This window comes from Athene noctua, chromosome 3, assembly GCF_965140245.1.
Source record: "Athene noctua chromosome 3, bAthNoc1.hap1.1, whole genome shotgun sequence".
Taxonomy (NCBI): Eukaryota; Metazoa; Chordata; class Aves; order Strigiformes; family Strigidae; genus Athene; species Athene noctua.
The window spans coordinates 48,252,262-48,313,209 of NC_134039.1; the positions used below are offsets into that span (position 1 = coordinate 48,252,262).

Sequence of the window (60,948 nt, forward strand, 5' to 3'; positions counted from 1 at the left end):
TTAGAGGTCCAGTCTCATGAAATGTGAATCTAAGGGAACCAAGACAAGGAAAAAAATCTGAGTTTACATTAATATAGCCTACATCATAGGATCGGGAGAAGATGCAAGTTCTGCCAACTCAGGTTCTGCTTTAAGTTTAGTCCATTATTTAAAACGATTATAGGTAAAATAAAAACAACAACTTTCTTCACATAAGAACAGGCTAACTTTCCAGTCCTGTAAAACATCTATCTGCCACCATGAAGCTAAGATCTGTACCATGAGTCGGTAGGCCAGCAATCACATTAGGGTTATATTGTAATATATTTATAATTGTGATAGCCACTTTGAAATAATACCAAATGATGGAGCACAATAGATCTATATATATTAAGACAAGATTAAATAGTTTATGATCAGAGAAGACAGATATGAGATGTGGAAATTTTTGAATGATCAGATATCTATATCCATGATGATCTATGGCAATTTTTGTAATATATAGTGCAATATGAAGTATTAGCCTACAGCAAGATAATTTTAAGGGCCAAATAATTCTCTGAACAGTTCAATCTTTGATCAAAGACAGAATCCTTCATGTAGCTAGGCTTGCACAAGAGCAGTCACGGTAAACAAAAGGCTCAAAAGAGTTACTCAGTGCATAATGAAAAGGACAGATTGAGGCTCCATAACCATCCACTAAAAATCCTGTAGGATAAATAATAATTAAAACTACATGAAAAACAATTGACTACAGAAAAGCTTTTGATGTGCAGTATAGCATACAAGTACAGCCTTGCTATCTGTTATGGAGGTTTGAATAGATGTCTTGAAATGAGGGCATCCTTCAAGTTATCTTAGTTTAATGATCTCCTTACCACAGGTTCTCTGGGGAATTCATGTTTTTCTTCTGGTGTATCTTCAGGCTTCTGTGTGAGAGACTGACAAGAAGGATTACTAATGCAAACGAGATGAGGCTACTCTTTCTTAAACACTTGAAATCCTCATTGCCAATGGAGAATTGTATATTATATTTAATGAGGCATACGTTAACAAAATGAAAATAGCATTTGACCCTCAAAATTTGTCTCCTTCTGAAGCTGGTACAGGATATTGTTCCAATCTGGGGCTTGCTCAGATGTCAGATTGGTGCCTGATGACCGTACTTAAGGCTGCTCTAAAGTATGCTGTTTTGAAACATCCATTCGAAAGATGTGCCAAGAACAAAAAGCATCACATCTTCTCTAAGCATGGATTTGATAGGAAAAATTGCTGAGTGGTTACTCTTAGGGAAGCATTGTGGTAACAAAATTATTCTTCTTACATGATTTAGTTTAAGAACAAAGCATTCTAAAGCAAGAAATCACTTAAAAGTCTTTGTAAATAAGTAACAGTAGAAGATGCTTAATCTTATAAAAATTCAATGAGCAAGACAAAATTAAAGCTTACTTGGTCTTGCTCCATTTCAAAGCTTGACTGCTTTTATAGTTTTCTAATCATTCTGCAAAACATGAACTTGGGGGGGGGGGGGGGGGAGCTCTCTGGTGTCAGCAGCAACTTTTTAAATCCTGATTTTTGATTTTCTCATGAGGTTATGCATGACCTCCAATAACATACCTTCAGAGCCTCAGGACTGAAATATTCTTTCCAGGATGTGTCTTGTTAAGGGCTGCTCTTTAGCCAGACTCCGTATCCACCAAAGGAGCAGCCTTTGTCCATGGACTTACAAACATTTGTGAATAAAAGCTATTATTTCCAGTGCCCCTTTGTGCAGGTTATTGTGTTTGTAAATACTGATTGTATCAAGATAACCTTAATAAGCTTTCTGTCATGACAGGTTGCCTTGGAAGGTTCATTTGGCTGGAGGAACTATCCGTATATTATCCCTTTCTATACAGAACAAGCAATGGTGTCAGATTAGGCCTAACAGAGGTTTTCATATATGAAAGAACATTCTCTTTCTCTAATTTTTATTTAATTGGCATTAAAAAACTGCTTGATGAGCACTAATCAATCTATAGTTAAATTCAGCATTACTATTCCCATATCATTAGTGAGCTAGGAAAGTAAGAGGATTTCATGTCCAGCCTATCTCTAATAAAAAAGCTATTGCCAGAACCGAGGCACAGCACAAGTCTCTCTCTTCTGAGCACAGCTCATTCTTCTGAAGAAACTCTCTTTTGACCCGTGGTATCACATACCTACCTCCCTCTAGCCAGTAGTTCACTCTCAGTTCATTCTCCCTGTCCATGGGCCATCTAGCCATTCTGCTCCCTCAGCTAAGGCCAGTGCTTGTATGGGCTGGATCAGGGAGCTGAGCAGGTGAAAATGAAGAGATTTTTTGGATTTTGTGTGTGTGTGTTTGGGTTAACTTCCAGATGCACCAGTTTCCCAATCCGACTGACCACATGGCTGCTTGAGTGCTCACACTGGCAAAAGGGAGACAGCAGAGTTGGGTGCAGGGATGCCTCTCTCAGGCACAGCTCAATTTTAGGTTCGTTTAAGCTGATCACAAAACTGTGTCCATATCTTTGGAGAAATGGAGCCTTCAGAGAGCCATATGGTTTAATAAATGAAGTATAACCAGTAAACAGCCAGAATGGATTAATACCAGTCAAGACTTGCCAGCTGCTTTCAGTGAGGTCAAGAAAGTGGCATATTTATTTATTGCACCACTAAACATTAATTTTTAAACTGCTGATCAGCAAATTCATAGATATTGTATATCTAGAAAGCTCCTTTTTCTTTTCTCTCCCAGAAGAAAAATGTTAGTTGAAAACATCACAATGTGTAGTTTTCACTGATAGGAGATCTCAGCTCATACTGTTTACTTGGTTGTCTGTGTAGAGGCCCATTATGCATAAATCAGTAAAGAGAAATAGAGGATTTATTACACAATTAAGTTTTCCAAAAATGCCTTAATTTCTTGTTCAGGAAATGGCACCATTGTTTACTTGAAACAGATATGTTAAGTGGCCTGGAGGAATTTTGTTTAAGGAGACAGATTAGCCATCATTGTGAGTAAGAGTGTTTCATTGTTCTTGACAATGGCAAATAGGAAGATATTTTGATCTGAAGGTAACTAGCAAAAATGACAAAATGATTCCAAAGCTTGATGAATTTTCCAACTGTAAAGCTGAAATGAGTCCAGTTCTTGGGACAAATTTCAGATTACTCAGAAGTATTGCTTCATATCAACAAGAAATCAGCATGAAGAATATCTGTAATTTCCATGATATTAACTGCAATGCATTTCATATACAGATTAGTAGACCTGACAAGACGCTATGTCAACATTTTAAATCCCTCAAATGTTGTTATCCTGGGGTCAGATTAACAAGATGTTAGTGAGCAGAAAGATTACTCTCAGTCCTTTTCCACATGAAACACCCCCCCCCCCCCCCCGAATCCTCTCAACCTTTTTTTCCCACCAACAGTATCTATAAGCCTTTCACCTTCCATCCCCTTCTCCCAAACTCCAGTCCTCCCACTTCCTCAAGACCTCTATGGACATTCCTCACCTTCCTTCTTCCCACTTTCCCTGAAATCCATTGGTGCCCAGTCCACTGAACTTCCCATGAAACCTCCCTGGCTTTCCCCGTTCACTGTGCTCTTACCTACCCAGGGACCCATTATGCCACAGGTACAAAATTAAGTTCTGCCTTTCCAGAGATAACTTATTTTCAAATTACATCCAATTCTGGTGAACTACTGAAAAGGCAAGTATAAGCCAATTTAAAAGGAGAAATATAAAACTGAAACATTTTACATATTACAATACCCAACACATAACACTCAAGACATTTGTCTCGAATGAGATCATGTTCCCATGCTTCAACCCCCTGTGGAGCAGAACTGACCTGTTCCACCATAACACATGACAATGTGTTGTCATACGGTAGCTTAAAATCTCTGCTGTATGCAGATTTTGCTGTTTGCAAGATGGGATGAGCGAGAAGCTTGTCAGGCAGCTAGCTGTGGTTCCAGATTCTTCAGCTAATTCAGTGCTTGTCTGGACAGCTCTAAACAATACCAGCTGCTAATAGACCCCCTTGGGATCATTTTCTAATTGCAGATTACCAGACACAGCTGGGCGTCCTTTCTTCTCCAGGGGTGATCCTTGTGCTGGGATGGAGGAGAGGAGATTTATGAACCAAGTATGTAAGCCTCAGCTAAGAACTGCCTGCGCGAGACAATAATAAATTGGTGAACACTTGATTAATTTCTGGTGCTTTGTGCTGTTTCATGCAGGAAATCTATCTTTCCATACTAATATCAGCCTGTTGATTCATCAGTGTGGGTATTATACACCACAATGGTTGCACTGCAGTTCATTCCAGTGACTGGTATCTGGGTTTATGCTAATCCAGGACTGTGCTGCCCTAACAGATTTGTGTATCTGTCTCATCACTTGTACTGAACTCACTTGTCTGGTGCATCTGACTTGAGAAAGCCTTTATCTCGTGCTTTTCCCACACTAGAAATCTGACTGTCAGGTCCTTAGTGTTACATCCATTGATGCAAAGAACATAAAGTCTGTATGCTTAGGACATGTTTTCAACTGAGGAAGCTTTAATAGCAGTGGTGATCCTTAAAAATTTCATCCTTGTTAGTGACCTCTTTGTATTTATTGCCAAAAATACTTTGAAGTTTCAGGTATAACGTGGGGCACTCGTTTTTCTTACTAATCTTTGGAAAGTGCAGATGTCCTGCATGAAAAATGACAAAACACTAAAACTCCCAAGATTGCGTCTGTGAATGGCTCTCCAAAATCACAGAATCTTCCAGAAGAAATTTTTACTGCTGATACCTATCTTAACGTTGTGTCTGCGAACTGTCAGTCTTACGGTGCTACCCAACTATTACGTGAAGAATAATTTTTCGCACCTGTTGCTTGCGATAGTTTTTTCTTCACCTGTCGCTAGAGGGCAACACAGCTACTCATATCATTACTCCACTCCCGATATACTCCCAAGCAACTCTGCTGAGATACACGGGTGCGAATTACATGTCAAAATTTGCGGATTTTTTTTTTCCCTACAGAACCCGTGCTCAGGTGCTAGCTTTAATAGTTACTTGTTAAATACTTTTGAATGGACAATCTGGAATGACATTGAGAAGAGACCAATTAATGCTCTTTACAGCAATAGGACTTCCCTGTTTACCTCACTTCCTCAAGGGGTCATTGTCCACTGCAGTGCTGAGAACAATAACTGCAATCAGGTTCAGACATGTATTCCCTGATTTTCAACTACCGATGCCAATGCAGGATTTATCGCTGACTTAATTTCATACAGGATTTAGTCTTTGGTACTGACTTTTACCTATAACTTGCGTATACCAGAATATTATTTGCCCAGGTTGGATTAAACTGACCTTCTAAAAAGGGATTCAAGAGCAACAGGTACCTTTGAATTTTTTGCAGGTTGGGGGAGGGAAGTTTGATTCTGTCTCATGTAATTCAAATATTGCCAAACAGGCTGACTTGTCTTAACTCGCAAGCACCGAAACAATCTATCATTTTGAACATTCCTAAATACAGTAATGCTCTCATTTAACCATGACTATGTTGGCTACATTAAAGGGTGGTGTAATTTCCAAAGGAGATAACGCTGTGTGATTACCTAGTATCAAAGGTGATTTTAGTTGTTTCACTGAGATTAAATTTTTACAGCCCCCTGTGATGTTTACCATGTTGCCAACACCCTACTTTGTCTTGGGAGTCAGAGCTCTCTGATTTCATGTGATGATCTTGGGACAGTTTCCAAGTATGTATATGTTGGATTACCACATAAGTATATTTTCTTCCCTGCTTACTCAAGTAGTGTCTCATCTTCCATGGAGCCTATAAATATATATAGATATATAGATTCAAGCCTCACTAATTCAAATGCGAAGCTCACATACTTGACTCCTTCTTGCTTCTCTGCAGACACATCTGCAGTGTAACCCCACAGTTTCTCTCCCATTCCATGTAGCAAATGCACATAACTCTAAGCAACTATCAGCTTTTTTTGGTGGGTTTTTTTTTTGTTTGTTTGTTTTTTGTTTTTTGTTTTTTTTTTTAAAGAAGATAGAAGACATCCATATTTAGGTCTTGTCAAGTTATAAGAGTTAAAATATGGTGGAGTCAGAGCATGGGAGAAAGGCTCTGGGGCTGTCCTCTCCCCCAAAGTGCCATGCTTGAAGGAACACTATTCAACAGAAGCCTAATATATCTCTTTTAACCAAGTAGCCTTGTACATTGCATACCTCCTTTGTCATATCTGAAATAGAAGTCCCTCCCATGAACTGAGAATACTTAAGGGGTCTGAAGGTAGGTATCTTATTGGTTTTAGATGTATATGCTTCTGGGACATTGGAATATGGCAGATACTTGTGTTAAAGTACAGTTTGGGTTTTTTTCTTAAAGCTTTGGGGTAAAAAAAAAAAAAAAAGTACCTTTTAATTTAATGGCAACTTTATTTAACAAGAACTTGTAATTAAATACATCATCTTTTATTCAGAATGCAGGACTTGTTATTTGGGATTGGCTCATATGTTCATCTCCTTCAATATCCTTTTTCTGTCATTGTCCAGCATAGCAAACTTCAGAAGGCAGCAGATGAAATCCTGCTGCTGGTTATAATGAAAACTGCCATTTTCTTTCTCAGAAAAAATATGCAGAATTCACAAATAGTTGTATTCTAACACCCTGCTATATCAACATATTTTAAAAGAAATTTAGATGCTATCCTAAATTTTGTTGCTGGAGGCAAGCTTCACTTTTGTCTCTTAGTCCTTTTCAATCTTAAAGACAATAAAAGGTGATGAAAAGGTCTTTGTGGTGAATCCCGAGACTAGGATATCCCCAAGGCAATGTGGTTAGTGCAAAACCAAGAAAAACATTTAATTCCGTAGACGGAATCCAGTTCTTTCAGTGAGTGAATACAAGTCTATTAAAAACTCGTCTTAAAAAAACGCTAGGCAGAGATTTTGTTAGGTCTGGGCAGATAAATTGTCTCAAGAGTGCAGCAGGTTTTGCCTCTGGGCCTCAGGTGCTGACACCCAGATGACACCCCAGGACCACGCAGGCTCTGAGGAAGAGCGGTGGTGTGACAGTACGTGTCAGCCGGAGCCGGGCAGCTGTCACACCTCCCATTAAAAAAAAAAAATTAAAAAATTTAAAAAAAACAAACCCACACAACAACCAAACAAGAAGAACAGCTGTTTTTTTAAAAACAACGCTTCTTACGAACAATCACCACAAGTCAAAATGTGAACTTTTGCGCCCCCTCATTTTTTTTTCCCTCTCCAGAACACCACTCACCCCCTCCGGGAAGAAAACTGAGGTAAAATCAGCAGAGTCTGGCCAAAACGCCACCACGCCGCAGCCAGCGGGTCGGCGACTACACGGAGCCAGCCGCCAGACGTACGGTCGGGCCCTTTCCCTCCCTTCAGCCGCCAAGGCGGGACAGGATGAGGAGGAGGAGGGTTGGCTTCAGCCCGAGGGGCTGCCGAAGACCGCGGGGAAGGCTCTGCGCTGACAGGAGCCGCGCCCCGCACAGGTGAGAGCCGTGGGCGAGGCGGGAAGGAGGGAGGGGAGAAGGGCCCCCCCCTGCCCCTTGGGCGGGCCCGGGGGACCTGAGTGGATGAAGCCCGCGTCAGTCAGGGGCAGGGCGAGACCGGCGCCGGGGGATGGCGGCCCCGACCCGGCCTTGGGGCTGCAGTTGTGGAGGAGCGGTGGCACCATGCGGGCGGCCTCCGGGGTAAGGGCGGCGGTTGTGGGTGTCAGGGGAAAGGCACCTGCTCCCTGTGAGGGGAGACGCGGGAAGGCTTCCTCGGCGGGCTGGTCGGTGTCAGCGGCAAGCCCGCCGCTCCCCTGGGCTGTTCTTTTCATCTGTTGGGTTTTTTTCTAGGACGTGGTGGGCATCCTCTGCCTGCTTTCTGTGGCGGCCGCGCTGGATTTCAAGTACCACCACACCGAGGAGCTGGAGGCGTACCTGAAGGGCGTTCATGCCGCCTACCCCTCCCTCACTCACTTGCACAGCATCGGGCGCTCGGTGGAAGGTAGGCGGTAAGGGCGGGGAGGGGTGGGGGTAGGCGAAGGCTCTCTGTTTTGTTTAAATCGGGGTAAATGTTGGTGGAGGTGGCTGCGATGGCGTTTCCTGCGCGCTTGCTGCCGGCGGGCTGTTCTAAACGCAAGTGCAGGGTGCCTCTGCTTAAATCTCTGGGAAGTTTCCTCTTTCGCTCGCTTAAGCGTGAATAACAAGCTCTGATGACACGTACGACGCTTCAGCTAGGGTAAAAGTTTTCTCGACACTTTTTTTTTTTTTTTTGAGAAGTGGCAACCTCCTGAGTGGCGATTTCAGGAACAGGGCTTTTAAGACCTTGAAATGTGGTGGTACCCCGTTTACTAAGTGCCCGTTCAGGGTGGGGCTGTAATAAATGTGTTTTCTAACGTGTGGGTATGTTAAAAATGTCTTCGCTTTTGGCTTTACCAATTATTCCAGTAAATCTGGACTGACTAGAAAAGGGATTTCAAATTCCATACTGACGCAAGGTCTTGTGTCTCAAATGAAGAATGGGATTTCAGTCTTGAAAATATACTCAAATCAATAATCAGCTTTCTGGCCTTATATAGATACTCTAATTGATCTCGAAATGATTGGTACTTTCTTACAATAAATTTATAGAAAAAACCGGAAGTTTTAAATTTGTTTAAAGGGATTAGAAAGTTTAGTGTTTATTAGTGTATAAATACTTTAATGCAGATCTGTCTAGTTTTAAGCAAAAAAAGCAGATTTCAGTTCAGAAAATTAAATGTCTTTAAGAGGTATAGAACTAGACGGAGAAGTTTGTTCTTTAGAAATATCATCTGTTCCTCTAATTCCATTTTGTACCACTGGAAGGAGACAGTTGTAGCATCTATTATCAAAGCTATACTTGTGTTTGAAAAAAACCCAAACCTACAATCTTCTGGGTAGATAATCATGAAGAAGACTAGTAGTTTATTTTCATACCTCCTTCCTTTTGTTACCATATGTGTCTTCAAATTTTTAAAATTGTATTTCTCTGGCACACAATTTTTAGTTGAAACGAGGACTCTGTTTCAGTTTGGTATCAAACAGCTGTCATGTTGCTGTGGATATGTGATCTTGTCTCTGTGCATGTCTGCACTTATTTTTTAGAAAGTCTCATGGGAAGGCTCAAACTCAGCAAGGAATCTTAAAGTTATTTAAGTTGTGTTCTTGATTTCATCGAAGGCAGAATCATATTGGATTTTGTTATTCATCCACACGAGAAAAAGCTAGTCCCTTTAAGTACAGTTCCTTCCAGTACAAACTACCTATTATCCACATCTTCATTTTCCTACCTTGGGGGGACTTAGCTAACATTTTAATGATAGGATTAGATTCTGACTTCTCTGGCATGAACTCTGCTGGCTTATCTTTGTGCAGGTAGGACAAAACCTTTTATCCAGCCTGAGAGACTGAAAATTTGGCTTTTGCATATCTAGACATCTGAAAGTTGGTAACACGAAGTGTTCGACTTGTCTGAGTTCCATCATCCTGAAAACTGGAAATGCATCATCTCTTGATTGTGATTGAGCAATGCACTGAAACTTTATTCAGATTTTGGTATATTGCCTTCTGTTTGCCAAACTGTGTGAGGAAAAAGAATTACATGGGCTCTCCCTTGTTCTGCCAGCTACATGTCACGATTCACAGATTCACAAAAAGTTGATCAGTTATGCTTTTTGCATGCCCTGTGTGCCTGCAGTATTCCTCTGAATGGAACAGGCCATCAGTGGGAACTTTCTCAATGCCGTATAAAGCAAGATGGCGGTGAAGAATGGTCAGTGCTTCTGTGGGGTTTTTTCTTTTTTTTTATATGTTAAGAGATTTCCACCTCCGTTAAGAAACGTGCCTTTAGAGTCCCTAGGAATATGATAGAGGATGGAACTGAATTGGGTTCTTTTCTTTTTTCCTCATACTGAAAGAAAGTTCTGTGGCAACAGTGGTTATATAATTTTTGTGAAAATGCAATTTCAATTTTAGTCAGTGGGCTAAAGTTCTATTCTTCTTTTCTTAGATAAACTAACAGAAACAAGTGTGTGCCTACTTGTACAGGTTTACTACTGTTGTTCCACTAACAATTAGCTAAACTGTGATAACAAAATGTATTTATTGATAGTGAGAAACAAATTAATTTAAATACTATAAAATTGAGATCAGTGTGATGTAGTAACTTTTCTACTAAGCTGTTGACATTCCTGATACAGAATCTGTCGATAATGAATACAAATCCTGTGAATGAGTGTGGTGGCTATCAAGCCACCAGACATAATTTATTGTTACCATGAATAGCTATTGTTCCCATGTTATTCTTAAATCTAATCTAGGTTTTCCTGTAATTTTGTCTAATAATCTGGTACTATATACTGCTATCTAGTCTTGAATTATTAAGAATGTTAAGTGAAAATTTGACTTTTAGTTGGCATATGTAGAGCCTGTGATGTACAGAATCTATTGTGAGTAGTACAGAATCTACTCTTAGATGCTCAAATATGGAGGGTGATAGGGACTTCTGTATTACCACTTTAGAAAGTGATTGCATGTAGTTCTTCAACAGAAATATCTGAATGCTCTTCATGTCAGAAGATCCAGGCAGCTCATAAAGTAATTTAGGTCTGGAGGTCATGTAGTCTGAGCTCCTGTTCAAAGCAGGGTTAGTTTGAATGTTAGGTTATGATGCTCAGGGCCCTCTCCATGCAAGTTTTGAATATTTGCAAGAGTAGAGATTCTACAGTGTCTCTGGGTGCCTGATCCAGTGCTCAGTGACCTTTGTTGAGGAAATGTGTTTTCCTGCATCTGATCAGACCTTCCCTTACTGTGAGTTGTTACCTGCTCTTTTGCTGTGCACCTCTGAGAAGGGCCTGGCTTTGTCTTCCCTATAATGTCCCTTTAGGTAGTGGAAGGTTGTAGCTGTATCATCCTGTAGGTTAAACAAACCGACCTCCCCCAGTCTCTCCTCAGATGTAGTGTGATCATCTCAGTTGGCCCTGTGCTGGAATTCCTCCAGCACTGGTGGTGCCTGTCTTGCACTAGGGAACCCATAGCTGGACACAGTACTCCAGATGGAACTTTATTAATGCTGAGTGGAGAGGAATAGTAATTTCCCTCAAGCTGCTGGTTTGTGTTCTTGCTAATGCAGCCCAGCATACAGGTTGCCTTTTCTGCTGCGAGAGCACACTACTGACTCACATTTATCTTGTCCACCTGGATGTTCCTCCCACACTCTGCAGCCCCTAAATAGCAGAGCCACAACCTGTACAAGCATGTGGTTATCTTCTTGTGTTGATAATCCCAATATGGGGTTCTTCCATTCCAGATGCAAGACTTTGCATTTGCCTTTGCAAACTTCATGAGTTTTCTGTTGAGAAGTTCCTTCAGCTTGTCAAGGCCCCTCTGAATGGCAGCCCTGGCCCTGAAGAAGATGTTTAACAGTATTGGCCAAAGTATTGACCCTTGAGGAATGCTGCTAATAATATGCTGTCACTTGAACCACCGATTCCTCAGTCCAGCCAGCTTCTGACCTTACTGTGGTCTACTTCTCTAATCTGTATGCTCCCAGCTTGTTTACAAAGATACTGTGAGGCTGGCAGCACTGGAACAGCCTGCTCAGGGAGGTTGTGAAGTCTCTATTCTTGGAGATATTCAAAAGCCATCTGGACACAAGGCTGTGCAACTGGCTGTAGGTGGCCCTGCTTGAGCTGGGGGTGGGGTGGGGTGGGGGTTGGACCACATGACCTCCAGAGGACCCTTCCACCACCTTCTGTGATTCTGTTGAAAGTCTTGCTGAGGTCAAGGCTAAAGAAATGAGTGCTTTCCTTTCTTCTGCGAAGACACTCATTTCCGCATAAAAGGTAAGCGATCAGTTATGATTTGTTGTGGATAAATCTGAAGTGAGACTTCCAAAAGTGTGTTTATTTGATGTATGTAGACATAACAGCAATGTACACAACAGAACCAGTATCAAGAGCCTCACTGAAAAAGATGCCTGATCTGCTTTGTAGTGGTTTACATCACCATATGGAAATTCACTGCCCCTCTGTCTGATTGCTGGGAACACCTTTACTAGATTACTGGGAAGAATGTTTTCTAGACTGGCAATGGCCTGTTCAGTCTCCAGGTCTGTACATTTGGAAGTTATGATATAAAATGCATATCATCTGCTAAACTGTTATCCTTAAGTGAGGGGATAAGGGAGTTTAAAAAGATGTAGCCCACTGGCTGATAAAACTGAGTGTTACCTGTTTGGCCTAATTTAGTAGGTAACCTCAAATCCCTCAAGATTTGTAGGTGATTTGTATGTTTATAAGAGATCTGATACAGTCTTACAAGCAGGTAGGCAGGGATGTGGGATGGCCCAGAAAATACCTTGGTTATATTATTTCAGGTGTGTTGTTGAATAAGCTCATAAAAGATCTTTGGCAGGGACTCTTGTTTTCTAATACACACAGTAACCAACCTCAGTAGAGTATGTGCACTCTATAATAATAGAGGAGGCTGCAGAGCTGCCTCAGGCTGGAGAATGGGGACTGGTGTAAGTGTATTAACCTGTCCTGCCTAATGCCACCTGTGAAAAACAGACTGACTCTTCACTAAGCAGATCTTACAGTGTACATTATCAAAAAGAAAATATTTGATGTATGTGTATGTTCTGTGGCTTTTCATTGTTCAAGTTACTGTGCTATTCTTATTTGATGAGAAAATGAGAGTGGTGGGAAGCAGAATTGAGGATTCCCCAATGACCTTATTAGGAGAACAAAAACAAGCAAGGTTGAAAGAGCTGAGTGACTTTTGTAGTCGATCCACACTCTTTAAAACTCTTTTCAGATAAAGTGATTGCATGCCAATTACATCTTGGTTTAGATCTAGTTTTTCAGGAGCCCAGTCTGCATTTTTAGAATTCCAATCAAATTGGAAGGGTTGTAAACATCATCCTTAAGCCAGATCCTGCTCACTGAGCAGAAAGTTGTGTATGGTTAAAGTACCTCTGTATTTACCTAGTGAAGAGCTTCAAAGCTGACTTAATAGATTAACATCTCCTTGGCAGATTCTGTCATTGGACAGACAAAAAGCAAAACAAAAGAAACTGACCAGATTTTATTGTGATTTCATTAGAAATTTTCAGAAATAGCTCCTGCAAAGTAGCTGTTCTGAAAGCATTTTTAGGTGAGAACTATGTGGTTTAATCATTCTATTCCACTGCTTACGATTCAGTTGTTCTCTGTTGCCTTTGAACTGGCACATTCAATCCATTAATCTTAAGCACTTTGCTAGTTTTCACCAGTCTACCAAAAATCTCACTTACTAGCATTCTGCTATTTCTGCTCTATAAACAGCGAGGCTGAAGTGTGCAAGGGTGTGTGTTGGTTTGGTTTTTGGAGTTCATGCAGGATTTCCACATAGCTGTGTGCATAGAGGATACTCTGTGCTACAGGGAGGTGTACTCAGCAGGGCTCCCAGCAGGCCAGGTTTCTCGGTGGCTCAGACAAGGTGCCTCTTGGAGCAAATCATGTCTCCTTCCTGCCTGCATTCATGGGTTTCCCTCCTTGGGAAAGAGAAGGAAATGGCTCATGCCGGGGTTTCCATCTGATAAGCAGCTGTGACTTCAGCAAAAGGGTTCATAAGCTATTAGGATTCAGGAGTACAGTGGGAAGTGTGTGCTTGCCTGATATAGGGTTAACGGAGAACCTAGGCAACTAACCCGTCCCTGCCGTCATTCAGCAGAACGTGTGCCCAAGATGTGCCAGGGGTCAGTTTAAATCTCCTGACTGTTCTGATACAGTGTGATTGGTACTTTTAGGTGTTTACGGGAGGCTATTGAACAGGGGAGTGTAATTTCAGGTTCATCGCACTCCAGTGAAAATATTTAATAATAAAAGAGGATGTATTGTACATATCTATATATTGATAGTCTGTGTATGTAACTGAAAAATTATGTCTACCTGGGGAAAAATAGGAACTTATTTTCAGACACTTCTTGTGATACAGTATGGAAGGAGCCTGAGTTACTCCCATCAACAGTAAAATGCACTGAAAATTTTATTGAGTTGACATTAGAAACACTTATTCTGGATGTTTTTACTTTGTTTAAAGTACTAGAAAACAAGTTTTACTAGTGGAGAAGAAACGGAAATGTATCCAGAAAATGTTCATACTCTACTGGAATTGTTCTTACCAAGTTAGTTTCAGGGGTCCTGGCACTGTAGAAAAATAGAATGAGAAGGCTGTACATAGCCCTGTGTACTTTGATGTGAGCTTTTCAGTGTTAACCATTATTAAATGTTTGTATAAACTAAATGCGAGTACCAGTGTATTTAAAAAGGAGGAAGAAAAAAAGTGATGACTCTTTGTATTGAAAGTAAGCCAATTGTCTAGAGGAAAATCCGCAAAGAATATGATGTCTTCAAAAAGAATATTGCAATTTTTTTCCTGTGGTTACATGATGAGGTGTGCTTGTGTAGAAGGGTATTGGCTTCTGTTCGTTCCTTTCGAATAACTGCTGCAGATGGCTTTCTTTCCTGTCTCCAGTCCTTGATAATGTCTCCCCTTCCCCCCTCCTCATCTCCCACCCCACAAATTTCCTTAGTACTATGAATTACAGGCTCATCATGCAAGCATGGCATGTGTAGATAATATAAGCATTGAGATTTTCAGTGTTCAATTTTAGAAACAAGAATGAACGAGACATTTTCCACTCGGAAGACCTCATGTAAAGCACACTAAAGTCACTTGGCTCAAGTCCAGAGTTTCATTTAAAAATGGGTATGATAGTTAAACTTTTACCCATTCTTGCCTGCTTCTCCTCTGAATTTTTTTTTTCCCCTTTATGTGCCACTTCCTCTTTTTTGTCTCTTCATAACCATCATTGTTCTAGTCTTTGTCAATTCTTGTGGCATATAAATGTATATTAACAAGATTCTAGGTAGCCTTATATGTTCATTTTATTTTTGAAAGGGTGTTTGGGTTCATGGATGGGCTTAATTTTAACAGCCTTGTAAACTATTTGCAGTATATTATGTGAGTCACTGTGATGGGAAGGGAAAAATAACAATGGAGGAGGAGGAGGACTGGCTTCTTCAGGGTTGATGTAGTCAGGGCTAAACATGGAGGAAAAAAAAAAAAAAACACCAAGCCATAAAACCAAGAAGTATTAGACTGTATTTTTTTTAAATCTTCAGCTTCCAACTGAGCTTTGCTCTAAACCACGTGCTTAAGTAGAACTCAGTGTTACTGCATTAGCTTTAACTTCTAAGTCCATTTGTCCTAACTGAAGCTAAAAATTCTTTAAATGTTGAAACACAGTTTCATATTTCATCTGACTGCATCCTCTAGTTACCTTAATTATTTAAATGTGAATACTGTGTATGTCTACTTTATAGGAGAAAAGCCATAGCACTTCTACCTTCTGCAATAATAGTGCAACCACTGTAATGTGACACAGGTAGTTTGTGTGCAGTCAGTCTTCTGACAGCCAAGTACTAAGATTTTGCCTGATAACATGACTTAACATTGCTTTCCTGTCACTATAGCTATGCTTTTTACACAAATAATTTATAAAAAGTACATAGCTTGGTCAGTGTCAGATGTTTAAAAGATTAAGATGTCACTCTTAGAGATGCAGTCACTGACTTTGAGCATGTTCCTGTTCTCCTGCAGGGAAAGTAAAATAATTTTCTTAAATCTCTTCTCTACACTTGCTGTGAATTGGTCAATCATCTTTGTCTTGCCTTCTATGCTATATCCTACACGTAGCAATAATAATGAAAGTGTGAGTATATATTTTCAGTTTTCTTTTGCATATATGTACAAATGAAACTCAAATACAGTTCTTGCAGAAAATCTTGTGGAAAGGTTTTTTTCTGTGAAACACGCCATATCAGAGATTTCTGTTCCAGCCTAAAAAAATAAAATCAGACAACTGTTTGAAGGGAACCTATCCTACCAACATAGTTCAAACACTTCTTGTATAAAAACCGTTATCTAGTACTGGAATCTTTGTTGTAACTTTGGAATGGGAAGATCTGATCTGTTTGGAAATAGTCCTCTGTTCCTGTGAGCAGTATTTATTTAAGACCAGTGTCATGGGAAGGATCTCTGCTCTCCTGCCTCCTTTGTAATTGTCTAGTTGCAGCAATATTTTCAAACTTTCCTTCAGAGCAGTAAAGGTCTTAAGCCTGCAGCCATCCTGTTTTCCCTCATCAAGGCTTTGCAGCTTTCCATATTTGTTTAGAAGTAGACAGAATTGACAACTGTTGTTTACAGGATGTGCACAGCAAGTCTCTTGATGAGGCACTTCAGTGCACTGAAACCCTCAAAGTGCACCAGTAACTTCTCAGCCATGTAGGAGCAACAACCTGTAGTATCCTCCTGGTTTTCCACTCCCTCTCTTGCCTTTGAGTGGCAGGAATGGTTTTGGCCTCCTCTGCCTCTGGTGGCAAAAGGGTAGGCCAAATAAGACTCTTGAATCTGGATAAATTGCACTTAAGGAAGGGAATGGTTTGTTTTTATGTCTGTCTTGTTATAAGCAATCACTCTGCTCATGATGATCCAATGGTACTACTGTCAATAGGTAATGTTACTTTCTTTTATGTATACAGTAGCTTTTCTGAAAATTACTAGATGCAGTTTCACGCCTTTCTCAGAAAGTAGTGAAGCTATTTCCTGGTGAAAAGGAAAAATAGTCTGGTTTCTGGGAATGAATATGAAACCAGTTAGTGTAAATAGTGGGAAAAGCCTCTTTAGGCTAATTCTGTGTGTGTGGTGCTCTCCTCTGGGAGCAATACTGAATAAGGTTAGTGTATATTAATCTTAAAACGGTATTCCCTTCTCGGTTGTTTTTGTTAGGATTTTAAAAAATGATGTGTATTTCTTGATTTGTGTTTAAATGTATATAAGGTGCTATTGTAGTGAATGTGCTCTGGATTGGCAATTTGTCTTGTTTTTGTGTATAAAGAGTGGTTGGTTATGAGAACTGGAAATGGTACAGTGTGATGAGTCACATATATGTAGGAAAGAAAGAGTTGTCATTCTCATAAGATAGAAGTCCTGTGAAAGTGCCTAAAGCAGCTATGGATGTCGCAATCGTCCAAAGATTTGTAAACCTTTAAGAAGATAAGCATGTACATCAACTACGAACTGTTTTGACTCCCTTCCCTTCTCAAATGCTTTGGTTATGAATAAACAGTATCTAGGGGTTTTTTTAAGAGTCATTGGTCATTTCTATAGTTTTGCCTATAAGGTGGTGATTCTAAATTGGATTGACTGGTATAATCTCCAGAAGTAGATAGGTGCTTATTAAATAGTGGGAAACTGTTACTTCTATTTACTTTTTCTCTTCAGAGAGAGAGGTAGCTTTATGCCTGTAAGAAGGGATACATGGGAAGAGACCAGAAGTCATAAGCTAAGCAGTGGCCTCAGCGTAGTAACTCTGGCACTGGTAGTGCATCTGTTGCTGAAACATTCTGGTCCTTTGTATCTCAAGAAGTACCACAAACAGGCTGAGATGGAACTGTCTGTATTAGCACTCAAAGTTGACAAGTGGAAATACAGAGCATGGGATACTCCTAACACTTTGAAATAAAATTTAAAAACGCTGCACAGGTACTGTACCAATTGGTCTCTCTTGCTGTTATCCTCAAACAACCATTTGTTTTCTTGTCAATGATTTTAACTCCTTCCAATAGCTTCTTAAGGACAGTGTGGTTAGAGTAGTTCTTGCTAAGTATGAACTCTTCTACAGTCTCTCCATCAGGCAGGATACTTGGGGAAACAAAACAAGTACCAAAACCTTTTCACCCCTCCCCACACAAGAAGTGGTATCAGTTTGGGGCAGGGCAGGGTGGGGAGGTGGCCACGATAGACCTGCGGTCTGATGTTACCCTGGGCTCTTTTCGGGTTTGTTCTGCTTACTTGTGCACCATACTGAACATTGCCAGGTATGCCTGTTTTACATATATGATTGATCTGCGTATTTTTAATCCTTCAAAATACCTTGAAGACTGTATTTAAAGTGTCCTAGCTCTTCCTGAGAGACCAACTTTGTTCATTACTAATGCAATCTGGGTCAAGGCTTTAGATAATCCTTTCTGTCTCAGTGGACCATGAGAACGTGGTATACTGAAAGTGAGGATGAACTCTCACAAAAGAATCTGATGTACTACAGCTGTTCATACAGATGTCTATCTGATCCTAGCTTCAGGTATGTAGGTTATTCTGAGTATAAATTAGACATTTAGAGTGTCTGTGTTGTGAACAGACAGCTGCCTTTTTTGGCCGATAACTTACAAAATTCCCAAAGGCTACGCTTATATTAGTTACCATAATCTGGAGGGTGCTTTATTCAACAGTCTGGCTAGATTAAACTCACATATTCATTCATGTTTGTAAGGCTACTTCTGCAGTGCTACTACCTCAGTCATTCTGATTAAACATTTCTGGTTGTATAAATGTGTTGGTTAATCAAATTCTGTTAGAATCTGAGTCAAGCCGTGTGTGCTGTTGGACAGTCCCCTCGCAGAAGACAAGTTCCAAAATAGCTTTAGATTTTCCATCTTGAATTGGTGATGGCAAATCAGAGTACCAGAGGGCAAGGATGCTGCTGGTGCTCGCTTAGCAAAAGGAAATTGCCTATGAAGTCCTTCATTAGCTGTGGTTGTATTTTGCCAGAAGATAGTGTTGCTCCACTGTTACAGAGAAACTAACACTTTGCTTGTTGAAGCTTGGAAGTATAATACTAAGTTACATAAGCATTTAATGTCTTTGTATTTCCATCTTCTTGTCTATGTGTGTGCACACAGGTGACAGTTGTACTCCTGTACACTGACAGAACTGAGCATTGCAAGGAATACAAGTACACATCAGAAAACTTAAAAGCCAAAAAATGGTTTATGTTAGTATGCAAACAGATTTACTGTGAATGTGATTTAAAAGTTAGAATTGATAAAGCCAGGGTTGATTTCTTCATCTCTCTCTTCCTGCAAGACAAGGAACTTTATATAGTAATATGCATAGTTTGACTTAATCTTAGAAAATAGGTGTCAAATGCAGCTGGGAAGATACCTTGACACAGTTCTGCGATGAAAAGAAAACTGTAAAGATGCCCTAGTATCTTGTATGGTAACAATTAACCTAGATTTACACTACTATTAGAGGTAGCCAGTAAGGATGGAGTATCCCAAAGACATTGCAAAATATGTTGCCAAATGCAGTTAGGGAAATGTTTTGAATATTAGTATGCATAGTTAAAGTGGATTAAAGAGCATGTGAGAGATTATGTGGGAATAGTGGTCTATCTACAGAAGAATGTATCAAGGAGTGACTCTCATGCCATCCCATGTCCCCACAATATTTTGTATAAGTAATGCAGATGCTAGTTATTTGCATCGTTTCTCTTCCTTCTGTCAAACCATAATTCTGTAATGGTTGCTCTTGCAGTGGAAGCTGTTATAAAAATCAGCTGTATGTTTATTTCACTACTGTTCCTTGGTGTTCTCATCATAGAATCTAGGCTGAAGCTCTTCTGCTTATGCTGGAATTGAGCAGGATTGACACAAGCTATGCCTAAGGCATAGCCACTACTCTCTTACCTTATAATTGAATAAAACCTTGTCTGTCTGGTTCCGCATCTTATTTTGCACTGCTTTGGTTGTATGCTTTGAGGGTCAGAAACATATTTTAAAAGTCTGTGTGGAGCACAATAGAATGAAGCCCTGATAGGGAGAGTTTTCAGGATTGCTGAAATAACAGTAGTCAATAACGAACTGAATAATGGTAAAGCTTTTAAGTTTTTTGCGCTTTCATTTAACTTCTCTGTCTTCCTTTTCTTACTATTAGTGTGGCCTTACCTACAGCTTAGGGCCGCATCTTTCTGGGTAATATGCAAACCACCCTGATAATATGCTACTTGGCCTGTAGAGTTTGTTGCCAAACATGGAATAAGTAAGAGTAAAAAGTTTTTTAAGGAAGAGGATATAAAATACAAAGAAGTAAATTGTGGCTAGTATCAAATCTTGAGAGTATATATTATGAGGTCGTTACTTTTTGATTTGGTATAATCTTTATTTATAACCTAGCTTTATGCATTTTATAGGTAACATAGATGGTTCCAAGCAGATTCGTATCTGAGTCTTGGATTTAGACATCTAAAAGCTTCATTTTCTAGCCAGTGTCAGAGCAAGTTTTGTATGAGCTATGTTCAGTGCTGTACTATTCAAATGGATATTCAGTCAGATGTGGAGCCAGAGTAAACTGATTTTGACAGTGTTTCCTACAGCCTTTTCCTGGACAAAATGGTAAGATGCAGACTGGATAGGTGGCCTGTGAGATGAGTAGGAAACTGGCTAACAGGCTGTGTTCAGAGGGTGGTCATCAATGTTTTTTACTCAGGCTGGCAGCCTGTCACAAGCAGGATCCCCCAGGGATTGATACTGGACTCTACACTGTTCAACATCTTCACAAATGATCTGGACAGTGGGGTTGAACACACTGTCACCATGTTTGCTGATGATACCAAACTGGGTGGTGAGGTGGACAAGTCAGAAGGGTGAGCTGTCTTAGAGAGATCTGGATAGGCTGGAAGAGTGAGCTAGCAAGAACAGTGTGAGGTTTAACAAAGACAAATGCAGAGTCCTGCACCTGGGATGGAATAACTGAACAGCCCAGCACAGGCTAGGATCTGTGTAGCTGGGGAGCAGCCTTGCGGAAAGCGAGCTGGGGGTCCTGGTGGAAACAGAGTTGAACTTGAGTCATCAGTGTGATGCTGCAGCAGTGAAGGCAAATTGGATCCTGGGCTGCATCTACAGGGGCATTACTAGCTGAGATAAAGGTGATCATTCCATGCAGTGCACTCAGGCTTCATCTGGAGTACTGTGTCTGGTTCTGGTACCCATAGTTCAAGAAAGATGTGGACAGAGTGGAGAGAGTCCAAAAGTGTGGGGGGTAGGGTGGGGCATAAAGATGGTTGAAGGGCTAGAGAACCTGCCCTGTGAGAAATGACTGAATGAGTTCAGGCTCTTCTCCCTGGAGAAGAGAATACTCAGGATGGAACCTCATCGTGGGATTCCAATACTTAAAGGGTGGCTACAAAGAGGATGGAGGTTCTCTCTTCACAAGGAGCAGTGTGGAAAAAAGACAAGGGGCAATGGATACAAGTTGCACCAGGAGAGGTTTCATCTCAATATAAGAAACAAACTCTTTATAGTGAGAACAATCATTCACTGGAACAAGATCTCCAGGGATGTGGTAGAGTCCCTATCACTGGAGGTTTTCAAGATACAATTGTAGAGGGTGCTTGGTAATCTCACCTAGGCTTGCTTTCCCATGAAAGGTTGGACCAGATGATCTTTTGAGGTCCCTTCCAACCTGGGCTGTTCTATGATTCTGTGATTGTTTCTATAATTAAATTGTTTATAGACCTTGCATTCTAATGATAGTTGATCTTCCTCTTATCTCTGTCCTTTGCCTTTCTAGGTAGGGACTGCCTCAGTATGGATCAGTGTTATTGGAGTTCCTACCCATGGAGTCAGTGTGCAACACATGGCCAGTCCAGGACGACTGTAGTCAGACTATTGCTTGTTCTGGGTCAAAGTGGACCTCCATGCAAACTTTGGAATCAGTAGTCTAGCTTGAGTGGTACTGATAGTTGGTCTGGTGTGTTGCCCAGTCATTTCACTTCATTTCCTAGCCATAACTTCCTTTGAAGTGGCAATAGTTCTTTTCTAGAAATGAAGCTGTAAAGTGAAGAAAAGTAGGAATATGTTTCAGAACAAAACAAACCAGGGAGTGCAATCCAGATGGCAACATCTACAAATGGTTTGGTTTCTTTCCCACTAGATCTGGAGATCAAATTCAATTCTCCATCTTAATTCCCTGTTTTCAGGGATCTGTTTTGAATACTGATACTGTGCCATGAAATGTAGCAATGCTAGAAAATTTTTAAAAAGACTGTTCATTCTGTTAGAAGCTATGTGGCCTGGCTCTGTTCCAGTACAAGTCTTGTTACTTGTCCTGAGACACACAGTTGGAAACACCCAGTTGTCCCGATTACTTGAAATATAGTTCACTATTTAGTTGAAGTCAGTTCTGGTTTGGCAGTGAGAAATGGCTTTTTGATGTACATTCAGTTGATTCAAAGCATAAGAGGTAGCTTAGCTGTTCACTTCAGGTACAAAACCAGAGTTATCAAGGCTTTACTGATTAAAGGAAACTTATCTGTATGCTGAATCTTTTTATATGCAGTAAATTACTGCTGTATGGAAAGAAATCTTACCTCATCCCTTGTAGGTACACTATCCAGTACTGCAGGCTGAGCAGACCCAGGAATTTATTTTAATTGTTAATGGTAGGTTTAATACTTCTCACAAGCTGGAAATGCCAGGAAATAATTGGTGTCTCAGTTCATGGGAGTGTTTATCATTTAGATGGCCCTCACACAAACTATAAACAGTCTAAATACTAATGCTGGAAAGGCCAATTTAAATTGCTACTTAATGCTAGTCTATACTTAGCTCTTCCTTGTGTTTCCCATGAGTGCAATATCACAGTGATAGCAGCAGGAATGAGCACTGCTGATAGCAAGGCACTGGAAATCTCGTTTTTCTTAATTTGAAATCAGAATACAGTATTATTTGTAGAAAGTCTTAAATTAATGGAATAACTATAGTGTTTTAGCTGTATTCAGATTCTTGGTGCTTTAGTACATATAGCACTGCATTGGTGCTAGTGCTGCTATGGAGAAGTGGCTAAAGAGTATGGCGCTACATTGGCTCACAAGATGCTCCAAAAAGTCTGTGTGCAATGGATGTGGATGTCATTATTGCTGGTAGTTGGCCTTGAAATAGCCCTTGTGATCTGCTTCCTTTCAAAGAACCAGGGTCTAATCTTAATGTATGGTTACCAATGAGATAAGATGCTTCTTGTTCTGGGGACTACAGTATTGTTTGGTTCTTGTGATTGGTTAGTTCTTTTATATATTAGATAATAATTATGTACAGAAAGGTGATATAAATGTAGTAAATATATTGGCTAGTTTATTGTAGGATCAGGACATTAAACCATCTTGCCTTTTAGGTCACTGCTTTGTGCTTGTGTAGGAAATCATCAAGGATTTGAGGAAGCTGATGCTTTTAATTGGCCCTTAATTCACTTGCTCTGAAAGGATGTTTTACATGTAATTCACTGAACCTGTTGGCTCTGAGATATTTTGAAGACCTGTCTGTGTGCTTGATACTCATGGTGATAATGAGCAGTCCTAGGGCTGAATGAATTTAATTAAAAAAAAAAAAAGTTTTTTTATAAAAATATGCCTTTACAGAAGGCTTATGTCTCCTCTGTAGAGGAGCGTGTCTTACAATTTAGCTGTATCCACCTTCATCCAGAAGGGAGCTGGGACACCATCAGATTTCCAATATAGGTCCTTTGCTACCTTAATCTTTTAATTCCACCACTGTCTTTTAGATGTGGGATGTGCTTTTTTGGCACTGCAGCTTGGTCTGATGAATCCCTAGCTAAGGAAGCCGCATGTTGTGAGTTTGCAGTAGTCATCTTAAATCTGGACTGTGGCAGAAAGGCTAGAATCACAATTGTAAGCAGGTACATTCCTCTTGGTGCAGCAGTCCATATTGGCAACGGACAAGTTGGGAACCAAGGAGGGATTGTCTGAAACCTCTTTCCAGTAGAGAGGAGAGCTGGACAGAATGGCTTAGAGGGTATGGGAGCACTTTGGAAAGACTTCCTTCATACTCTGTTGCAGGTTGCCCCTGGGTACAACCATGGAGAAGATGACACATTGCAGAGGTGGAAATTGAGATGGTTGTCCACACTTGACTATGAATAAAAGTAGCATGATTTTTTATGACTCGTATTTTTTTAAGTTCCAAACATATACTACTGCAGCAAGACTTGTCATCTATTTTCACAGAATTTCAGGCAGGTTGAGATTGGAAAGGACCTCTGAAGGTTATGTAAGAGAGAAGGGATAGGGTGGTGGGGAGAGGTGATTCTCTTTCTTTCCGTTTTGAAGAAGGATGTGGTTAAAAGCTAGTATCTCTAGTTTCTCTACTCTGTAGCTTACCTAGACTTATAGAAATTAAAAAAAATATATTTTTTTTTAATGAAACAGTGGCTCTGCATACAACAAAGCTAAATAACTACCTTCCTCACCAAAGCACTTACAGTGAACTTTTTAACAGTATTGATTGCTTGCTCACGTTGCCCTTTAATGCAGGAGTCAGTAGCAGCATCTCACAGCTTTGTGCATAGCATATGGATAGAACAGTTGAACACCAATGTCTTCTAGAGAGACTGTGTAAAACTAGGGGATCTTGAGACCACTCCTTGTTGAATCTGTCTCCTCTCAGTGCTGTTTTGTTCCTTCTTGATTCCAAACCTGAGACTCTCTCTTCAGTTTTACCTTCTTGCAGTGTTTTCCTTTCTAGCTGTGTGACTGGCTCACTGCAGCAATACCATGAGGGTCATGGCTTCCAACTCTGGGAAACTGTTATGCTCCAGAGGTTGTTTACTACAGATTTGATGATCCACAAAGATTTAGGAAATAATGCTTTTTATAGTACTGCATATAGCAGCACCTACATTCTTCTTTCTTGTAAGTAATAATGACGGCTGGACTCCTGAAACAGCTCATGAGTCCCAGGAAAGCCCTTTTGTGAGAGCTGGGGTCAGGTAGCCTGCATGCAAGGGTCCGGGCTTTAGCAATCTATAGGCTCTGACTGCTGTTATCAAGGAACTGGTCGAGTTTCATTGCTGCCATCTACTGAAACTAAAGCTTTCCACATCATTGAGCAGCTAGTGGGAAGCACAGTTTTGCAGATGAGATATGAAATGCCACAATATCACTAAAAATAATAATAAAAATATCCCTCTTAAATGAGAACTTCCAAAGTGTATGCATATTTATTTGGTTTTGTTACTTAAAGTTTAGCTTCCTGTGCAGCATCAGTGGTCCTAACTAATACTCTTTCTGTGGCTATTAATTCTTTCCCTGATGGTTTGGTTTTTGTTTTTTTTTGTCTCTGATACAGCTCTGCCTGGTATCTCCTTTTTTCTGAGCAGTAACTCACAAATGTGTTTAGCTTTTCTGTGTTTCCTTTAATACAAAAAATACGCTCTTTGTGAAAAACATCTGTGTGTACTTCAGAAAACCCTTATGATTTAATATGTTGGGGGGAAGACTGTCTTAATTTAAATACTCTTTAGCTGCTCGGTGACTTTGCTTGACAAGATCTTGCTTGCTAAACTTCATTTGAAAAAATGTTTATTACAAAAAAAAACCCAACCAAACTCTTTTCTAGCACTGGTTAAATGCTTTTGGAATTGCAGGGTTCACTACAGACTTTTGGTCAGAAGGCAAAACATGTTTATTCCTCTAACTAATATAGCAAGTACTCATAGAATAAAAACCCACAGTCTACTTTGATGTGCTGTACATAGGACTGACTGGGCAGCAATGAAATAAGAATTTGTATGGTGGTCTTAATGACCAGTGGTTTTTTTAGTGGTTTTTTTTTTTCTCTAAGATTTGTATGATTTTATACTTGTTTAAAAAAATGTCTTTTCCCCTTCCCCTCTTAAAGGTAGAGACCTGTGGGTTCTTGTTCTGGGAAGGTTTCCAACCCATCATAAGATTGGCATTCCAGAGTTCAAGTATGTTGCTAATATGCATGGGGATGAGGTACGTTTCAACTTTTGCAATGTCATTTATATCAAATACACTTACCAGGGGTTTAGACTGAACTTCTTTCAGGTGTGTGCTACTTATTATTGAGGTATCTCATACCTCAAAGAGGACCTATTATGTGTGTATTTCTTGAGGAATTTCAAGAATAAAGTTCTCTTCTTTTAATGGCAGGGCTTTAGCAACCTTCTATCACTGTAATGAATTCTACAATCCCATACCAAAGACCTCTCTTAAGTAGAGAGCTTTGTCTTCTCCATGTAAATAAACCCAGAGACTTTAACTTTTCCAGCGATGAGTCAGATGCAATAGTTTGCTTGTACATTATTATTGCCTAGGCATGAAGATAGAACTCTTCAAATAAATCATAAGATTGGATAATAATTGGTGTGAAGCACCAGATGATTTATTTTGGGAAGAACATTTCTCTTGGAAACTTTAAGTTAGGAATCCCTAGATTCATCTGAGATAACACAGTGAATACAAAACAAAAAGCAATTTCAGGATTAACTTGCTCTGGAAGGAGTGCCCACTTATCAACAATAAAGGAAAAAATGGTGATTATGAACCTTCCTGGTTTAGTATGTAAGTCTGAAACAGACTCAAAGTTTCACTCTTCTCTATATTCTTTTCTTGCTTTCTTTTTCCCTTATTCTTTAGCTTTACCTGCTTTTATTAGTCATGTTCAGGATAAGTTTAAACTACACAATGTATTTCTATACAGTCTTTAATGTGAAGGATAAGTAATACATAAATTTTGTCATTTCTGTCGTATATCTATGTGTATATGCTAGAAGACTGTCAATTCCCAAAATGAAAAAAAACAGAGGCAGTAGGAAGTGTATCCTCTGTAAAGCATAACATTTCACAAGCTATTGCTATTACCGATACTGTGTGTGAGCACTTACACACCTGCAGGCACTTGTGACATTATGTGCCCAGAATTTTCCCCAAGTTAGACTAGTTTCACTTTGTTTGACAGTGGCTGTGCTCAAAGTGCTGCTGGGAGTCTGACTGCTTTGGAGTTTACCTGTGTGGGTGGGAGTAAGCTGATTCATAGTTTCAAGTGGGTATACATGTTACTACTGGATGCCCAAGATGGAGTTTGCAACTCCTAAAAACCGGTGTGTGTCAGCAGGCTAGTCCAGGGTGCCTTGGAGCTGAGGCTCCATATGACAGTCCCTGCAGACTGCTGAAGGGAATTGCAAACCTGCAGCTACAGATGACCCAGCTTCAGTGGGAAAGAGATGGAGGGCAGGATATGATCTCATCCAGAATGGCCTGACTCTCAAACCCAATATTGCTGGACTGCAGAAGGCCACTCCTATTGAAACATCCACAATGAAGCACTCCTGCCATTATGGCTGCCCACCTGGAAATGCACAAGGAACTCTGACTGTGGAGACATGCGTTGTTCACATATCCACAGGGTCAGGAATTGCTGGAGATTAGGCAACCTGGATCACTGCCTAGGATCTAAATTTTTATATTGACTTTGTGAGGAAATGAGGCAAGACTCTTTTTTAAAGTATCTGGCACTGTGTCTGAGTTTGAACAGGGTTGATCCTTGAGCTGCCTAGGTACTGTACAGCACTCAGTGCCATACTATATTCTAGATTGTTCATTAGACCAAGAATGCACATAAGGACGATTCTGGAAATAGAGCTATTCTTCCTTTTCACGCCCTCATGATGAACTCTGCCTTATGTTTTTTTGTGTATGAATATAATGCACAGTCAGTGTTTATTTTTCCTATCTGACCATGAATGTATTTCAGATGGCAGGAAATTAATTCCTCATATAGAAGAGCATTGGAGAACTTGATTGTTTTTTCCCATAATCTGAGATTTTGCTGGCTAATCACTGGGAAAAGATTCAACTACCCCTATAATATATTAAGCAGATAATTTTTGCACTAACAAGCTTCAACTTGCACTCCAGCCTTTGGTGACGTAAAACTGCAGTATTACGGCTTCATTGATCTAGTTAGGTCTCTTGTGTTTCAGTGATGCTTTCCATAAGTGGTACAAAGTGAGAAAAGTTCTGTTCTCAAGTGTTGTTCAGTGATGCTACCCTTCTAGCCTGTCATGATCACACACAAATGACACTCTTCTTTTTTGACTCAGCTGGCTGGCTGCTCATAAAACCTAAAAATTGGGGGGGAGCCTGAGTTGCCTGTGTCCAGGCTGTTCACACATGCCGCTGAAAGAAAACCTAGGTTATTTGGAGAGCTGCCCAGTGGGGAAGTTCTAATAATATGTGAGTACCCAATACTAAGAAGAGAGTACTTTTTTCAGAACTGGAAAGATTTATTTAAGTATGTTAATTTTTCTTAGTATTGTAAGACATGACCAGCCAAGGTTTAAATGATTTTATTTTATGATCACCATTGCCAAATAGAGTGAACTTTTGCCCCAGATCCCCAGAGATGCAACAGAAGACTTGTTCCATTCTTTGTGTGACTGTATGGACACCATTTTTAACAGTACTTTTTGTTTAACCCAAGCCAGATTAAAACTAAGAAGTAGTTGTTGCTTGCAGCTATGTGAGACTTTAATCAAAATGGCATTAATAGGCTGCACAAAATGCATAAGCCTGTGAAATGTTAATAAAGTCTTCACCAAGAGATGAGTTGCCTGCTGCTCTGGGGCAGCTCTGGTTCTGAATTAGGCAGCAGCCTCTCTTGTCCCAGGGTTGGACTCTTACTTGAAAGATCTCTTCCTCAGTGTGTACGCTCGCATGTTCCTCTCTGGGGAAGAACTCATTCCACTTAACACTGACCACAACCGAACCCCCAAATACTCCTAAGTCATAAATGGAGCAGAACTATCACCTTTTGATCAGCTGGACCAGTGACTTGAGTCCAGTCTACACAACCAAACCGTAGGATCTAATCAGAAGGCTGTTCCTAAACCGTGTATATGACAGCAGAGAAACCCATTAAGGAAAAGCATGTCTGAACAAAGTGTAAACTACCTGCGCATTTCTGCTTGTTCCTTTTAATGTATTAAGTTTATGGCTTCCTTAACTTTCTGCAGCTACAGTGTAACTGGGCCATCACAAAATAAACTTTTTCCCAGGATGGTAATGCTGATACCAACCCTTTTCTCCTAAATCACCCACCTGTGATCACTTCCTTAGTGTAGTATTTTGCCTCTTCCATTAAGTGAAGTTGAGCCTGTACTGATAGGCCTAAGCTAGCCTACATGAAAGGATGTTTTTATTTTGCTGGCTTATCTTGTGATTTAAGTTAATGCAACTAGATCCTATTTTCCATGTCATCGTAGACAGTCATATCCACAGAAGGGTTTCCTGAAATACACTGACTTATTAGGCTTAGGTGACTGAGGACTGGGGTAGGTTTATTTATGATCTCAGTATAATTTGGGCTTAAAAAAACAAACAACAAACTTAATGAGCTTTATGTAGAATTTCTCACTCTCACTTTCAGAAAACAAATGGAAGCTGCATTTGCACTATCAAAATCTCACTATAAAAAAAGTGGGGTTTTTAATCACCAGCTTGGACAAAGTCTACATACTACATAACCTGCTGTAAGGAATTTTCAGCACATATTCGTATGTTGTGCAATATAGTATGGAAGTGGTGTGGCAGGGAAACAAACACATGCTCTAGAAAAGAGGATTTAAAAAAAAAAGTCTTGTATAGTGAACTGTTTCCACCTGGCTTCAGTATCAGCTGATGCGATGTAAAGGTCAGAAGCAGCAGGGACTTCAAAATTCAAAGCAACCAAATCCATTTGCTAACAGACCTAAAAAATAAAAGAAAAAAAAAAAAAAGCTGGATGCTGCTGAGGTCTCTTTCAACACAAGTAGGCTTGCTGCCTTGTTCTGTTTACCTTTTTACTTATCTTTACTCCCACTCTTCTGAGTGGAAAAAGAAAAAGTGATCCATTTCTCAGCCTGGTGAAGCCTGTGCTGAGAAGCCTGAAGCCTGTGGAATTTGTCCAGGTGGTAACAACTTTTGCCAGTTACTAGTTCAAATGCGGGCTTTATGGTACCATTTCCTTCAGGGATGAACTAAAGAACTGCAATTCCATGTCATACATGGGGTAGTTCTTATATTTCTGTAGTGATTACTGCTGTAGAAATAAATGGATATGTGCACAGTCACTTTAATACTGGTGTATTTCAGTAAAGAAGGACACACACAGTGGGGTGTCACAACTGTGCATAATAATTCGTGCTGTACAAGTGTTCAGAACAAACATCTCCTAAGTGTGGCATTTAAGTGGTAAACCAGGATGGACTATCGGTTTCTCTGCTGTAACCCTGCTTCCTTGGGTGGGGTTGTGCCTGGTATGCTGCGCTAGGTCTGTAGAGCAGTCAGGGCTGGAGCAAGGAGACTGGCAAGACGGTGCTGCTCTGAAACAGGCCCTACCTGATGGTTTGGCTCTTTCTTTCAACATAGTTCAACTTAAAAACCAGGCCACGTTTAAGGAAAGAATTTGAATCATAAAAATGGGTAGAGTCTATCCACCCATAGTCCCCTGGTATTAGGTCTTTATCATGTGGTAACAAAAATGTTTTAAAAACGGGGGTGCTGCAGTAAAGCATTATGGTTCAGGTGCAATAGGAGCTGACCTTAATCTTTTACCTGACTGCTGCTGGGGCTTCTTGAGTAAGCTGTTCAGCAGCTGAACAGGGTGCTGACCCAACCATGCCAGAAGCAATAGTCAGCAAGTTTAGAGGGTATGTCTACAGAAGCAACAGTCACACCCTTCTCTGCGGTGTTGATCCATGCCCTGACACATGTATGCTTCTTCACTGAGGACTTCCCCCGAGGATCACCGAAAGCCTTTCCTGCTGACTCTCTCCCTTTCGGGCACACAAGGAAACTTGACAGCTGAAAGTGCACAGAGAAACTTAATGTCTAACTGATCCCCAGAGGCGGGAGAAAGGGTTTTCCTTTGCCTTTGTGTTCCCCCCTCATCTGAGCTACAGCAAAACAATGCACCTGGCCATCGCCCTTGGGCTACTTCGATTAAAACCAAATATTCATCATGTATTCCTCGAGTCCCAGAGCACATAAAGGCTGTCTCCGGCTGTCTCATCTTCATATTGGACTAGAGGCAGGTTAAGGTGTCCTTGACATTGCTGTGAGCAACCTGCCTCCACTGTGTCTAGATCCTTTATTTGAAGCTCCATAGTAAAAACAACTGTCTTGAAACAGGGTAAAGCTTCGCTGGGCAGCAGCTGCCTTCCAAGGGCTTGGTCAAAACTTGAGCTATATACTTTCTCAGAAACAAAAACTTTCCCTTTTCTTCCCCTCAAACACCTCCAGGTGTGCTTTTTCAAGAAACGCAGGGTACTCTGGACTAAAAACCACCCCTGTCACCCTACCAAAACACAGAGGTAATAAATACACTCTTCTTCCACTGGGGAATGATCAAAGTACCAACACTCTGGGATAGAGATCAGCTGAATTGTCTAATGTACTAAGTACTCACGTACAACAAGAGCTATACAAGGATTCCTATAAAATAGGATTAGTTTTTAAAATACTGTATATGTAAGAAAGTCTGGGTTTAAGTGCAAATAATGTCATCTATGAAAAGCTTATCTTCCATTCTTATAAACATTGTCCTTTTCCTCTTGTGTTTCTTCATCTTTTTCCCCTTCCTGTTCCTGCTTCTCTACCCTTTCTTTTCTGTCTTTTTGTCAAGCACTGAAGAGAAGTACGGTAGGAGCAGAGGCCCTTTCGCATTTTCTTCAGAGCGCAGTACAATCTTGTCTGTAGCTTAGCTATCTCTGTGGTAGGGCTGTTCTTGCTGCTTCTGAGTCTGCTAGCCTTATCTCTTATGCCCAGGGCCATGATTTGGCTGACTTTTCTCTCCTTTCTTCCACCTCTCCCTGCGCTTCCCAAGATGTCTATCACCCAGAGCTGGAACTGAGCTGCCTGTACAAGACAGGTTCTATTGCATCCCTTCTTAAATTTCACAGAGCAAGTTTATCAAACCTGCAGAGCAGTCTGATTTCATCTACTCAGGTGCTGTTACGAAAGCTACTGGTAATGGAGGAAATTAGGTACCTCCCCCCCTGCCCCCTTCCGCCGTCAAAGCCCATTTGCTGTAGTGTCTAGAAAAAGAACCGCTTACTGGCACAGTACATGTATTTGTGTAATGTGGCTTCCCCTAGCAGATTACTGGATGGTGGCTTGCAGGAGACCAGCAGGAGCTGACAGCATTTGGGAACAAATCTGCTGGGGGGCAGGGTGGGAAGAGATCCTTCCTTGTACAAACAGCATGGCAAAATTGCTTGAGTACCAACTCGGAAGCTGTGGCTGCCTTCAACTATGACATTTAAAACGGTGTGATCGTAGCTTAGTGGGATCGTGTTTAGCACTACATTGTCTGTTTGTTTCTCCTGCAATAAACAGTAATTGCCAGCTAACTGGCAAGATGTGGTTTGTTCCCAGTCTGAACAGCAGTTAGGCCCAGCCCTCCTTGCCCCATGGTGTACTAACTCAGCTCCTGCAGGCAGAGGAGTGTCTGTGCTCCTGTTTACCCAGAGCAGGATTTGCCGCTTAAAATGCACCAGTCTGAAAATTCAGCAAGATATTAGTGCAGCAGATAACTGTGGATAAATATTCCTTTTCCTCTGCCTGATTTCGCCTACATTTTACCTTAGTCTGTACCCGTCTGAAAGCAAAGAGATGTTCATCTGTGACACCAGGTTCATCCAGTAATGCCACTACTCCATGTTCCTCACTTTAGGAAAAAAAAAAAATTCTCTGCAATATTTCCACTTCAGTGGTGCAAGACTCATTCCAAAAGATACTGAGAAGCTGTAGCTCTGAATTACAGCCTGCAGTGATTTACCAGGCTTTGTTCTTGTAGATAAAGATAATTTATCTCCAGAGCACATCTAATTGCGAGTCTTGATTTGTTCCCATCTCAGCCAGGGCTTGGGAACCCTACAGTGCTCTTGAGGCATGGGTTACCATGCTATAGAAAGTGCTCCTGGAAAGTATAGTTCAGTGAATGCTCTGTGGTGGTTTCTGGGGTAGAAACTCACTGAAGCTGGAACTTGCCACTATTTTGCCTGAAATCTGGTAGAGTAGGCTAAAGGGAGATGTCCTGCCAGCTTTCACAACCTATACAGACAAAAATATGTATTTAGCTTTTTCTCTGCCACTGCCTTTCCTCGACCCAAAGTCTGCTTCCAAATGTCCTTCCATCTCTTTTTCTAAGGATTTACATATACCTGTTTGGTTTCCCCCATGCCTGTGTTCATGGCATTAAAATAAAGCGATGTAACAGAATATAAGAGTCTGTGTTTTTTATATATTATATACATGAGTGTGCATGTGTGTCTGCAGGGCCTCTCTTGATCCTGTATTAAAGTTGACTTCCCGTAAAAAAGTAACAACAACAAAACCTGCTCTGTAGCACCCTGCAAATCATGGAAAGTGTCTCCTTCCTTTCTTCTGAGCCATCACTGCCACATGGTGATGCACAGCACTGATGCCTGTGTGCAGAGCCCTGGGTCCCTCAGGCATCAGCGCAGAGCTGACTCCGCGGTGCAGCTGAGATAATGCAGTGGTGCATTCCCAAGCACATGTGATCTTTAACAGGCAGCCTACGCAGTTTTAGTTTTTGATAAAGCTGTGCCTTATCTATACAGGATTTAAGCAGTGCAGCTGACACAGTCAGTTTCCCATTACAGAAAAAACTCTGGTTGATCTGGGTTTAAAACCCTTGTGAAAACTTTCCAGTGACTCATTCCATCTATTAAATGACTTGAAATATATTTAGGGGAGAGTGTAAAATAAAAGTGTGTTAACCAGAATGGTCTTGTATGTCTTGTCTTGTATGTCTGTGTAATTCAGTAAGAAAAACCTGCAAACGCAAGGTGCTGGATCTGTCTTTTTTTCTTCTTCTATAACAGACTTAAAATAAAATCTGTGCTTCTTTACACAGACTGTTGGGAGAGAAATCCTGCTCCATTTGATAGAATTCCTGGTGACCAGCTATAGACGTGACCCAGTTATTACCCGGTTACTCAATAACACCCGGATTCATATCATGCCAACAATGAATCCTGATGGATTTGAAGCTACAAAAGTACCTGATTGTTATTACACACGAGGAAGGTAAGGGTGGCTTAGGAGGGTGGGAGTAGGTACAGGAAATGGGTGGGGAGTAATAATGAGAGATAGCCAAGAGACTGAATCATACTTGATGGAGAGGATAGCCTCGAGGACGTGTTAGGGCTAATTTTGGCCTGTGCTGTTCTGAAGATGCACTGTTACAGCATAGAGTTTTTGGAAGACTGAGTCAGACTGATGTTTATATGTGGTGCGGCTAGAGAAAATTGGTCAGAATGACCTAACCTTTTAGGCAGGAGACCCATATTGCAAACAGAAGCACAATTACCTATTTAGACCCTTAGGGTGCTACAAAAAAAAGAAGAAAAACTCCACCCACAGGGATCTATTTCAATTGGAGAACCCTGTAACCCTTCTTAATGAGGAAAAGGTGTGTCTAGCTTGTCGGATGGACTTCTAGAAGTGTGCTTAAAGATCGTGTTGAATGAAGATCTAGTAAGAGGGAGGAGTTATGTAAGCAGAGCTAGCTATAACAGGTGCTGTACTAATAGTAGTGCTAGGAAAAAACTCTATGCAGAAGACAACCTAGCATTGCCTCCTGTGCTACTTTTGCATTGTTTAACATAGCTATTGCAGAGGCCAAAAAGGGGATGAGAAGTTTAATAAGCTAAAGAGGGAAGAAGAGGACAGAGAGAATGGGAAGAAATGCCGAAGGGACAAAGTTGGAATGTGCAGAAAAAACAAACTCATGAGCTAGAAGTTCTCTTGGATCATTGGCCATGGCAACGTCAGAAGCAAGTGAAAAGGTAGTTTAGGTAGTTTAGTTCTGTAGGTAACCGGTGTAGGTGCTCCTTTTTATTAGGAAAGAAATCTGTTCCTCAGCAGGACTTTTACAGAGAGTGGTATTTTTTTTATTCTCTCACTGTCAAATAAACAGAGTTTAACTGAGTTTAAAAATTAATACAACAGATGATAATTCCCTCTGTACTCTTGCACTGACCTGTCAGAGTGAAAAAGGAAGAAAGCATTTGCACAGGCTGGACCTGCAGGTACAGGGAGAAGAGAATACATCCTGTGTTTCGAGGCAGATTTTTTGCTCTACACCCAGAGTGACAGCGGTGCAAGGGACACAGCCATCCAGTGTTACCTTGGTCTTCTGTACAAGTGGGAAAAACACATACAGGATAACATCCTCATTATCTGGCTTAGATTTTTCTAATTCACGTATGTGTAGGTGTGTGCATGCTGTATGTGTGTTAAATATTATCACTGTTTCCACCTGAAATACAATAGAAGAGTTGTTTTATTGTGTCCTAAGAAAATTCCAGTGTTGCCAGAAAGCAAACTGAAGTCTGTCGTCTTAATATTTGAGAAGATTTGCAATGGTTATCTTGCCTGTTTCCTGAAGACAGTAGCGTGCCATGGATCTTAAGTATGGGGAGTTTGGTGATGTGGAAGTGTCTTTAGGCAAAACAGTAATGGGAATGTCTTCTCTCTTTCTAAGGTACAATAAGAACGGAGAAGATCTGAACAGAAATTTTCCTGATGCCTTTGAAAATAACAACGCTAGCATTCAGCCAGAGACTCAAGCAGTAATGAACTGGATAAAAAATGAAACGTTTGTTCTTTCAGCCAACTTGCATGGGGGTGCCCTGGTTGCCAGTTACACCTTTGATAATGGTAACTCAGGTAAGCTCGTAGCAAACTCTCCTCTACAGATGATTTGGTTTAGGAACATTAGCTGAACCAAAGCAAAATTTATAAGGATTTCTGCAAGGTTTTTTCAGCTTTTGAGCTGGGATGGACAGACTTTGATATACTCCATCAAAATTCACTGCCTGATATGGCTGTTGGGGAGAAGTTTAACCTGTACGTAAACCAGCACTGTATGTTACATCAGTAGTGATACGTTATGTTAACGTGATGGCTATCTTTATTCTGCAGTTACCGGCTCTTTGAAAGGCTATAGCAGGTCTCCAGATGATGATGTCTTTATTCATCTGGCAAAAACGTATTCTTTCAACCATGCCAGCATGTACAAAGGGATGGGGTGTGACAGACAGACCTTTCCGGAAGGCATTACTAATGGCTATTCTTGGTACCAGCTGGAAGGTAAGGATGTCAGAGGTAGTTTTTTCAGCTGCTTTGGGTATTATGTTCTTACTCTCTCCTGCCATCTTTGATGATGAAAGGGCTGTGATGTTGCCCAGAGTAGCGAGCTGATGAGGGGAGTAAGCCAACACATTTATACCGATTCTCTGAGCAGGACTGGGGTGTTTGCAGACTCCCCCAGTCAGCAGTTGCACAAGTGGATGAGACGATCTCTGCTGTCTGGCTGCTGCTGTGCCCTTTCCTAAGGCCTGCATAACTGTATAGATTACACACACATGCATGCACTGGTGTGGCACCAAGGTGTTGTCCTTTCAGAAAGAAAACCAATCTTGTTTGTGTATCATCCATTTTTTTAACATTTGATCATGGAAATAAATGTTTTCATTACTGTTTGTGTATCCAAATAGAATATGGGTCCTGTATACTGTGACACACTGCGTGTTGCTTCCACAGTCTGAATTCAAACTCTTAAAAGGCTCTTAGGATGGCTTTGGCAGGGCAGACTCTGTGCCGGCCTGTGAATTTATCTGCCTCTATTTTGTTGGGAGTGCTCGATTTAATTTAAGTCAAAGATCCACCCTTCTTCAGCCATAATAGTCATCATTCCCAAAATGCCACTGTGCTTTAGAAAACAACACTCTACACGTAACTAGAGTAATTAAGTTGGTTTTCTGCAGGAGGCAGTAAATACAGGTGTGGCATTGAGGAATAATTTATCTGATTTATTTTTCTTACAGGTGTGATGCAAGTACCAACATTTTAGCTCTCCTGTTTTTCTTCTAGCTTGAACTGAGTGCTTCTTTGCAACTGAATGCTGTTTGTTCTATTTCACTTTTAAGGTGGAATGCAAGATTACAACTATGTCTGGGGACAGTGTTTTGAAATTACATTGGAGCTGTCATGTTGCAAATATCCTCCAGCAGACCAGCTGGAAAAGTTCTGGAGAGACAACAAAGCTGCTCTAATTGAATACATAAAACAAGTACATCTAGGTGGGTATGCAACTGGGGAAGGGACCTAAAGCTGAGGCCAGGCTGGAACTCTTCAGGAGCCTGGGTCACTGTCAGAGCTCACAGGGGAGATGCTCTGATGGGAACTTGGGAGCTATCTCTTCTGAACAGCAAGTGTTGCAAGGCTCGGGGTGGGTACAGGAGGAGAGCCATGTACCCCCATCAGGGAGTCTGCTGTCCTGAGCAACCTTGGGGCAATCGTTTATTTCAGAGGTCTCTAAATGTATGTGTGTATGCATACACATTTCATGGGTCTTTGTTTGAGTTTTGTGTTTTTACAAGGCTATTCTTGGTGTGATCTTGGCTTCACAGTTAGAAGAGAGCTGCTGCTTAGTGAAGCAGTGGTACTTCACAATGAGTTGAAGGGTTTGCGCAAATCTGTTGCTTATCTTGCACTTTGTTGCCCAGAATATCTGACTGCTGTTTTACCTTTGCTTAATGTCAGTGCTGCCTTGAAGGTGGTGTGTGAGAATTTAGGGAAACTACTTCATAAGCAGATATTATTGGTATTCTGCCATTGGGAAGTACTAGGTAAGAGTTGGACTTATTTTTAAATTTTAAAAAAAGGGCAAAAAACCTCAAACCAGTACTGAAGATTGAGGCCCTTCAGTAAAAGACACATAAAATAACTATATATGATGCTTTCAGCAAAAGCTGAGATTAAGAAGCAGAGATTAGTGCTACTTTCTAACTTAATGTGAGGGTAAACTATTAACAAGCAAAAGACTTTCTATTTCAGTTCCCTTCAGTAAGATAGAAGTGACTTGTGATGGTGTTAGACCTGCTTGAAATTAGTGAAATATCCTTGGAGTGCATCCAGCAACAAATAGTCTGACTTTCCCAGCAGAGGCTCACTGCAGTTACAGGTTGTGATCTTCCTCTCCCTTTCTCATAGGTGTTAAGGGTCAAGTTACTGATAGGAATGGGAATCCCATTCCCAATGCCATCGTGGAAGCCAAAGGAAGGCCTCATGTCTGCCCCTACAGAACAAATGAACACGGGGAATACTTTCTTCTTCTTCTGCCTGGGACGTATGTGATCAATGTAAGTGTGTGGCCTTAGGAAATCAGTCTTGAATTGCGTGAGTTCCTGAGCACAGTGAGACCTATGAGCTGACCTTGCTCATGTCATATACAGGAGCTGTAAAGACTCTTCAGCACATTTAAAAGAAAATATCTTAAAACATGAGTTAGCAGAAAGGAAGTTTTTTGATGGAGTAGGATCTTGGGTTCCTGGAATGTCTAGAGATAAGCACTCATCTGACCCGGGTGGTGGAGCCAGCTGGGATGAGCGTCTGGACCACAGCAACAGTAGCTTGAGGTGTTGGAAACAAACCACAGAGCTGCTTGAAGGGTGAGGAGGTGGAGGCTGGGATCCACATAGCCCCAGGCAGCGACAGGCTGACAGCGCCATCAGTGACAGTTATTTCCTTGGGTGGAAGCATCTTCTCTGCGGAGGTTGTCAGTAGCTGGTATTTAGAGCAGCTGTGCAGCTAGGCTCTGCCCGCTGCCAGCCAAGGGCTTCTGCCTAAGTGGAATGGCAGGATTCCCTCGCTCGTACAGCAGGTGGTGCCCCCCCATTATAAATATTCTATTACTGCTTCTATCTTGGGTTTTGAGGGATCTAGTCTCATGCTATAATGTGAGAACTTTACTCTTTTCTCATTCTGTGTTCTCCAACTTATGTTTACAACACTTTTTCCTATATGCTGAGAGTGTAAATAACCACATTAGACAATGATTGTTTCACAGCCGAACTCAATGTTTCAAACCTTGTAAGAAAACTTCAATGTTTGCTCCTAGGCTACTGTACCGGGATTTAAATCGATACTGAAGACAGTGGAAATACCTGACAATACTGGTAACTTCAGTGCTTTGAAACGAGACTTTTCTTTCTCAGAAGTCTCTATCAGATCAAGAGCTGCTTCATGTCCCAAAACTCCCCTCTACCAAGACCTTGAACTGGCTTCAGCTGCCACAAAACCAACTCTATATACCTTGGTTTTAATGACCGTTATGCTTGTTGTTTTCAAATAAAGTCAGGAATGATGTGAGAGGGGCAAGGCAAAATCTTCTGCACAAATGTGGCTTTTCAGACAAGGAATTGCATATGCCAAAGAATGTATGTTTTTTATAAACTAAATTCTCAGATTTGCAATATGTTTATTGTATTTTGTAAAATACTGGCTTGACAATCAAGTGGTTTACTTTAATTATAATTAGACTTGTATTTTTCTACATAATTATTTTACTCTATTCTGTACAGCCTATGGAAATAACTAGAATTTTGATGCAGAAAGTACAAATACATTCTGAAGAATTTGCCCAAGTTCGAAGAAGTCTAGGATTGTATTGCAAATGTTTCATGTTCAACCAACAGCTCGTGTGCCATGTAACTGTAAGCAATTATCTCAACCCAAAATAAAGCCACTGCTCTAACTGAGGAATGGCATTTTTATGTATGTTCTTTCTTACCTGGGCAGCTGAGACTGCTCAGAGCCGGAGTAAGGTAAAGACCAGTAACAGAGACATGTTGTTAAGACAGGAAAGGGAAATGAAGTTTGTGCTGATAGGCTGTGTTGCTAGAAGCTTGATGATAACCTGTGCCATCAGGCAAAAGAGCAACTCGAGTTTCTAAAAACAGTGTGGAAACAGTCATCAATGGCTTTATACTGTTGTCCTTTTGTTTACTGAATTCAGTATGGAACAGAACTGCACACACTTTCAGAATTTTGTAATCTGAATAGTTTCAGCAAGGTCTTTAGAGAGTTTATTTCACAGCCCCGTTGCTCAGCTGGTTGGAGCATGTCTGGCACATGCAGCAAGGTGCAAACTGCCTCCTGATATAGAGGCTGGTTTTGATGACAGCTGAGCTACCCCTGCTCCCTGGGCTGGGCTGTGTGCAGGAGGAGCAAGTTCCTTTTGCCTGGCAAGTCATTTTCAGGGCCCTTTGAAGCTGTCCAGTAAACACAAAATTTGTCAAGAAAAGCCAGCTGGTACCATCTCCTATGTTTATTTTAAAGCATTATCTGCCAGTAATTTTCTTAAGCAATTTCAAAAGTAACTAGAAGAGAGTATCTTTGGAAACATCAATATACAATAAATAAGAAAAAACACAGGAATGCAGTTAATCTTTTGATGCCTTTTTAAACACACCACCTTTACTGAGACAGCACTCGTGCCTGCCACACCAGGCCCCGCCACCTGCCGGTGAAGTTGTAAATGCACTTCAGAAATTGAAAGAGCAATGCCAATTTGGAATGAGTGCTGTGTGCACACAGTACTGGGTTTTGAATGTTTTCATCATCTCAGTTTGAATTTTGTACCTTTTACTGCCCCTCTTAACTGCTGTGGGTTGTCTACCAGTCAGAGTATGTAATTACCCGCTACTGCCACCACTGATCCTTGGTTCTAATTCTGTCACTTAGAGCAGGAAAAAGTACCGAGCCCTTGAGTTGAAAATCCCCCAAAAGCATGAAATCTGGGAGAAGCGAGCAGCTGAGTGATGGTAGAAAGAGCCTGTGTGCTGGCCCACAGAATTAAAAATGGGTATGGAAACCATGTAGCAGAACTTCTAACAATCAAGTCATTGACATGAAAAAATAACAGGAAGGAATATATAAACAAATCTTTATTTAAAGCTTTTAAATGCAACATAACATTTTGTTTCCTCAGAAAAGGAAAAACTGAAAACTGAAAGACAAAGGCAGTACACATGAAAGTTATTCTCGTCAGTGGATCTACACTCTGTGCAATTTGAGCAGATATCTGTATTTTAATTGTTACTGATTGTGGTAGTACGTGCACTAGGTACCTAAGAAGGTGCGCACCGTGACAAGTTCTACTAGGAGTAGTGGCAAAATTGCATAGCTATTTAAATTCACTATAAACCAGTCTGTTTTACCAGCATTCCAGCTACATGTAGTCAGACAACAAGGTAAATCTCTGCTTTAGGAAAAGCTATTTGGTATTGGTTTAGGTATTATGTAATCATCATGTTGACAGCCGTTAATTTAGCTCAAAACCAAGAACTGTCCTTTAAAAAAATCAGGCTCTTAAGTTAAAGGAGCATCTACTCAGAAGGGGACACACCACCTTTTTAAGTATCACCAACAAATTTTACATGTAGTATATATACACACACAGACACATCACAGAGAGGCATTCACCTGAAGCTTTCAGTCAGCTGTGCTAATTGAAACAAAAAAAGCACAGTTAAAAGCAACCATTTTTCATGTTCAGTAAGTGCAATCCTCAGTTAAAAGATACCTTAAGCCCAGGTTTCAGGGTGAGGTGGTGGTTTTTGCTTTATGTTGCTTGCGCAACCTTTAAATGACAAGTAACTTAAGGCTTTGACTCAGGTATGGACGGGCTGGAAAGGTCCGTTTGCAGGGTGGGCAGAGACCCACCGGCACCAGCCAGGAGAGCTGATGCTCTAGCGAAGCGCTGGCCTAAGGGAGCTGGGGCCCTGCACTCCAGAGTACAACCCTGCTCTGTCATGCGCTTCGTGAGGCAAGTACAGGGGTGACCCTCGAGACACCCAAGGCCTACATCCACCTGCTGGCACTGCAAACGACTGAGAGCAGCCGAGAACAGGGCTGAACACTGCACTTCTGGGCGCTCCTTCCCGCAGGGGAAGCAGCACAAAAGCAAATGCCCCTTTTTAGGCTGAATGTAGCAAATTAACATGCTAAGTTACCTGCTTTAAAATGATAAACATTACTTCTAGAGTTACACCCCAACACAACAGCAGCTTTAGATTAAGATGGGGAAGAAATCACCCCTATATTAATCCTATTTATTCATTTCAGTCTAGTTTCATTATGCTTCTAATAATTTTCTCTCTTTTGTAAGAACACAACTTTCTGCAACAATTATTCTTTTTGATGCAGAACTGTTTTTCCCTCATATTAGTCTTTAAGGGGAAAAATCAGCCTGAAGTCTTGCATGTGGCTTCATACCCACACAGACATTTCAGACAGCAACATTTGAACAAATTTACAGCAATCACAATTCAGTGATAAAAACTACCATGCGGTTAGAGTAAGTGTAACACTTTTCATCAATTAAAATTTCGTAGCATTTTTACCCTTTCTAAATCAACCTGCTAATTGGAGCAGCAGCCACACGTCCCTGGCGCAGACAGCACAGGACACATTTCTTCCAGCAGGCTCGTTAGTAACACTAGAACACTAGAGGGGCGCTGCTCCACAAAAAGCATCATCTTTGCAGTGTGAATGTTCAATATAATCAGCAACCCAGCTACATCTGTTTCAGTTGTGCATGTTTTTTAAAGGACAAAAGCAGCAGACTTCATAACTAATGTATCTTAAGTGAAGACTCAGTGTTAAAGGTTCTCAAATATAATATTCAACACTTCCACGCTTTTCAGGAAAAGTCAGCTGAAACAAAGCAATTTTGCCATATGCCTCGAGTACTTCACTTTGCACTTCACTTCCCTGGGTTAAGAGCTGAATTTCAATACTAATAAATAGCTACATAGGTGAAAAAGTCTCTAATCAAAAAGTGAGTTTATTGTGCTTTATACAAAAGAATAAATGTGAGTTCTTGTAGCATTTGTATGTAACAATTGTCTACCTGAAGTACACGAAGGAACAAAGACAATTACTGAATACTGTGTACTGTCACGTTTTGTCAGCATCTGGCCACCCCTTCAGCTTTCTTGGTCACACGTGCAAAGGCAAAAGCATTTACCACCCACTGCAAGTTAACCTTGAAACCTCCCCTCCCCCCCAGCTTCCAGAGCATCACCTCCGCTGTCACCAGCACAAGGAAGCCATCAGTCAGCTTCGCGGCTGTTGCACTCGGGGATGCTGAAGCATTCCAGAAGAAAAAACGAACACCATCAAAATATTTTCACTTTGCTAATGTTGCATCAGCCTCCACCTACGTTTAATAAATGTTGTTCAGGTTCAATGCAGAAGGTGTTTTAAGGGAAGAAAAAAAGAAAACAAAGCCATAAATCTTCCTATGCCCCTCTTCATCTGAATATAATCTGAATATTTATTTTAATGCTACGATTTCTTAAATACTCTTCTTGTGACTGTGATGAACTATGCATATTTATGTATCTACACATGTACCAATAAATTAAATCTCAAACCACTGTAAACACAAGAATATTTACAAACTGCAATAAATTAAAGATTAAAACGTGTACGATAATATATAAGGATCTCAAAGACCTCACCAAGGAAAGAACAACTGTCAACTTCTGAGTTGGCTGCTACCCAAGGCCAGAAAGAACAGGGTGATGATAAACACCAGGCTGGTCACCCCCTACTCCCACACACCAAACGATTTCAGCCTTTCAGGCTGCAGCACCGGGACCACAGCACCACATACACACCCCCAGGCACACCCTTGCCTGCCAGCGTCTCCTACAGGAACTGGAATAGGCACCAATACCCATCACTCCCTCATCTGTAAGGCATGCTTTGGGGGGAAAAAACCCAAACAAACACACACTAAAGTTTTACCAAAAGTTATCATGAATAATATTAAGCCAGAAAATATAATTAAAACTAGATTCATGCTGACACAGTAGTTTGGCCGTAGATGCAGAAATCAAAAATTACCTATGTCTCCAGCTTTCTATGGAGCGCGGGGTATTTCCAGGGCTATTCACAGCAGAAGACATGCTAGGGAAGTACAATTTTAGATCACAAAAAGGAAAATTCATTACACTGCATGCTCTCAGTTTATCTTTTGCTAAAACAGAAAATGTTACTGCAAGATTGTTTTTGAAGAAAAATCACAAAGCTGAGTGACTGTGAACAGCAAAGCTGATCGCTCCGACCATACGTGCCTTTTTAAGAGCCAAATATTTTTTTTAAACACGGAGATCACTCAAGGGGACTGAGTTTTGAATGCCAAGAGCAGGATGGCACAATGTGTCCCAGCAGGAACTAGGCAGGAACAGCTGCTCCCCCAACTGCAGTTACACAGCTATCCCAATGACTGTAGGGAAGGCATCACCCTGAAAAATGGCAAGACACAGGGAAGACTGGATGAAGCTTTCTAAGTACAGTCCCCATGTTATCAACGCTTCTCACAAATATACACGTCTACAGTTCTCAGCTGCAAATTCCAGAGTGTAGTATGACTGCTGGTTGGTTCTGACCTGCAGATGCAATGGAAGAGCCTCTGCCAAGCTTCACTGCACTTACGTTTATCAAATCAAAAATTAAGAATAATATGAAGCAGTGTAAATTAGGGCAGGTAGCCATCTATCAGAAGCATCCCTACTTGAAAAATTTAAATATCTACCCAAAGGACTTCTCTATCTGAGGCTGAAGGATCAAATCTCATGAAACCCATGAAAGTTTCCTGCTGACTAAAGAATTTCAAGAACTTCCAGCTACCTGCTGTCGCTTTACAAATTGCAAGGGGCAAGAAATTTGCAAGAAAGAAGCTGAAGAAACATATACAAATGGGTTTTTTTGTTTAGTTAAAATTAATTATGGTAAAACTTCTGATATCAGTATCTTTTAGTAGTATTTTTCAAACACTGGCTCAAATGTACAAACAAAACATGACTGAAGCTGGTAATTCAGTCTTTACCTATGGCAGTATTTCTCTGTGGGCAGGTACCAACCAAGTCTCTCCTGGCCAGCGTTATGTCCTCTTCCTAGGTACTTCCTTGTTTCCCAGGTGTCTGCAGCCCCAGTTTACAGAGGAACTATTTCAGCTCTGACATGAAGGTAACTATAGCAGTGAAAGTCTCTGTGCTAGCATGCAGGTGTCAACAGTTTTGTACTGGTGGTGGTAAGGAAGCTGTTTAGCCTGCTGGATGGTAACGCAGCACAAGTTCTGCATTTAGGCTACATGTCCATTCTTGGCCCTCCCTGGCTATTTATTTGCCATTGCAACTACCTGTAAAATTAAAAGGTGCTAAAAACATAACAATTCCTCTCGTAACTAGTTTTCCAAAGGAATAAATACAACTCACCAATACAGAAATTCTCTATCTGAAAGATAGCTCAGGTGAGCTATCTAACTATCCTGAAGATACCTGAGCTTACAATAACATACGCCTGCTACCTACTCTGAACGCACCACAGAACCGAGTCAGTGAGTAGACTCCTTACAAAAGGAACTGATAAATCTCACAAAGTTTTTGACAAAGTACAGTGAGGAGACAGGAACTAAAAGCAGTAAAGGACCGGGCAGTGAGAGCAATTTTGAGTTGGCCAAACACCTTGCAAGAGATTTTCAGAATTCTTGTGATACACTGTAAGTTGGGAAAACTCCCGAATTTAAAGAACGTCTACGTCAACTAGAACAACACAGCTTATTTGTTGCTGCAGGTGGATTTGGACGTTTCTTTTCTATTTTTATTCAAGCGAATGTAGTAATTGAGCTGCGTACTATACTGCTGAACTCAAAAGTGCAGAAAAAGAATATGATTGTCCCCTATGATAGCCTAACGACATTACATAGCATCTCCTTCATTTATCTTGCTTGTTAAAATCTTTTCTCACACTGCTAAAATAATAATCAGGATAGTGCAGACCTCCAAACCCACAAGGCATTCTAAAAGCCAGTTTCTCAGGACATTTAAGACATAAAAGCAAGAATGATCTTGGACCAATCACTTCTCAGGACGGACACAGCCATGAAGTTTACAACTCACTCTATAAAAAACAAGATACACAATACCCTTTTTCTATTTCCAAAGCCTTACATTATTTTCTATCACACCTTCTCCCAGCTCATGGTAAGATCTCCCCTGTAATTTGGTTGCTTGGAAGAATTTAAGTTTGGGGAATGAGGGAAACAAGATTCTATTTATTTATTTTATTGACTTATTCAAAGGGTTCTGACTGAGCCTGGTGCCTTCACCAGGCAACAGATCCTGGAATCTGGAAAATCTTCTATCTCCTTAAGACGAGGAGCTCACATGAACTAACTCTTCAACATGTATCTCCTCCCATAACTACAGAATTTGGGTTTTTAATGTATTAATCCAGTAAAACAAACATCACTGAACTTGTATGGAACATAAAACACTTGGAAGAGGCAGATAGTTTACAGGAATTGGTTGCTTCTATTGAGAGAGATTTAAAATCTTTAAGTTGACTTATGAATACTAGGCTACCTCTTAACAACTCCAGTGCATTTATTTCAGCAATTACTTTTCATACCAAATGTAAAGACACCCAAAATACTAATTTTCCAATAAGCATACAAAAATAGTTTTTTACTCTCTTAACCAGTTTATGAATTTCCTTTTGCTGCTTTCCAGTCACCATCCATCTAACTAAAATAAGTTAGCACAATCATTTGTATGGGCTGCCTGCACACTGGACAGGGTTTGTTCCTCTTCTTAAGTTTCCTGGCACAGGTGAAACATGACATGAGGTGTCCTGTTTTGCCATGTACTATGCAGCCATTTTTAGGTCTGCTCTGACATATGACACAGGGCTCTATGCTGGTAACAGGCAGACTGGATTCCAGGCTCTCCTCTTTGTCTTGCATTTCTCTCTTCTCAGGTTCCTTATAGTCCTCCTGACTGCTACAAAACATGCTGCTTGATGTTGATGGCTGGGAATAATCTTCACTTTCCTGGGACTCAGAAATTTGTACTGCTTTATCCTCACTCTCCTCCACGGCTGGTTCCTTATCTTCAGTAATTTTCACTTTCTTGCAGTCAGGAACATCAAAACCTTCTTCAGACTCTAGAAGGAAGGAACCTTCTAATTTGTTCTTTTCCAGTTTATCACTCTTTTCATCTGGAAGCCAGTCCTCACGAAGGGCCCAGCATCGGTGGCAATGTCGTGGAAGCGGAGGGTTCATTTCGCTACATTCGGGACACTTCCAATAATCCTTTAGTGAATCAAAGGTTGGAACAGCTTAGGCTACTCAGAATGCTTACAACTAAAGTATTCAGAGATTACAAAACAATTTATTACTGCCAAAATAATACTTATCTTGAGCTATTGACTTGTTTATAATTTAAAAATTCCAGTTTATAACTTAAAAATTCCATTCATTTTACAGTTCTAGATTAAAATAGTCTTGCTCTCTGATTTTCTTTCTTTTTGCAGCAGATTTGTGAAAGAGGTAGAACAATAATGACTTATTATTTCTTAAGCAAAATGGAAGAAAGCAGACCACAAAAGTCTACAGAGAACCTTGTGAAAAACTTTATGATAAAATGGTCACCATTCCCATTATTTTCAACAACAGACTTCTGAAATGGAAACTATTCGATTGAAGATTCAAGACTAAAGGACATTTAACCTGTGGGATACTAAGCCGCTGGGGTGCTAAACGGCCAGGTGAGGGCACTCTGACACAGAGTATTAGAGAACAGAAAACATTAGTCATTAAAAAAAAAGGGGGGGGGCTGCATCAGTGTCCCAGAGGTTACTCTATACACTATCCTGAAAATAAACCATCTTATTAAAAATACACTTCATTTTTAAGGAGAAAGACCCTTCTTAGAAATATTATATGCCATAGGGGGACTAAAACCAAAACAAAACTCATTTCTGAGTCCTGAATAACATCAGACATCAAAAGCTTAAAAAGACTAATTTTAATTCCCAAAAATAACATGCAAACATATTCTTCCATACATAAGCAGTGCAATGTTTTTAGATGGTGTCTAGCCCTGTGTTTTACACACACAGTAAAGTCCCTGGAACACTTTAGACAGTTTTGGAGAACAGCTTTATTCAAGCTTCAACTATGAAAAAGCGTACATAAAGATACACTGTTTTAATTTCAGTGTATGCTTTTTAAAAAAATACACCCACATGTTTTGCCTCAAACCCCTGAACTTCTTCCCACACTTCAAGAACGGTCTCAGAATATTTTAATTTTACAGTACTGTTCTGAAAACAGATTTGCCTTCACATCTGTATACTACAGATTCCTTTATTCAGGTTGGACAATAAAACCAGATATTATGATTTATAGGAAGAGTTTTGTAAACACACATCTAAGACTTTTTTATTGTGTGTGTGCAAAAAGTCTTATTTTGAGTCAAAGTAATTTCCTTCCATTAAGTCAGTGAAACTAAGCTAGTGTGGAGTTTTCTTTTAATGGATTAAGAGGCTTACCAATTTAAAAAAAAAGTTCCTTAATAATCACACATTCAGTAATTAAAATATTGTCTTGGAATCTTCAAGCATAGAAGAAAAAAGTCAGTTTAATTCTTTAAAAAAATCACCGGTAGCAACAGAATTCATCTATACTCCTTGATCTAGTCTGCCAATTCCCCCATTTATGATGCTTTGTCAGTCAAGTTTTTACTCACAGCTAAAGAGATCTCTGGATCTTCATCAAATGAATCAGCATCACTGTCTTCATCCTGGTAAATAGTCAGCTGATATACCTGGTTTAAGTAAAAAAAGTATTGATGTTAACTCAGTTTTGGCATTCAGTTAAAAGTCTGATAGATTTTTAATCTGATTTTCTGATAGACTTTTAATCAAATGTAAAAACGCATACATGTTAATTTATATACGTTTATTTACATTAGCAATAACTTCACAAAACCTGATGACTGGCTTGGGGGAAAGGAATTCTGCTCACACATCTAACACACAGTTTGAAGAAACATGTAGACTAGACCAACAGAAGATACCATTTTCTAGAGCACAGGTGATCCTTTCCCTCCACTCAGCACTGGTGAGGCCACACCTGGAGCACTGTGTACATGAGAGATACCCAGAGCTACTGGAGAGAGTCCAGCAAAGGGCCACACTAAGATTATTAACAACTTGGAGAAGAGAAAGCTCAGGGGGTGGAGGGGTTTATCTATACATATAAATAAGTGAAAGGAGGGTGTAAAGACAGAGCCAGGCTCTTTTCAGTGGTGTCCAGCAACAGGACAAGAGGCAGTAGACACAAATTAAAATGCAGGAAGTTCTTTCTGAATGTCAGGAGATGCTTTTTTACTGTGAAGGAGACTGAGCACTTGGCATAGGTTGCCCTGAGCAGCTGTGGAGCCTCCATCCTTGGGAGATACTCAAAAGTCATCTGGACATGGCCCTGAGCAATCAGCTCTGCTTGAGCCAGGGGTGTGGACATGATGACCTCCAGAGGCCCCTTCCAACCTCAACTGTTCAGTAATTCTCAACACTGCTGTTTGGAAGCAGGGGCACACCTCAATCCGTTCTTCCTCCAAATCATTGTCTTATCTCAGGGTGCAGCTCCACAGCACTGCAACCCAGAGTACATCAGTACAGTCGGTCCCACTCAGTCTCTCAAGTATCACAATCATGTATGTCCCTGGCAAACTCTGCCTCTGGTACTTACCAAGTCTCATCATGAACCAATTCATCTCTTTGAAGTAACAGAAAACTAACCCCGAAAAAAAAAATAAGTTCCCCACTTCATTCCTGACATTCCAGGTATCCAGATCTCTTGAAAATAACGGTAATCACAATTTTACTGTCTTCCTGCCTCCTACTGAAAACTTCTAAAATTGTGTTTCAGCATCTCTATGAAATATTTATATTCATAGAGGCAAATGATTCAGAAACACCCCTTGGCAAATAGTTACTACGAAAATTTTCATTTGGTATCAAAAGTATTGTCAAAGCTCCACACATACTTCTGTAATTAAAAATGTAGAAATAGATGTAAGTACAAATGCTGCCTTTAACTCCCAACAGCTATTGAGTGACATTAAACAGACAGACTTTTCCAGGCTGTCCAGAGTCTGTTTCAGAGCCTGCGGAAAGCCTTAGCACTGTTCTAGCTACTGTGTGGTGGGTGTATACTGGTGACCCCACTGCACAGGCATGTAATTTGATTTCAGGAACGACTGGGTGCAGTTTGTGATATAGCACACGCAGTCCTGAAATAAACCCGAAGAGCTACGTCTTCTTGTTGGAATCTCAACATGAAGTATTCCCCTAAGTTCCGTTCCCATCTCACCATACCCAGTCAAAAAAATCCCAAATAAAACAAGTATGTACCTCATCATCTTCATCTGTGAGCTCCTGTCCTTCTTCATTATGGCTATAATCTTCTGAATATATAGACTCAACTTCAAACTCTACACTGAACTGGTCTGAAACAGAACTGTGCTCAAACCAATCAGAGTTTTCGCTTAATGAACTGGCATCTAGATCCTGAAAAAAAGAATGTAGCCATTCAATCTCACCAGTCTGTAACCATAACCGTTACTGTTGAGATGGCTTGTAAAACAAAGTTTAATTAGCTATGGAAGAAATGAAACCCAGCTGCTGTTACAACATCTTTTGTGAGACAAACATTATAGGTAGGTAAAAATAATCTAAATGCCATTTTTTGGCTCTGTAGTAAGAGGCTGCAGTCAACCTTCAGCCAGCATGAAGACAACAGCTACTATTTCACAAAGGCTCTCCTAAAAAGTGAAAGAGCACATGCAAAAAGATGTTGTCTTTTGGCTGTATGTCGTTAAATTCTCTATTCTCATCAGCTTTAATGTTGAGAGAGTGGCCAAACAATTATAAAATAGCAAGAGTGAAGATACAGTATTATGTTCTGTCAATTCAGAATACAGTACATGATTAGGAATACTGTTAATTTAGCTCTTCGTAACTTAGCCTAACCACAGATAATTTGCCTCGTGTTTGCTCAAAACAGCAATGAAAAACAGTAAAAGCTTGGAAAATGAATACAGCCTATCGTCAGGGCACTACCATGGTACAGCTACCAAAGCTGTACCAGAACTACCAACTATTCCAAACTATGGAACATCTGTGAATCTGTAACTGCTTTTCTTCTCTCAGCATTCTGAGAAATACTTATTTTAAAACACAAAATGTATCTGCCATTTTTTCAATACCGTGCCAAGCAGTAAGAATCTGGTTTTTTAAAGAACATTCGAAGTTAATATTTTAAAAAATTTAACTTCAGCTTCCTCAGCAGATCTATGAAAGACCCCACTCCAACCACATGCCAACTTTTCTTTCAGCCTCTTTTCTCTCTTTAAGACACTGCTAAAAACACTGCTGCTTTTAATTAAGAACATGATGGTTTAAGATGCCTATTTGCACTTGTGGTTATGTGCAAAATTTGTACCACAAAAATATATATTTTGACTTACAGGGATGGAAAGAGAATCTGTTGAATCACTGCTATGGCTTCTTTCACGGCACAGACCACTGACTACACACCATGAGAGACTTTCATCAAACGTCAACGAAATGCTGTCTGACTTGTGTCGTTTTCTTCTGTCACTATGCAGATCATCTGAAGAATTTTCTTCTGGGCACATTCAAGAATTTTTATTACTCCAAAAACATCTATGCAATGTGCAGTTTTGAATATTCTTAACAGAAGCTTAAAATATAATTTACTTATATAGGAATTTAAGAAAAATAAAGTCATTCAGTATTCCTGAAACCAGTATTTTAGGGGCTGGCTTTCCCCACTTGTCCCATCAGTACAGCTTGTAAATGGCAGTCTCCACATGCAGGAAATAAAATAATTGCAAGTTTGGAAGCATTTTTACTCACACGTGACACATTAAACCCCTAATTTTAAGAAATGCAGTTAAGATCTTAACTCTTTTAGCTCCCTCTAAAGTCAGTAGACAGAAAGGCACTTTCAGAGGGCTTCCCAGTCAATCCCAGAATTTGCAGGGAGACAGAAAAACTAGCTCCTAGGTCACATGCATACAGAGGACTCTATGGTAAGCAAGGAAAGTTCAGGTTCAAGTTTCAGACACCTCAGCAAATTTATCAGTTAGTATTTCCACTATATGTAATTGTATTTACTCAACAGGATTCTGGTAACAAACCATTATTACTTTCACCACACACTACCAAGAAAATCTCCAAGGCATACCATGTAAAAATTAAACCCTGAAAGCATCGCTTTAAGCTGTGCTTATTAAATATGTTTGGTGTGAAGGCAGAAAGGCAATGTTTTTCAAATACATCGTGTTTTGAAACAATCACCTACAGTAGCACAAGGAGTAGGGGGACAGCATTTTAGGGGTAGGTAACTCAAAAATTCAGCTCCACTGACTTTCAGAGTGTTTGGTAAGAAACAATTTTATTTAAAAGGGCATTGCAAAGTCAGTATGCAAGTGCAGCAGAGTGAAAACTCCCCAAGAAGCCTGACAACTTGGTTCAACAGGCCTCAGTAAGAGCCTGCTGCCCCCCTACAGGTGCCTTCTGCACCCACCCTCTATTACCCAGCTTCTCCCTTGCCTTGCAAAACACACCCTGACAATCCATGAGTCTTGAAGTCTTGAATCTTTCATTGCAAAAGAAAAGAGAACAAAACACTTGTACATACTTTGAGACTTCTCTTACTTTCCCTTGGTGCTTCTTGGCTCAGCCCCTCTCTTTTCTTTTTCCGCCCTGAGAGCCCCACCAAATTTGGTGCCCCCAGGCCCAAGGGTTGCTCCTGTCCATCGTTGTCCTCATTTAGTTGTCATGGCTCCATGCTGTACTGTTACTGTATCACCACAAGGTTTCTATACACTATATAAGCGGCTCCAAAGGAGCCGCTACCATCCCAATTTAACAAGAATAGTGGTTTAAAAGGAAGATTTCCTATAAATTAGAAAAAAAGTGTATATAAAAACACTATATTAAAAGAACTTTTAAGGTTGTAACAAACTAATAAATGGATGCAAAGACAAGAGTTAATAATCAAACCTACAATAAGTAAGCACAACACAGGGCCTTATGTGCTCTGGGTCACGCCTAAATATTACAGGTTATGATGTTCAACTTGGACTTTCCATCCGTTCACCAGTTTTTGTTACAACATTAAAACGTTCTTTTAATTTAGTGCAAACCGCTCAGCAACACAGCACAGTTTTTGGACTGACTAACATAACAGCGGCCTATGATGAACACAAAAAAATACTACACAAAAGCTGCGGAACTGAAAAATGTTCCCAGGCAAGTGAAGAAAACGAAGTTCTATGCAGTGACAGAAGGTTATCACTGTCCAGGTAATTACAACCACCAACTCATGAGGTAACAGAAGTAAGCGATGGAACAAACTAATGTAAGAAATTCCACAGAATAGTATTTAAGTAGAACTGTAGAGAACACTTCCATTGAGAAACTTATTCAGCTTTATGCTGACCAGCTTCTTATTTGCTAATTATTGGAAGAAACAGTCCACGTTTTGAAAATGTATTTGCCAGTGACTACTGAATAATCACAGTAAAGAGGAGACAAACACGATGCTTAAGTCACCAAATGTTTTTTAAAAAGTGCTTAATGAATGGCCAGGTACCTAAACATATCCAAAATCATTCCATGTTACTACCAGACCTCTGACATCTGTCACCAATTGAAATCCAACAAAAACTGGGTTTAGATAGCAAACAAAATGTAAAGTTTTGTGACTGTCTACAGAGGGAATTGAAATTTACTTCACTTCATCAGTCTATTACAAAAAGTGTTCTCATCATGAAGGTAACACAACTGATGAAGACTTGCTGATGGAAACAAGTTTAACAGACCCATGGAACAAGTTATTCCTTCATCTTACTAACAGTTCCAGAGACAAAACTGTTAACGTGACACTAAAGCAATGCAAGGAATTGTGTATTTCTACCAGACTGAACATTTAGTTTCAGATAAGCAGATAAACATGAACAGTTATTTGTCAGCATCTTTCAAGGTCAGTAAGGCAACTGACTGTGCTTTTTTTCCCAAGTGGCCATCCTACTGAAAGCTCTGCATCATAAATCTGCACATACCAGATTCACTGTGTGTTCTCCTCCTAGAAGAGGTAGTTGGTCGGGAAGTCACGTTTGAAGTCTCCTTCTCGTCTAACTCTTGCACAGATTCCTGCTTAACAGAAATACTGAGTAAGCCTAAGCATGAATACAAAGTAAGAGGCTAGAATTTGCATCTAACCCATTGGCAGTATCATGCAATACTAAAAAGAATTTACATCTCAGGATTTTTAAAAAAAAAAAAATAAAAAAAAAAAAATCACCTTTACAACATTTGCTTCTTCAAGTTGAAATCTGGCATCATCCTCAGGTGTATCAGCAAGCCTAGAGTCTGAAACAAAACAAAAAGCTGTAATACAGCACAGCAGAAAAAGTCAATTTCAGGCTCAAAAACAGTAGAGTAAAAGCAAGGGACAGAAGTTAACCGCCAACAGCATTTACAAAGTAAATTCTAAACAGAACTTACAATACAGACATTTTTCAATGATGGAAAAAACCCAGCTCCATTCTATTGCTTTTCAGGGGTGTGCAGCACTTTCCCTGTAACATTACTGAAGTGAGAAAGTGGGGAGGAAGAAGAAATCTTAACTGCAAAGTAGCTCAGGATTTTATTATAGATACCTTCAAATGAAAGCTGTGCATTAACTGGGATTCTGCAGATAGGAAAGAATACAGGCAGAAAATATTTCACACTTCTTCCTCTACAAAGCATATTTTTACTAGCTATCACCCTATGGGAACACTGAATTAAAATAGCATTAAATAGAAGAAAAATTAACTACTATTATATATGCTTATTACCAGATAGACCCTGAATTAATAAATTATCTTTCCAGAAAAGAATCTGAGAGGTAATTTAAGTTTGCAGGCATAAGAATAAAGGATAATAGAGCATGTTTCCCATCTTCAGCAGATGAATACTTGTTTCTGATTCTTCTTAAAGGCAAAGGGCATCTTAACACGGATTTAGAAGCCAATTTACAAAATGGCTTCCATTGTTCAACTTCTGGTTCACTCCTTGTATCAGTCAAAAATTACAGCTATATTGAGAACTTCTATATCGCAGGAAAGATGACTGGATGTAACAATTTTCCATTTATGGAGTGGCTATCCAGAAAGTTACCACAAAGCTCCTTTTTTAAGTATACAGACCTTTTAGAATAGGACTCTGTAGCTGAGGGTGACCAATTCTAAATGCACTCCACATTAAGTTTTGAAAATTAAACCAAAACACTAACAGAAAGAATGAAAAGCATTTGCCCTGACTTCGTTGCTGGCACAAGTTCAAGAAGCTGATTCTTTTCTGTGTTGTTGAGGGCCTTATCTGTAAGAACTAGAAGCAAATGACTAATTTTTCAATTTAGTGCTCTCCATGTCCAGCCACGATTGTGCTTGTTCTTGTTCTAGTTCAATAAAATTACCCAAATGCTGTTCAGATATTTTTTCTCCCCCAGAATAAACAAGTGTTTGCTTTGATTCACTATTTGTGATTGCTCCGGACTGTAGTGTGTAAAGCCAAATCTAGTTACGGAGAGATCGATGTTATCTGATCACTACATGCAGGATGCATTAAGGTAAGTTATATTTTTCCTAATACTATTTCCCAAAACAAAACATCCTCCCAAACTAGCTTACCTTGTTGATTGATTGCTATCAAATTTCTGGAAATCATTGAATATAGTCTCCTTAGAAGGGGATAAAGAAAGAGATGTTGCAAGTTAGCTACATGTAATTAGAGAGCTTATCATCTTTGAAGATGCAAAGAGTTTAAAAAGGCCATACGCATCACGTTCTCCATTCTTTCAGACTCTCAGAAAAGAATCCCATTTTACCTGTGTTCTTTTACTGAAAAGCTTGTTACTCCAAATAAATCCCCCAGGAGATCATTTGCACAGTGTACAATATGTTGCTGTTTTTCATCATATAATTGTTTAGACATAATATATTGTCCAAGATAGAATATTACCTGTAAAATAAATGACATACACAGACATTAAATACCCAGGTTCCTGTTTCAAGTCTATGAGAAAACACACTACATTAATTGAGATTTGCTCTTCTCACTGCTATTTCTATCTACCATTGCCCAAGTACTCTGCTGTTCTGCTGACCGACAAAATATTTTTGTTCAGACTGAGAAACTTTAGTTAAACACCACCTAACGAGTCAGCAGGAGAATAAAAACAATACCTTGTCTCAGTATCTTCTACCTAACCTGTGAACTACACTGCCACCCATTAACCCCAAACAAAAGAACAACCTATCTGTACTCACTGTAATCTACCTTTAGTGATTAAAGGTACTCACCTCCTTCATAGTAAAAGTGTCCTTTTCTGCACCAGCTAACTTTAACAACTTCAACAACAGTGGCTTTGGTTTAACCTGTGTGGGGAAGAAAAGAAACTATGCATCAATTATTCAACAAACAAAACTGTATTTATAAGGGTTGGCTTCCTCTTTCTGTATTAATCCGATACACACACAACTACATTAAAACCCACATATAAGTTTTCTATTTTGCAAAGTTGAAACAACACGAACCCAATCATACTAAACTTCTCATACACTGTACATCTCTGCTCAAACTCCAATCTTTTACTGGTACATACATTCCTCGATAAGAGCTACAGGACTCATTTGGTAGTTTCAAGTACAGGGCTGGGATCTGGGGAATTTAGTTTCACTCCTTTAGTCATTACTGTGACTCCCTCAGAGGGAAGGAAGGAGGGAGGCAAAGGGATCTCTGACTGTCTCTCGGGTCCAGAGTGCAAGCAACAAAGCAAAACACCAGTCCATCTCTTTCCTAGTCTCTTCCTGTGGCAGTTTCGGGGGCTGCGGTTTTATGTTTGCCTGCTGGGCTGCTTTACTTCTGAAGACTTAGCTGTGATAAGCACACCCTGTTATTTTCATCGTACTTCAGTCACTTCTATCTCCGCAATGGCCTTCCACCCACCCACCCCCTGTGCCAGCAGAGTTGTATCTGCAGGCAGTCTGCGACAAGTTCTGAGGTAGAGGAGGGAAAAATTTAAAAAAAAAAAAAAAAAAAAAAATCACTTTCCCCCGCCCCTGTTTTTTTGTGGTGTTTTGTTTGTTTGTTTTTAATTCTGGCCAGAGCAGTCTCCTGATCCCATTTACTGCATTGTTCCACAAAGAGCTGCACAGTACCAGTGCAGGAGAGGAGAACAAGCAGCAGGGGCTGTCACAACCACAAAAAAAAAAATGCCTGTGGAGCCACTGACGGTTCCCAGTGCAGTATCTTCTAGTACTGCCACTTTAACTATAGCATAACCATTCTAAGAACAGGCTAATATTTATTCAGCTATCCTAATACACTCCCTAAAAATAAAATACTATAGAAAGGAAACATTTTATAGGAAGCCGTGAATAAAGTATCATCAGACAAGGAATAAATGCTTAAGGGAAGAGGGGGAACCTCCTTCAGTTCCACTTCAAATACCTGCTAAAACCAGCGTTAAGATTTAGTGCATTAACAAGTGATTAGTTGCAAGAATCACACATAATGAAAAGAATAAACAAGCTTGTGAACATCAGATGTCTATTCATCCCTTCCTAAGTGCCGAATTATTTAGAGCATGCAGCATATATTAGTTTCATAAAGGAAACAAACAGTAACTTGTTAAACTACTTATGACAGCTGAGCATAGGAAGGCAAAGCAGTTTCAGATCTCCGAATCCAGAACTAGACCCATGGGTTCAGATCGTTTTACCCCCCAGCCCTCTATCCCTGACTCCTGTAACTATTCTGCCACGCAGATAAGAGCAGACCGTAGCATCACATTATGATGACTTAAGAGCAAACGAAAAAAAAACAACCTTTGAGCAGTCTGATCTGTTACTTTGCTTTTTGATGTTCTGCTATCAGTCTACACTTCTTACACTTTACCCTTCTACAAAAAATAATATATTTCAACCATCATTGTACACATGTCAGTTTTAACTCTCATCTCCCGTAGAACACACAGCCTTCCATCCTCAGGAAACTTACATAGAAAGCCACTGCAGCAAAACTGACACTGTATCATAGAAAGCCTGGACATGCATAGCCATAAACACAAACGAAGACTTTTATTACAACTACCTTATGAATTCCAACAGAGGAGAAAGTGAAAATGCCAAATTCAAAAACTTTTAGCTGTAATGACGTTATTTCACCAACGGTGTACGTTTTGCACAACGGAGATCTTCCACAACTCTTCAGTTACAAACTGTGAGCCATTTCCACCATGAAATACTCACCATGAAAAAATGGGAGAATGAGATGCTTTTTATTAAAGGCAAGCAACCTGACCATCACAGGTCTCCTGGCAACAAGAGTCTAGACCTAAATGACCACCCTCAACTCTCCACCACGAATGAGAAAAATTTGTTTCACGATTGCAGGATCAAAGAGGGACCACCATCTTCACCGGATTTCCTGGCTTTTCTCTAACCTTCGCTCGCTGAGCAAAGCGGCCCTTCCGAATTAGCAGATAAAAAACTCCGCAAAAAGCACGAAAAACTCGCGCGTCCGACAGAGATACTGACCAGCGCCTCCTGCTCCGAAGTGGTGACAGAAGACGCATCCGTAAGGGAGGACATCTTGGTATTGCACATTTGCCTGCAATTAAAAAGCGAAAAACCTCAAAACCTCGAACACAGCCACACGAGCCGGGTTGCCCCCCGCACAGCGTCACCCCGGGGCGGGAGCAGCGCGGCGCTCCGCAACCGCGGGGGTGCAGCCACCACCCCGGCAGTGCCCGCTCACCTCGGTACCCTCGTCCAACCCGTACGCCGGGCTCCGGCGGCGAGTTTCTGGGCCGAGCTGGGCCGGGCCGGGCTGGCCCTTATATAGCGCTGCCAAGAGGAGACAAGTCGGGGCTTAGCTCCTCCGCCGGCCGCGGCCCGACATGCCTGAGCATGACCAGGAGCGGCGGCGCTGCCGAGTCAACGCGGGGGGGGGGGGGGGGGGGGCAGCGGGCGGGCGGGGGCCGACGCTGACTCACCGCGGCCGCCAGACGCTGGCCGGGGGCGGAGGGGGGGGGGAAGGGGGCGGCGGCAAGAAACATCCCCATATCCGCACCCCCCCCCGCTCCCCGCGCCGGCCTCGCCCCCCCCCGCGGCGGCAGACACGGCGCCCGCCTCAGCGCCGCGCCCCGCCGTGCTGCGGCGCCCCTCACCCACCGCCCGGGCCGCCACGCGCGAGAAGCGCTCCCCGAGCGGCCCCTCAGCCCCCGAGAGACCCGCGACCCCCACGCACCACCAGCCGCGCCCGTTCCGCTCCGCTGCCCGGCCCGCGGCGGGCGGAGGACCGGCGGGGCCCTACCGCGCCGCAACGCGGTCTGCGCCCCACGCCGCCATTTTGGCCGCCGCGGCCCGCGAGTCTCCCCAGCGCCCCCTAACGGCTGCGGGGCAACGGCCGCGCCGCGCGCCGGCCCGCGGCGGTGCCTCTGGCACAGGCAGCTGCGCGCCGGGCCTGGCTAGGTTGGGCCGGGCTAGGCTTGGCCGGGCCGGGCCCAGCCTCCCGATCCTGGGGCGTTACGGGACGGAGAGACAGAGCCCGGGCCCGCGGAGTCGGGCGGAACAGAAAAACCGTGCCCGGGCTGAGGGATAAGTGGGACGAAGGCCTGGCACCCGCAGGCACTGTGAGACCCGCACCGGCGGGCTACGGGAGAGCGGGACGCTCGGCCTCTGCTTTGCCGGCGGCTTTTTCTTTCCTTGTTGGTGTCCCTCCTCTTTTTGTCCATCCCCTTTTATCCTCTCCCGATTGTGTTTACGGCTGTTCAACAGAAAACATCGAGTTGCTGTAAACAAGTTGTGGCTTGTGGATGTGAACCGTTGAGGAGACAGAGCGGGAAGAGCAGGGCTTGTTGCTAATAGCAAGCCTAAAAGAGTATGAATGTTCCATACAGATCCTTACTTTACTAAAAATTTAAAAAAATCTTGTGTTGATGTTGAGCATCTCTCTGACATCCCCCTCAGACACATCTGCCAGTTTTGAGGCGCAGCCGTGATCATGAGGGGTGAGGCCGCACAGCCCCCGCAGGTGGCAGCCCTCTGAACCTGGCTTTGTGAACTCCGGTTCTGAAACATCAGACCTTGTTTGGGGATAAACAGCTTTAAGACTTCTGATGGCAACCTTGTACTTCGTAAATGCAGCTGCAGCATATGTTAGTGATAGAAAACTTAAGTCAATTTACTTCAAGGATGGTAAAAGCAGAGACTCATGCTTATAGCTCACATAAATTCAGGGACACAATAATAAAAGTGTTGCCTGTCTAATAGGTAATGACACCTTTGGATACTAGTTTGATTTGCAATGCTTATTTGTGCCTTTTAAGTTGTTTTTTTTTTCTGATGCTTAGGGAAAGGAAACTAGGAGAAAACTTTATATCCAGAGAGTTGGATGCTGTTACATTTTCCTATATTCCTGTCATCTCCCATTCTATAATTTTGAGAATCTTTTAAGTGTAGAGTATTTGGAAGTATGTTATTTTGATAGGTACTTATTAATTGCTATTTTTCAACTAGAACTGGTTAGTTTTCAGTCTGACTCCTTTTTCTAATTCTCAGGTTTTTTCTTTGCCCGTGGTGACACTTTAAAATGATATTTGAATAGTGAAAAGATTTGTTAGAGAACATGAGTGCTGCAGATAGTGTTTAAAGATACGTTAGAACCGAGTGAGCATAATGCTAATTTTCCATGACAACTAACTTGTCCAAACAAGCAGTGGATAACTGCCTGGACTTGTCTATTGGCTAAATATAGATTCTCAGCAACCATGGCACCTTGTAAGAATTCCAGCAATAGTTTAGATCTAGATATTTGTGTGATACCAGATATTCAAGATGAGCCTTTTACCCCTCTAGAGCATAAAGCTCAAGGTCTAGTGAGGGACAGCCAAGAAGCTGCCAGAATTTTGCAAAGCGTGCTCACCTCCTGTTAGCACTGGAGTTTCAAGGCAAAGAGAAATCTGGTTTAAGTGGAATTTCCTGCTCATTTCCACCCAGCACCCCAATTCCTGAGATCCTCAGCTATCATTATTAGTAGAAAATTACATCTCCACAAAAATGCAAGAGGATAGAACTGAGTGGCTACATTCAGTTGATGTAAGGCTGAACAGCAGTATTACCAATGCTAGTCTTGTCCTGATGTGGCATGAAAAGTATTTAATTCCTATACAAAATGCATTTTACTGAAATGAAGCAAAACAAAACCAAAGTGTTTATGTAGTTTTCCCAAAACTATATCACGTTATTGAGCCTTGTCTTAAGTGCAGTATCATTTTGCTAAGGCTGTGTAGAAATTAAGGTGCTTTTTAAATTAGCAAGAAATTTTCTACAGTCCAAGACTTACCAAACT

General features: G+C 40.9%; 2 protein-coding genes across 5 annotated transcripts; one reads left to right on the plus strand and one right to left on the minus strand.

Moving 5' to 3' along the window:
- The first annotated feature begins 7,635 nt into the window (after nt 1-7,635).
- Nucleotides 7,636-39,393, plus strand: CPM (carboxypeptidase M). Of its 2 annotated transcripts, XM_074901525.1 has the most exons (9): nt 7,642-7,727; nt 7,878-8,028; nt 25,622-25,719; nt 33,665-33,837; nt 35,297-35,481; nt 35,737-35,904; nt 36,744-36,896; nt 37,810-37,958; nt 38,717-39,393. In XM_074901525.1, exons 1-9 carry the CDS (start codon nt 7,710-7,712, stop codon nt 38,948-38,950), a joined length of 1,329 nt encoding a protein of 442 aa, XP_074757626.1. In that variant the 5' UTR covers nt 7,642-7,709; the 3' UTR covers nt 38,951-39,393. The 2 variants fall into 2 exon arrangements, with proteins under 2 accessions (XP_074757627.1, XP_074757626.1); XM_074901526.1 differs by lacking the exon at nt 25,622-25,719 and having other exon boundaries at nt 7,636-7,727.
- A 1,133-nt stretch (nt 39,394-40,526) lies between these two features.
- MDM2 (MDM2 proto-oncogene) lies at nt 40,527-58,955 on the minus strand. Of its 3 annotated transcripts, none has more exons than XM_074902892.1 (12): nt 58,846-58,955; nt 58,354-58,442; nt 58,134-58,206; nt 55,896-55,970; nt 55,421-55,554; nt 55,224-55,273; nt 53,852-53,919; nt 53,610-53,700; nt 50,985-51,142; nt 49,870-50,025; nt 48,201-48,278; nt 40,527-46,762 (listed from the first exon to the last, which is right to left on the minus strand). In XM_074902892.1, exons 3-12 carry the CDS (start codon nt 58,200-58,202, stop codon nt 46,193-46,195), a joined length of 1,449 nt encoding a protein of 482 aa, XP_074758993.1. In that variant the 5' UTR covers nt 58,203-58,206; nt 58,354-58,442; nt 58,846-58,955; the 3' UTR covers nt 40,527-46,192. The 3 variants fall into 3 exon arrangements, with proteins under 3 accessions (XP_074758993.1, XP_074758990.1, XP_074758992.1); XM_074902889.1 differs by having other exon boundaries at nt 50,985-51,145; XM_074902891.1 differs by lacking the exon at nt 58,354-58,442 and having other exon boundaries at nt 50,985-51,145.
- Nucleotides 58,956-60,948: the final 1,993 nt, after the last annotated feature.

Excerpts from the sequence above, each read along its gene's own strand:
- CPM (XM_074901525.1), top strand. Across the intron at positions 25,720-33,664 it reads CTAATATGCATGGGGATGAG|ACTGTTGGGAGAGAAATCCT; the intron begins GTACGTTTCAAC and ends TTCTTTACACAG. Across the intron at positions 35,905-36,743 it reads TTCTTGGTACCAGCTGGAAG|GTGGAATGCAAGATTACAAC; the intron begins GTAAGGATGTCA and ends TTCACTTTTAAG.
- MDM2 (XM_074902891.1), bottom strand. The coding sequence starts at position 58,202 with ATGTGCAATACCAAGATGTCCTCCCTTACGGATGCGTCTTCTGTCACC. Across the intron at positions 55,555-55,895 it reads ACACTTTTACTATGAAGGAG|GTAATATTCTATCTTGGACA; the intron begins GTGAGTACCTTT and ends TTTATTTTACAG. Across the intron at positions 46,763-48,200 it reads ATCCAGAGATCTCTTTAGCT|GATTATTGGAAGTGTCCCGA; the intron begins GTGAGTAAAAAC and ends GATTCACTAAAG.